This window comes from Taudactylus pleione, unplaced genomic scaffold (assembly GCF_031769625.1).
Source record: "Taudactylus pleione unplaced genomic scaffold, aTauple2 ptg000214l, whole genome shotgun sequence".
Lineage (NCBI taxonomy): Eukaryota > Metazoa > Chordata > Amphibia > Anura > Myobatrachidae > Taudactylus > Taudactylus pleione.
In genome coordinates, this window is record NW_028284616.1 from 7,983,533 (window position 1) to 8,055,621 (window position 72,089).

A 72,089-nucleotide genomic window follows, 5' to 3' on the forward strand; every position below is an offset into this window, starting at 1 on the left:
CCACTGCTTCAGAGGCTAGGATGCTCCTTATTCTTCCCTTCAAAAAATACATTAAACATTCACAAATCAAGTACACTAGGCGATCAAAATGTGCTTTGCACTGCCCATTGAACATTTTGTGCTTTGTGTAAATGTGCTCCAATAGTGGTGTAACCAGATGTGGCTAAATTCTGATGTATCATCATCAAGTTATATCCACCTCAATGTCTTAAATAGTATCATCACAATAGAAGAAATTTATCCGCTACATTTCTGCTGGTAAAAAAAATTCAGCTCCTTATATACTGAAAACCCTCATTTCAAGTGTTCTTGATCTAATTACTTTAAAATATAAATTGTAAATATACTGCAAACTCTGCATTTTTTGTTATAGTTTTCATATTATTTTACTTGCTCCCTTTCAATTTTTACTTCGAATTCTATTGTTCGATAAAATCTCTATCTATAGCTTAGTCCAGTGGTTCTCAAACTCGGTCCTCAAGACCCCACACAGGTCATGTTTTGCAGGTCACCCAGCAGGTGCACAGGTGTACTCATTACTAACTGACACATTTTAAAAGGTACACAGGTGGAGCTAATTATTTCACTTGATTTAGTGTGGAGACATGGAAAACATGCACCATTTGGGGTCCTGAGGACCAAGTTTGAGACCCTGTGGCTTAGTCTATACTGTATCTTCTTCTTCTTTGGTGACATATTGGTAATGGTACATGATGATTTCTCAGCATATAAACTTGCTAATAAATTATTGGTATTTATTTCATAACATAAGGTTTGATTAAAATTTAGTAACACCAGTAACAGTTAAAAAAAATCTAACAAACCTCATTGTGGCTAATGGACCCCTTGGGATATTATGATACCTGATGCAAGAGCTGCTGCTTTACAGCACTACCGTTCCCATCTCCAGGTGAAGATTCTTGATCAGGTGAGGGTCTCTGTATAGAGCAGACAGGATAAGACTGAAGATAACAGGGACACACCAGTTCTCTTGTGTCTAAGGAAGTTTCCTGATGGCGTCTGTATTATATTCCCTATTGGTGTGCAATTCCGTTTAATAACTATAAATGTTAACCTTGAAACTGTGGTACAGTACATTTAATAATGTTACTGTAATAAAGTTCAATAAAATGCAATAAGCTTAGATGAAGTTGTGGCACCTGTTTCTATATACTTGAATAATCTTTGTTTAGGACTTGTTTATAAGTACTTGGCATGGAGTGTTTGTCATGGCAAGCTGATTTTAAAGTGCTCCTAAAATATGTCTGAATTTTTAGTCACTGACCTGTACCCTAATATAAAAAAAAAAGCTCTAAATATGCTGAAAGCACAATAAAGTGCTTCATGAACAAGCACTTACAGTAAAAGGTTGTTATAGCATTATAGATGCTTGAAATAGCCATATATCAATATCCAGCAGTATAGTAGCGCTATCTTAGCTCAGACTATCCAGTGTAAAGTGAGGCTAATGCAGAGTTGACCGTAATTGTGCCCTAATCTCAGGTGTAAAATGAATTTGCATAAAATGGTATGCATATGTAAAGTTACAACAACTGAAGATGTGTTCAGGTTTGCACCACAAGCAGGGGCGTATCTATAATGGGTGCAGGGTGTGCGGGGAACATGGCCCCCTGGGTCCAGGGGTAACCCGCACCGCACATCCTGCACCCATAGAATTACTTACCTCTCCAGAGTCCAACGTCGGCGCGGGGGTCTGTTGCTGTAAAAATGACTGGAAAATGGCCGCCACGGCCATTTTCTCGTTGTTTGCGCATGCGCAGTACAGGGAAAATGTCTGCCGCGGCCATTTTCCCGGTGACCGGTGCATCCTCTATAGACTCTGGACGCACTCTAGTGCCCAGAGTCTATAACTCCGGCGGTGGCCGCGCACAGCTCAGTGAGCTGCCAGCAGCCGGACAGAGAGAAGGGGACCCATGTCGGAGACTGCACACGGGCCCCCTCCTGACTAGAAACGCCCATGACCACAAGCATATGCACCAGGTTTACATTAGGCATACGTCACATACCACATACCACATATAATAAAACCCCCTCTAATACGGTACATTCTCCATATTGCTTACAAATATTTTTTTTTGCTAAAACACACACATGAAAAAGTTATATAAAGTATGCCTGAGCAACAAAGAAAGCCCCTATCAGCCAATCAAAAATGGTTTGCAACAAGTGCTGTAGACGTACACCAACAGTATTTGCATCATCCTTCAGGCTATGGCTACATAGGTGCATATGCTTTTCTGTGCTGGTCTGCAATTATGGAAACATACCCTAACTATACTCCGCTACACATTTCTGCTTCTTGTCTCCAGGTGTACTTGCAAACTGGCATAGTTATTACTAAGCATGATCAGCCCCAATAGATTTATGTTTCTCAGACAGAAGGAATACCAGTTATGCTGGTACATGCATGTCTGTAATAAATCAGAGCAGCCATGAGCAGGACATAGCACCCATCATTCCTAGCAGTGAGTACAAATGTCCTAAAGTCGCATACACACTAGACGATTCTTATAACCGATATGGACGATAACGATATTGTTAGACAATATATCGTTCATATCGTTCGTTCATTGTGTAAGCAGTGAACGACCAACGATGCGCGCTCCTGCAGGTCGTTAACAATGTCTTTTGTCATTCGTACATGCAGGCCAGTCTGACAATATCATTAAGAATTGCCTGTTCAGATATGTGGCAGGATGACTTTACTGAAAGACATCTTTCAGTGTGTACACCCAATATCATTTGTCCTGCACTACAGAAATTTCAAAGGAAATCTTTCACCAATATCGTCAGGTTGGACTGGAAGTTCGGGCGATGAACATTAACTACCAACTACAAACGGGAGCGAGAATTGGTAGTTTCATTTTTCGTTTTGGGGCTGAAACTGAATGATATTGAATGATAACAATATCGTTATCGTTCAATCGCACAAAAAATCGCTGCGTGTTTATGCACCTTCTCTGAGCGATGCTATTATTAATATTTACACTTGTGGAGTGACAGTTGGAAGTAGTTCAGGCAAACAGTTATGCTAGGAGGTGTGGGATCATTGGTAAAGAATGTGCAGTCACGTTATTTAGTGTGTCCAATCATGTTAGTGGTATTTCCGCCATTATATTATAACACACCATTATATATATATATAGAGAGAGAGAGAGAGAGAGAGAGAGAGAGAGAGAGAGAGAGAGAGAGAGAGAGAGAGAATAAAGAGATGGCACCCTAATGACAGAAGCAACAGGGGGGTGCTAGGTCCATAGAAAAATCATAAAAACAATCTAACACCAATGGAGCTGACAGCTATTAGTGTAGAATAAACCAGCACTCACATTTAGATGAAAAACTTCACATGTTTATTCACATAGACAAAAGTGAATAATGCAGCATAGGTAAGCAGTGGCCCAACAGCCATTTCAACTGTCAGGCAGTTTTCCTCAGGGGCTAACACATAATGGGCCCAGCAGCACTTAAATACTCACAACGGCGCCAAAATCAAGAGAGCACAGATCGTCCTGTGCCACTGAAGCCACGCCCATCAACATTGGATAGGCTGCACGGCGTCAGGTGAGTGGGCAGGGTTACAATTGTAAACAAAAATCCCTGGGTCCATGTTAGTGCTGGGCTGTCAGAATGCGCACCGCGACTGACACTGCAGAGTAGATCACGCTATGCAGGTGGAGTATACACACACTGTTGCATGCTGCAACCGTATGCAGCCCACAATAGCATGTTAATGGCTGCACGTATCTAAGACAGTGAACAGATGCTCCTCATTGCACCGTATAACTCCAACTGCTGTGAACCCATAAACACACCATGTGATAACATAAACGTTAAGAATAGAGTGACAACGTGTACACTGGCATATCCCCATAGTCTATAAGCTACTCATTGTTATAGTGAGAGCTACATAAACGATCAAAGCAAGTCATAAGCAAATAAAGTAATCATAGAGCCTGCACCAAATAGGCACGTAAACATATCATTGTGACTGTAATCAATATATACAAAATCTGGTCACAATCAACCATTCCGAGACATATGGCAATGTCTGCAAGGCAACGACTGTGATACCAGGTGTACAGGTGCAAGATTGTGTTCATAAGATATGCTGGACTGTAACTGAACAAGACAAACGAGGAGCCTGTAGAAACAATGCCATAACACCAATATAGAAATCAGAACAGACATATAAGCCATCAAAGAAAGCAACTAATTTTAAAGTCTTCATTCAGCCCATTGGGTGAAAGGCTATTAATGCGGTAAATCCATTGTAATTCTCTCTGAAGGAGGATATTTTCTCTGTCACCACCCCTCTGCAGCGGAGGGATGTGATCAATAATGTTGGCTTAGTCTTTCCTTGAGCATTCTACAAGTTTTTCCAATATATACCAGGTCATAGGGACAAGTAAGGGCATATATCACATATTTGCTATTGCAATCCAGACGATATCTGATGGTATATCTCTTCCCATCTTAGGGATTAACAAAAGAACTACCCGTCTTCAGAAATGGGCAGTTAGTACAGCCTGTACACTTAAAAATTCCCAGTTTCTTGGTCAGCCAGTGTGTTTGCTGTTTTCTCTTACGTTTAGAGGAGTCCATCAGAACCAAAAGGTCTTTTAAATTGGGGCCTCGTCTGTAGGCAAACCGTAGTTCCCCTTTAAGTTGTGTAGATAATATGGGATCACTTTCCAATAGGTGCCAGTGTTCCAATACCTTCCTTCGTATATAGCTAGAAGCTGTGGTATATGTACTGCAGAAATTGAACACATGGGGCTCTAGGTCACGGCAATTTTCCTTCTGTACAAGTAGATATTCCCTCTTCAATTTGCCTATCTTGACAAACGGTTGCCCCATTTCCATCAGGGCCATAGATGTGGAAGTAGATTCTGAATTAATCCTTTCTACTCTAGGGAGTTGTGAGTAAGGCAATTCTTTTTTGAGAGGTGCTGGGTGAAAACTGGTTATGTGTAACAATGTGTTCTTGTCAGAGTCTTTGCTGTATATTCTGGTGGAAATTTGTTTCCTACTTATCAAGACTGACACATCCAAAAAATTGATGTGCTCTCTACTAAAGGTGAGGCTTAGGAGAATTGTACCTGGTATGGAATTAAGAAAGTCAATGAACGGCAACATTTTTTCTTCACCCCCCCTGCCAAATTAGGAAAAGATCGTTGATGTAGCTTACGTAAAAGAGAATGTCTTTCCAATAATGCAAATTGCCATATAGATACATGTGTTTATAGGCTGACATGAAAATGTTTGCATAGGATGGGGCCATATTTGACCCGATAGCTGTTCCCTGTTTTTGGAGATAGAATCTATTCTCAAATAAAAAGTAATTCTTGTTGAGGATGATGTCAATAAGCAACAGCAGATATTCCACTGGTGGCCCTTTATATAAATCACTTTGGCTGATACATTCACGACAAGCTTGAATCCCCAAGTCATGTGGTATATTGGTGTAAAGACTTGCTACATCTAGCGTAACCAATATTGAATTATCATTAATACCTGTTACACCAACCAATTTTCTAAGAAAATCTGTGGTGTCAGATATAAAGCCGTCTATGTTTTTCACCAGAGGTTGAAGGTAAAAATCTACCAGCTGTGACAAGGGTTGACATAACGACCCTCTCGCCGATATGATCGGACGGCCGGGGGGGGTGTCAAGGACTTGTGCACCTTGGGAGGAGTATATAAGATCGGTATTTTGGGGTGCTTTTGTTTAAGGAAATCTGCTATTTCAATACTATTGTACCGATTATTGACACCAAGATTAATCACATCATCAATTTCATTCTTGTATCTCCATGTGGGATCATGGTCAAGCTTGTGGTAGCAGACCATGTCTGCTAATTGGCCATTGATTTCTTGGACATAGTCATTATAGTCCATGAGCACAATTCCTCCTCCTTTATCGGCAGCATGTATTATAAGGTTGGTATCTTCACTCAGTGTTTCACCTTGTGGTCGTCCTGGCTGATGTTATGATATGAGATTTTTTGCTTCTCTATAAATGGTACAGTGTCCCTTTTCAGTACCCTCATAAAAATGTGAATCGCGGGATTTAAAGTAGGTGGATCAAACTTACTCACCGCTCTTAGTTTGCTCTGTTCATGTTCTGTCACAGTGGTGGAAGGCTGAATATCATCAGTCCTCTGTGCAAAATGATCTTTGAGCCGCAATTGTCTGTCGAGTCTATACATGTCTATTTGCCAATCAAAGCCTTTTTGTAGAAGGGTAGGTACAAAGGAAAGTCCCTTGTTAAGTAAAGAAACTTCCGCGGTCCTCAGGGAATGTTTGGACAAATTGAAAATAACTGATCCTAAGGGTTTAGCTAGTTTCTTCTTCCTCCTCTTCCTCACACCTGTGCGGGTGGGTATAGCCAGTTTTTTGGCACCCTCCTGTTTCTATCTGCTCTGGCCAGATACCTAACCTCTTGTACCGTTTGAGTTGGAATGTCAGAGTCACTCGCTGATGTTTGTGATTGACTATCAATATCCGTGAATTGGACTCTTGTGCTTCTTGCGTCTTATATATTAGTGAGGAGTAATATGAGCGTCTGAATGTGTCTGTAAAGTAAGAAACATTGTGGGGTGTATATATACATGTCCTACGTTTGCGCTATATTTGACAATATTTGCACAATAAAAGAATATACTCAATATACACATTAGCAGCTTCCCTAGGGTGGTCCTTAGTTTGTCAAAAGAAACCAAATGTCCAAAAACAAATTTAAAAAAAAAACGTCCCTGGGAGTGCTTATTTATAAATATTGTCCAGTGGTGCTCCCCACTGTTTCAAAGAGGATGTATGCCTCATGTATTAACATACTGGTTTTATTATCCTGATGACTCCAGGTTTCCAGCAGCCACAGATATATCACAAATCCATGTGAACTAATTTCTCTAAAGGGTCCAATAACATGGCATCTTTCAAATATCCTTAAAATGGCACATTAGATTTTGCAGCAATTCCTCTGTGTTTGATGGTGTGTCCTGCACTCTTTCTAAGTAGTGAATCTTACGCTGAAGATAGCTCTTAATGACATTAGCAGTGGTCGGGAACAGGGGGAAATTACCCCATTTCGGGTAAAACTGAAATTCCTGGGGTAATGGACGGACAGCCTGTCATGCATATGAATCATTGCATGCCTGGCTGTCCATCCATTATCCCCAGGAATGGAAGTCACTGGCGCCGGGTGCAGCGGTGCACCTGCTGCACCCGGCATCAGAGAACTCCAGCTCGGCGCCGCAGGGATGCTCTAAGCCGGACGCCCGCTGAGTTGTTATTACCAGCGGGCGCCTGGTTCCTCCCCTGCAGCGCTACGTTAGCCACAGGCTGTAGTTCTCTTCTAAGCTCCAGCTTCTGGCTCTCTCCATGCGCACTATGGGAGAGACGTCATGACATCTCTCCCATAGTTCCGAGGAGCAGCCGGGCGGACAGGACGGTCGCGGATGCAGGAGCGGGGATTATGGTAATTTTTTTTTGTACAAGCGGCACTACAGGGGCATCACTATGGGGGCACTGCTACAGGGGCATCACTATGGGGGCACTGCTACAGGGGCATAACTATGGGGGCACTGCTACAGGGGCATAACTATGGGGGCACTGCTACAGGGACATGCCTATCGGGGCACTTCTACAGGGGCATAACTATGGGGGCACTGCTATAGGATTTCCTTCCTTTCAAATCAAGGGGGTAACGTAGACATATCTAAATATATTATGGGGTAAAAGGTACAAAAGTTCCCTGACCCCTGACATTAGGCTATATGTTTGGGGTCGTTGTCCTGCTGCAGAATAAATTTGGAGCCAAGCAGATGCCTCACTGCATGATGGATAAGTACCTGCCTGTACTTCTCAGCAATGAGGACACCATTAATCCTGACCAAATCCCCAACTCCATTTGCTGAAATGCAGCCCCAAACTTGTAAGGAACCCCCACCATGCTTTAGTTTTGCCTGCAGATACTCATTATTGTACCGCTACCCAGCCCTTTATTTCTATACAGAACAGGATAATTAACTCATCGTAATATGCTAGTTTAAATAAATATATATATATATATATTAATGTGTGAAAAAGGGCATGTCCTAGTGTACTAGCAATAGAAAATAATTTGCTAGCCTTGTTCCTGTTTGCTTGCAAGAACCATAAGCTCACATAAAAAAACTGTATTCATTTTTTCTTTTCAGTTCTGCAAGGCTATTCTTATTAGAGATAAAAGTACAACAAATTTCAATGGGTCGGAAGAAGATACAGATTGCCCGTATATTAGACCAGCGCAACAGGCAGGTATGACTGAGCAACAACTTTTAATTAGGCCCAGACCTACCTCTATGTTTGCTGACTATCAGTCAGTTTACTCTAGGTCTAGGACATTCTAATACAGGGGAATTGGTGCTCCAAAAATTATGAATTTCTTATTTTCATGCCTCATTTTAATGGATTGTTGCACAGGTTACCTTTACCAAGAGAAAGTTTGGATTGATGAAGAAGGCATATGAATTAAGTGTACTGTGTGACTGTGAGATTGCACTCATTATCTTCAATGGATCTAATCGACTCTTTCAATATGCCAGCACTGACATGGATCGTGTGCTCCTGAAGTATACAGAGTACACTGAGCCACATGAGAGCCGCACCAACTCTGATATCTTGGAGGTAAGTAACTGATAGTAGGTTGTGTTGGGTTAAACTAGGGGTGGGCAATAAGCTGCCTCCCAGATGTTGTAGAACTACACATCCCAGCATGCCATGCAACAGTTTTGCTATTTGGCCATGCTAAAACTGTTGCAAGGCATGCTGGAGGGCCGCTTATTGACAAAAGTGGACAATCAGGATTCAAATGAATGTAAATACCTCCATATGGCACAGTTTATCAGCATTTCCGGGACATATTACTGCTAAGTAAATGCACATTGGGCATAATCAACAGACATCACGAGTATATCATAAGTCTGCTAAGCATTGCATTGAATATAAATAATAATAAAAAGTTTGTAATCTACATTTGCAACTAAGCCAGCGATATGCAATCTCATGGGCATGGGCGGCCTTCTAACCTTCCAAAGGGCTGCACACAGGGACACAAAGTATACAAAGTAATAGGTCTCTGTAGAAGTGCTAGGCTGCGCCCCCCTCGTGGTGTTGCGTAGCTTGAGCAATGGGCACGTGTCAGGGTGTGACCATACAGTTAGAAGTGGAGTGTGCTACTGTGCAGTCTACTTCTGCTCCCTTACCAACATGGACACCGATACCCTAGATGTGCATGTGCTGTGCTATCTAGCTTCCCTGTGTATGAGCGATACAGAGGAGGACGGCTATCTTCCTCTTAGCTTCTGACACCGAAGACCAGTAACTGCTTATTACCACTGTTCCAGCACCTGCACCATTGCCACAGTACATGAGACAGTCACTGGCTGATGAGCCGCCTAACTCCACTCTGCTTCATGTTTTGGACAAAACCAGTGTAATGGTGAGGATGGCTGTACACAATAAACCACACATCCTGGTTAAGTTCCACTGGACTAGTTTCTTGGGTTCTTTATATATCCACTGGTGTGTACACAACTCTGCTAGAACAACAAGTTGTACACATATTTCTAACACATTCAACTACACATGGCCACACTCTCCTATTGCCACAGCCTGCACCAATTCATGGCAGCCATGGTTGAACAGCATTTCAGGGACACATTAATCTCAGTAATAATTTAAAACAATATATTTAATCAAAGAAAGAGACAAATACAAATTAGACAATAAAGCAGAAAGGAACACTGGGACAAAGGTTAAGGTTATTGGCTCACATGCGACCATCTATTGGTTTAAGGAAAGGTGAAAGCATTACAAACATATGCCTTCGGCACTTTCTTGTTGATATGTGTGTGCTATTTGGCTGTGGTATGCTGAGTTAAATAGCAACACCAGCGGAATTCCAGATACACTAAACAGTCACGGTGCTTATCCAGGTGTCAGGTTTATTGTAGTGTAGTAGTAGTTATGGGTACAGCTATACTCACAATTATACACTTATTAATCTGGTGGGAGCGGAGTATGAGCGGAAAATACAGAGCACTAGCCAGCAATGTATGAAGGGCTTCTAGTCAGGAAGCCGGCGGTGAAAGCCCGGCATGGGAGTAATGATAGGCGTCTAATTACCGACGCCTATCATTAACCCCACACCAAAATCCCGATGCTCGGCATACCGAACATAGGTAAACCGGGCGTCGGGAGTGGTTAGCCGTGGGAGGATAGGCTTAGAGACTACAGGGGGGACTTAGGGTTAGCCCCCCCCCGTGGGAGGATTAGGTTTAGGCATAGGGGTAGGTGGGGGTTAGCGTCAGGCACATCTTGTGGGGAGATTAGAGTTAGGTTTAGGGTGTGGGGAGGGAAGTTTAGGTTTAGGCACCCCTGGGGGAGATATCAGCCTTAAGCAATGGGGGGAGGTTAGAGTTAGGTACCACTAAGGGAGAGTTAGGGTTAGGGGGGGATAGGGTTAATACTTACCATGTCGTGATCTCCATCTGCCGGCCTTCTGGCGTCGACATTTCATCCACTGGGCTTAGGTCTGGCAGTATAACATACCGATTCCATATGAAGGTAGCAGTACAGTTATATGGAGGACATGCAGACCATATACAGAATAATATATCAGGGTCTCTGGAGCTAAGTAGAACACGTCCGTGTCCCACTGTGGTGCTCATAGAAAGTAACGAAATGGCACCGCACATGCAGGGAAGCCCAAACAGCGGCCATCTTGGTAAAGTAGAATGCTTCATGTAAGGAGCATTCATGAAGGTAGTGCAGCACTCCATATTTCAATATTTTTTTTCGTGCATATTCAAAACCATTGACACGTTTTCTTTATGTTTACCATGTACTCATTTTTTGTCCACATAAAATGGAGACATTTCATAGAACATTTAGCACTCTGAAATTGCAGCATTAAGATCTCAGAGTGCTATGGTGTAGACCACATTATTGAATTCATATTTCCTAATTGTATTGTGCTATTCAGGCATTAATGCTGGAATCCTGTACTATAGGAACTAATATGTGGAGGACAAAGAAAACTTTCATTGTACTTAAACCCTAAGTGAATTTTAAATGTGTAATTATAACAAATTACCAACACAACCTTGTATCTAGTGCATCTATCTGATTATCGCATTCAAATATATCAAACCAATACTTTAATGCAACTGTCAATTTCTGACTTTTTACATTTGCTGTAAACCGTATTTGTGATTAATCAACAAATAAAATATAGATATTAGATATTGTGCAAGCTATAGTCTAGAAACAGGAACTAACAGTTAGAAATCTCCTCTCATGTTTAACACTTGTGGTCTACATTTCCGTAACCAGAGATATGGCAAAAATACAAGTGTTATTTGTCTCTACTGTATTTCTCTTAAAGAACAAGAAAACACACTAATGGACAATAAATGTTCTGTATGAAGTGCAAAAAACATGGGGAGTTGTATCAAGCCTTAGAGATAACGTGGAGAAATTGCCCAAAGCAACCAATCAGCTTCTGTCTTTCCTTAGACCGTGCTACATAAATGACAGAAGCTGCTTTGGACAACTTCTCCGTTTTATCTCTCTCCAAAGCTTGATACATCTCCCCCATAAAAACGAGCTTCAAATATACTTAATTAACACTTTACCAGTGTGCCCTCACTCTCATGATTACTTTAAGACCTAAATTAGGCTGAAGTGAGGAGTATTTTTAGAGAAAAACCTAAAAGGTTAATTTAACAAAATGGTTGATTCTATAGTTGTAGGAGGTTGGTCATTGATTTGACTTTTGCAAATTGCACCTCTTCAGGTTTTTCTGTCAGCCAGCACACCTAGCCAAGTCTAGCTCTCAGATGGGTCTTCAGAGATGGAAAGATGGAACTGCACCTTCAAAAGAAACATTGGAATGAGCAACTCCTTGTCCCTCACAATTACAGACGAGTGAAGCCACATACCACATATTTAGCCCACCATTACAAGTAGATCACATACTTGACTAGAAACTTAAACAGCAAACTGCAGTATTCCAGTCATCTTACAGTGACATCTGCTAAAGCCAGAGAGCACTACTGCGTATACTCCATATTGGCTCCTTCAGGAAGGCTTCCATCCCTAACTAAGATGGCCACCATCTGTACTTCTGCACAGTGGTGACGGTGCTATCTTGTCACTGTGGTAGAGTGCCTCAGTGGGACATGGATGTGACCCACTTAACTCCAGACAGACCCTGTTATTGCAGCGTGTTCCTTCCTGCTAAAACTGCTGATGCTGCTTGCAACCTGCACCTCTACCCACATATAGTCACCAGCTGGTGATAACCTGTACACTCAGTTCAAGCTCCGCTCCATACTGAGAGTCAGTATATGCACAATTGTGAGTACTGCACTGGATGACTCAGGGCATCTTCTGGTTTGTACTACTACTACTCTGCCATAGTACTCACATAATCCAACAGCCTCACTAGCTATGATCTCCATCCATTCACAAAAGGCAGTATGGCAAAGTGGCAAAGTAAGAAACCTACTGTTTACAAAGTGATATTAGATAGAGATACAATACTGCTATCATGGTAATATGCTACTTTAAAAAATATCCCCTACAATAGAGCATTTTTATGTTATCGTCATTCTGAGATGGTGATAGCTGATCAGGTATTATCGGGGATACCAGTGTAATCTGTGGTGGCAAACCACATGAAGTTTGAAAGCTAACCAAAAGAAGTTCTAACTCCCGTTTTCATTAGCATGAGGGCTTTTGGTCCTTTGAGATATATGTCCCTTAATTTCCTATAAAAATAGTTCTTAATAATATTTCTGTAGGTCATCATAGTTAAAAATTCATAACATCAATCCAGCTTTATAGAGGGTTATCTGCAAGTGCGATAACGGTTGTTTTGTTTATTGGAATTACCTGTGGTGATTGCATTTCATTTAAAGACTAATTATCATTGTAAGTGATAGTGTGCTTACATGTTAGATAACGGGCTTGAACATTAATGATAAATGATACAACTATACTTCTCATATGAAGCCACTGTCTTGTACCCATAATTTCCTACTCTGCTGCAATGTCTGGGAGACTCCAGAATTTGGGGAGCTCTGTATACTTCATTGGAGAAATGGGGGATCTGGGGGCTTGATGACATGATTATGCCATAATGGCCACGTAGCAATTTACTGCGCCATAATTTCCGTACCTCCAAACTACACCTGCTCTCTGGGATTTCCTGGTAACTTTAGTAAAATATCTGTATGTACTGTATGCTCTTACTTGCAGTGTTAAATGCTGAAGTGGGTTTACATAAGCATACAGTAAATGTCCTGCACTATGTCTACAGCTTTATAACAACTATGACTACTCTTTCCTCAACAGTCTCTGAAACGCAGGAGGCTGGAACTGGACACTGAGGACATATTGGGGCAGGAGGAAAGGATGCACAAGAGGAGGAATGAGATCAGTCTCTCCGGTGACATGTCTTCTGTGTCTCCTGTGAGTAAAGAAAGTAACATGTTATACTGTACAGACATGATGACTCTATGCTCCATTTAAAATATGAATAACTACTTCAAAATCAAAACATGGCAAGCATTATATATCCTCTACATATGTTTTTTTGTGAATAAAGTATATTGGGGATTACAGATATATGCTCTAGATACACACAGTTGCACAGACACATGATTGTCGCTTCATATAATTTTTGCCTTTAATGTACTATATTCCTGATTCGGATTTTTACACAAACCCGATGGTTTACGTACAAATCCGATGTTTTGGGATCGGCCTATGCGCAGGAACCGGTCTTCAAATGTGCAGAACGGATACTGCATGATCGTTCGCAATTCCCCCTTAGCTTGAGCATGATTGACATGCTGCAGCATTTAGGGGGTGAAAATCAGGACCGTTGTACAAAATGGGGTTGTGTCGACCCCATTTTGTAGGAGTGCCTAGCTCAGGGTCTGCGCCATCGGATGCAGTCTTACTGGACCCGGCGGAGTGATGGCCAGTTGTGACGGCCAGTCTGAATAAGCTTTGGGTTACGCAGACTGACCAAAAGGCTGCGACCAACACGACTGGTGGTCACCATGGTGATCCGATGCTGAGTCTTCAGATGCAGCACTTGGATCACAGATGCATGCAGGGAGGCGTCTATTTCCTACAGGCACCATCTGCTGCATTTGCATTATAGTTGCACGGTATTGCACAGCCGCTTCCCTGTCCACATCAGAATCAGGCCCTGTGTGTAGCTGCACATTTGTGTAGCTGTACAACTAGAGTTCACGCAGGCGCACAAAGCCCCAATGTCCAACGGAAGGAGCCAGATAGGGGCGGAGGGATTCGAAAGGGTGAGTGTCGAGTGCAGGAGCAAATGCCGAGTGCGGGAGCAAATTCCATCTGAAGATGGCGAATTCTCCTGCAGTCAAGCTCCGAAAATATTGTATTGTAAAAAGCACTTGACTCTTTTTGTGTTTTTATATAGGTTATGTACAGTACATGTTCTGCATGTGTGAGTAAAATTAAGTACCTAACTCTTCTTTAATTGAAGATTTTTTCGTGTTGAACCATTTGTGACAAGCTGGATACCCCATCTTATCTAAACTGTGTTTAACATTACTTGGATTGCACCATGTATGTGTGCATTCTATGTCCATTAGACAATTCCTAAATGTTGCCAGGTGGGGTTGCACACACTGCTACTTTTGTATAAACATGCCTCTGTGCTCTAGTAAGCCTCCTTGTCATTGCATCTATATACAGGCATAAGGCATCCCACATAGTGAGTGAGTACATTGGCACAGATGATGTCTATGTGTTGTCTAGTAGCTTGAGGCCAGTGTACTTGTAGGCAGTGCCAGCGTTCCTGGGTCCATAACCTTTTTGAAATATGTGTGTACAGGTTCTGTGGTATGGCAGAGTTTATGTACACACCAGCGGATACCTTATCACTATTAACAGCCCAGTTGCCTAACCAGTGATATCGTTTGTTGTAGGGTAAAGGATGTACAGCTGAACTCACTGTGATACACATTGGTTCTGAGTTGTCATACAACTTGAAAGCTGATGAGTGTGTGCAGCTAGTGGGTAATGGGGCAGGATGCTGGAACAGTGGTAAATGCAGAGTAATGTTGCAGGTCTCTCTAGAGGAGGGATGGGGAACCTCAGGCCCAGGGGGCCATTTAAGTCCTTAGGCTGCTTCAGACGGTCACACCGCTGCCCTTACAGCTCCCAGGAGCATCCTTAGGATACACTCGGTATTGCTATAATCACCCAGGATTGTGACCCCGCCCACGTGTGATGTCACACGGAGGGGGCATGGCCTGCACCGAGCCCGTGAATAATGTTATGTATATCAAAAGGTCACTCAGCAGAAAAAAGGTTCCCCACCCCTGCTCTAGAGCTAAGCAGGAGAAGGTGTCCATATTGGAACAGAGAATGAAGCCTCCCTGGAGGAACAAAATGGAGTCTGAGCAGTAGGGCACTTCACAATCAGCACCCTCCCTCACTACAAGCTTCTCCATGTAGCAATCCTGTCAACCTAAGTCATTGTCAACCAATCACCTGTCGACCTATTGACCCTATCGACCTATTGACTGTTGACCTTCTGGTATCAATCTATTGACTGTCTACCTTTATATTCTAGCCCTATCATCCAGATACCTCAACTTCCAGCTTTTCTACAACGTGTTTTTTCATTGAATACAACATCTCTGGTTTTGATAAGCTTTTTGGTAAACCGTATGTCTAGGTCTGTGTCCTTTAGCATACATCTTGCTCTTTCCACTAGTGCTATGGTTTGCTTGTTCACTTAACCCCCTTTGCTCAGGAGTATAGCTAATGGTCAATTCATGCTCTAATTCATATTTTTTCAAGAATAGTTCCACCTTTTTGTTTAGACATTCTCCACCATTATCAGATCTTGGTTTTCTACTAGTCTGCAATTATCTCAGATTTCTCTCTGATAAAGTATATGTGTATCATTTTGGTGAAGTCATCTATGATGGTCATGAACTATCTGTATCTGGTTGCTGACTTTACTTCCATTGGACCATACACATATGAATGTACAAATGGTGTTGTAGCTCTGCATGTTAACTTGGGAAATAGCTGATGACTTTGTTTTCCTACTATATAAACCTCACATATTGGCCTATCTGTGTCGGTCACTAAAATTCCTGTGACCATCCCATTTTGTAGCTTTTGAACACTGTCATAGCCAAGGCGACCAAATTTTCTGTGCCAGAGTTCCAATTACTGTGACACAGTTATCTAAGACATACAATTGCTGACACTTTGTACCTATATCTATTACAGTCCCTAACTTCGCACAATGTACTTTCCTTTAGCAAAGTGAACTCTGTAACATCTCTGTTCTAGGACACTGATGGCTATAAAATTTGTTCCGAATTCTGGTATATAAAGCATATTTTGGACTTCTGCAACTTTAATTTTAGTCCCAATTTTCAAGCAGGCTTGAATTCTTCCAACTTTTGTAGCTGTAAGCACTTGGCCAATGCTTTTACTTGTGAAAGGGTCACATTTGGTTAACGTAGTGAACCACTCCTCATTGCAGCTGAGATGCCTTGTTGCACCTGAGTCAATATACCAGCAATCCTTTCTGCAGTTATCTGCAACACTAAGGGCTCTATTTACTACAATCCGCATTTGAATGCAGATTGTAGTGTGATATTATGGACTGAATTTGCATTGCGAAATTAGCCAGTATCACAGGGATTTACTAAAAATCCCTTGCTGGGACAGAGCTTGCGATAACGCTCTGTCCCTGCGAATCCCCTCTGCACACTTATCACTGTATGTTCGCAAAAAATACCGTGACAAGTGCCCGTGCATGCGCCGACCGGCCGCCGTTAAGCCCCACCCTCCATTGCTAAGCCCCACCCCCCACAATCATGGCCCATCTGTGACTCCCCCCACGACCCCCCTCACTTAATTACACTTACCTGCAGTGATCGGGGCTCCGGTGATATCCTCCATGGTTCCGGTCAGCTGACATCCCATCCTGCACTGGGAACCGGTCACCTGATAACTGGGTCCCAGTGCAGGATGGGAGACCAGCTGACCAGAGGGAGGACATCACCGGAGCTCCGAACTCCGGTCCCTGGACTCTGGTAAGTGTTTTTTGTTTTTTTTTTACTATTAAATTTTTTTTTTACAGTATATCAGTGTGTGGTCTATTTAGACCACACAACTGATCACTGGGGCTGGCTTCAGGCTCTGCTCTGCCTGTTAGAGCAGAGCAGGAGTCCAGTAACTGGGTCACCTCCAGGTGGTGTTATTATCACATGGCTTCCGCCGGTATTTTTTTCACAAATTATTTTTAGTAACTACCAGGCAGATTGCATTTCCCATTGCAATGATGGGAAATGTGATCTGATTACTAAAAATAAGTGATAATTAGGTGCTGGAGGAGAATTTTAGGAATTCTACTCCAATTACCCTTACGTAACTTTAGGTGAAACTAAAATAATGTGAAATGGGTGTGAAAACTCCCTTTTTCACTTTATTTTAGTAAAAATAATGATAATAAATAGAGCCCCAAAAGCTAATTAATCTTTGCCATTGCATTTTTTGCTTTGCATAGAATTCTCATTATTTTGCTTGTACTCAAACACTTTGTGACCTATCTTGTGACATTGTAGCATTTAAACTTGAATATTCTAAAATGTTCACTTTTTGTGTGTAATACAGAGTCTAAGCACTTGACTTGCCTGACTTGTTGGAACTGCAGTAACTTTGCTCTGACTGTGTCTATTCATTTTGTTGTGTTTGCTTCCAATGACACAACTAGAAAGACAAACTTTGGCGCCAAGTTCTGTAGCATTGCTATAGCAATCTCTTCATCATCTACTTGTACTCCAACAGATGTTAACTGCTAAGAAACAGACATCTTTCTATCAATGTAATTACAAACACTGCTGCAGTCACATAATTTATTATTGTTTAAAACGGGATACGTACAGTATCCCAACGCAAGGGATGTTGGCACTTAGAATACCAGCGCCGGAATCCCAAAGGTAAGTAGCGGGGATGGGGAAAGGGTTAGGGTTAGACACTAGAGGGGGAGGGTTAGGTTTTGGGTGCAGGGAGGGGGAGGTTAGGTTTAGGCACTAGGGAGAAGTGACGTTCAGCCACTGGGGAGGAAGGGTTAGGGAGAGGGTTAGGATACCTACCAACAGGTATTAGTATCCTAACCCTGTTGGGATGCCGGCATTGCGATTTTGAGTGCCGGGATCCTGAGCGTACCCATCCCATTTAATACACGTCTTAAGTTAATTCATCTCCTTAAACCTCTATCTTGATACGCTGCCTGCAATGCTGTCTACATGTAATTTGCTAATGTCTTCCTATGTATAACAGAGTACATGTGTTGCTCTACACTTAAGCCTATGGTACCCATGGTTCTCTCTATATCATCTGGGCATGGATCTGCACCTGGGTCTACTGTGACCTTCCACAACCTTTCACCTTTCTATTGCATTTCCATAGCAAACTTCCAGGTTGTATAATTTTCTACACTTTTTAACTTTATAAAACCCATGATGGGTTTAGCTCTTGTAGCTTCTCACAGACATATTTATGCAGCTTCTGTGGACTAATGAGACTCTGTAGTGATACACTGATGTGGAAACACTTTATGCTGTCTTCACTCTGTGTTTTGTGGAGATTCTGTATACTTACTAGCTTCTGTGCTGACACTGGAAACTTTCTGTGCTGTCTTTCTGTATCCTTTAGCAGTCTGTGTCTTGCATGTGCCTAAGATGACATCTTTGTGCAGCTGTGGGCATTCTAATAGCTTGGGATCTGTCTACTTGTAGCCTGCCTGCCTGGGCCCATAACTTGTTGGAAATATGTGTGTATAAGTATGGTGGTATGGCACAGTTTTTGTACACACCAGCACCTGCCTTATCAGTACAAACAGCCCAGTTGCTTACCCAGTGGGATGGTTTATTGGGGGACAACTAATGTACAGTTGTACTCACTGTGATATACACTGGTTCTTGATGGAGCGGAGCTTGAGTGGAGCAGGGTGTCATACAGCTCATCAGCCGGTGAGTGTATACAGCCAGCAGGTAGCTGTGCAGGATGCTGGAACAGCGGTGAATGTAGGGTAATGTCGCTGGTCTCTCTAGAGCTAAGTAGGAGACATCCGTCTCCCACTGTGGTATTCTTATACAGTGACAAAATGACAGCGCGCATGCGCAGTACTGACCTCAGTGGCATGAAGCCTCCCTTGAGGAACAAAATATAGTCTGTGCAGTAGCGCACTAGACTATCAGCAATACAGAGCTACAGACCGTGCTGGACTGGTCAGAGTAATGAAAGTTCAGCACAAGTGAATTGTGAAGCCTTGACGGACTTTGCAACTGTGTATACCTGCCAAAATATGAAAATTATTGAACTTATTCACTACCACATTGTTAAAGTAGTGTTCAGCATAGCTGAGTAGCAAAACAAAATGACTGAGACAAAGATACCAGTGAGTAATAGGAGAGTGTAAATTGTAGTGTGGTTAACCCACTAGTTTTTAAAATTTTTGCTATTATTGTGTGCTGTGTGTGTTTATACGCTGTCTGTCTAAAAAGTTCGGTGAGTGGTCTGATATATCTGTATGCAACGCTTGCAACAAGGTCGCTCATGCGCGCTGACATACATGGACATGTCTGGACCTGCCCCCAGTCGGGCTTTGCCCGAGGCCGCCACCGCACTGCCATTGCATTCATTTCAACAGAGTGTCCCGAGCAGTGTGCGTTGAACAGCAATGGAGCAATGACACATTATATTAAGTTCTGCTTCAAATTGGGTAAATTGGCAACAGAGACGCACAAAATGTTGGTGAAAGTGTGCGGGCAGGATGCTGTGAGTAGAAAATGTGTGTACGCACATCGTACACAATCGTGCACACAATCGTACACACATTTTCTACTCACAGCATCCTGCCCGTACACTTTCACCAACATTTTGTGCGTCTCCATCACCAATTTACCCAGTTTGAAGCAGAACTTAATGTTGTGTTGTTGCTCCATTGCTGTTCGACGCACACTGCACGGGACACTCTGTTGAAATGAATGCAATTGCAGTGCGGTGGCGGCCTCGGGCAAACCCCGACTGGGGGCAGATCCAGACATGTCCATGCATGTCAGCATGCATGAACGACCTTGTTGCATACTTGCCTACCCTCCAGAAATGGTCAGGAGCTTCCCGAAAATTGGGTGTCGCTCCTGACCCCCCCCCCCAGAAGAGAGGGCAAGTCTCCCGGCTGGTGCAACCCTCCCGCACCCCCCGCTTGCATCTGCTCCCCCCCGCTGGTGTCCGCTCTTACCTGGTCAAAGTGGCTCGGTCGGGGGAACTGATGATGCGATTTGTAATGAATCACATCATCATGGCCCCGCCCCTGGCTACACAATGCCGGTAGTCGGCGCGTTGTGTAGTGGAGGCGGGGCAGTGATGACGCGATCACGCCCCCTGTCCTGCCCTCAAAATTGTTCCGCCCCCTTCTACCCCCACTGATGTGCTGAACTGGCTGCCTCCTCCTGGAAGAGGCAGCTAGATTGTCGGCAAGCCTGCCTTGTTGCAAGTGTTGCATGCAGATATATCAGCATTCACCAAACTTTTTAGACAGACCTCGTATATAACAAAAGGGATTTTGACCCACTATTTGCTTGGCAATTTATCCCATGTTGAGGTAGCATGAATGCCAGGGATAATGCATAATGGAGCCTATACATTTGCGCTGAATTGCCCCAATCCCCTGTTGATGATGCCAGGGTCGGGGAACCGGGGTAATCCAACATGTTGGAAATCATCGATTCGCCTAACCTGACCAAAAAATGCGGGTAGTCAAGATCTTTAACATGCTATCTTTTCCTGATCCATCGATGAATAGTTGATCTTTGATGTCCACCGATCAGCGTTTTAGATTGCCGATCGGTGGATTGGATCGACAACGGCAGAACAGGAAATCAGGCTGTAGATGTATGGCCCGCATTAGGCTGACCTACGGGCACACCAGTTGGCTGTCAGGGCCTAAATAACTAGATATTAAGGGGTATAGTTTCTACAGTGGGGGTTTATAGAAGTGGAGTTGTTACCCATAGCAACCAATCAGATTCTACTTATAATTTATCTTGCACCTTCTAGAAGATAATAGCTAGAATCTGCTTGCTATGGGAAACAGCTCTACTTCTAAAAACCTGCACTTTAATAAATATACCCCTAACTCTGTATCCTCACACCAGTATTATATTACGCAATATGATTATGACCTATAAGACTAATTTATTCTCTCTGCTTTATTTGTCTTTATTTCCCCCATCAGCCTTTGTTGTTAAACCGTGGTGTTTCATACTCTACATTAGATTTAAGAGACACGGAGCGATCCCTCACATCCCCTCCAAGCATACATCGTTCCTTCAAGTCTCCAGAACTGAAGAGCAGTCTGTCCTTTGAGCCCATGACACCAGGTATCAATTGTCAAATACTTTATCATGCACTAAAACTCTATTATTGTGTGGTTCACCGCTGACTATTGGCAATGTTCATTCACAGCTCAGTTGTCTCAAATCTGTTCTACTAATGAGCCTATTAATTCACCTGCAGGAATAAATATACTTGATATACTATAACATACGTAGGAAATGTAAGTATGTCCTTGCATGGCTCAGTAGGAAATGGTCATTCTCATTTAATTTTGGCCTGATACAGTCTCAACACTCCACGATGAAGCCCCCACGCTCCACATTTATGAGCACAAGGCAGGATGTGGTGTGATGAGAGGGGAAGTAGTCGGAGGAGTGCATATACCAAACTATATTTATAGACTACAGATTATTTATATACCTATTGGGAATTAAGCTAACCCATACCACCAAGATGTTCCGTGTGACCATTTAAACCATGTCATAGCACAAAGGCTTCAGACCTTATACGTTTCTATTTTAAACAGAAAACAAACATTTCCAGGTCTATTCTACCTTCACTGACGGTTATGCACTATGACACACTTTCACAATGAGTCAGGTGACATTGCTACTCTATTTTACTGGCTATTTCTCATATATTCATGTATATCTTTGTGTGTATATGTATGTGTGTATATGTATGTGTGTATATTATATATGTACTATCATGTATGCAGCCATGTAAATGTCTGTCTCTTATAATGTTGCATTTATTTTAAAAATTTTGTAGATACGGGCCACCCCCTGGTGTCTCCCAGCAATCATGCGCGGCAGATCAAAATCACCTCCTCTTTTCATCAGGGAAGCAACACTCAGGGGGCTGAGATGGGTAGCGTACAGGTGAGTGCTGAGAGAGAACAAAATGTGCTCCTTTTTCTCTTGGATTGGATCCACATCTCTGGCAATCAGTAAAATACAAACAGTAAGTTACACACATGAGCAGTATTCCTTGGAGGAAGAGTTGAGGGCAGTGGAGGCTCCAGAGATGGGCTGCATAGCAATCCAAAATTCAAATAGAGGAGCCTCACCAACTGGCAGTGAGTCCCGGCTGGCGATGTTGGTCAACGTTTTGGCTGGCAGTTGGTGTGGCTCCCTGTAACACGACCGGATTAGGGGTCCCTCTCCTGGGGTAGATGGACTCCCTCTTCACACACAGCAGTCTGGGGTCTCGTACTAGCTGGTCGGTACCAGTCTTTATTGTGCAACATAAATGGAAAACAAAACATAAAAGTAAACACTAGCCTGCCTGGGTGCTAACTAGACAAGAGGTTCCCTCTCTAAAGAAATAGTGGGGCCTACTGCACAAGCGTATGCACAAGACTTACAGGTAGTTTTCACCAAGTGTCTCTGAGCCAGCCAGTCTGCTTGTTCTCCCAGGTACGAGACACTAGCTTACAATCACACACAGCCTATATCAGACAGTTCCAGGTGCAGACACTAAAGAGCCTGCTAACAGGCCAAAAAGGCCAAAACCCGGAGTGGCCTGTGGATGGAGCCCTCCCTCTCCTCACATCCACACCCCCAAGACCCAAACCGGCTTTTCAAAAAACCGACACTCAAATCTGCTTCACTGCAGACATTTCTCTTTGGGTTTTTTAGAACACATAGGTCAAAAACCTAGGACAAATGTATCTACCACTGACCACTTTATCAGTGTTCCTTCAGTTGTTCTTCCCCTTTGTTTCGACCTGTGGGGCGGAACAACTGAAGCCCCCAAGCAATGAACGTGTGACAACGCGTCTGCATTGGCCAGCTGGCTTCCTGGCCTGTGTTCTACTGAAAATGTAAAGGTTTGTATCGCCAAGAACCATCTTGTTATTCTTGCTTTACTGTCCTTGTTTTCTGACATCCATTTCAAAGGGGCATGGTCAATAATCAGTTTGAACTTCCTGCCCACCAAGTAGTACCTGAAAGTTTCTAACGCCCATTTTATGGCCACCGCTTCCTTCTCCACTGTGGCATAGTTTCTCTCATGTATATTCAATTTCCTGCTTAGGTAAAAAATAGAGTGTTCCTCACACTCTTTGCTTTGGAACAGGACCGCTCTGATGCCTACACCAGTCGCATCGGTTTGTACCACAAACTCTTTGTCAAAATCAGGGGTCACTAGAACAGGTTGGGTACATAAGGCCATTTTTAATTCTTGGAAAGCTTTCTCCGCTTCAGGACCCCATTCCACCATGATTTTTTGTTTGCCCTTGGTAAGGTCAGTAAGTGGGACCACAATGGTGGCAAAACTGCGTATGAACCTCCTATAGTATCCAGTGATCCCTAAGAAGACTCTCACCTGCTTCTTATTGAGGGGTCGTGGCCAGTTCTGTATTGCCTCAATCTTATTGAGCTGTGGTTTTATCAAACCTCTGCCAATGGTGTATCCCAGATATTTTACTTCCTCCATCCCTAGACAATACTTTTTCGGGTTGGCAGTCAAACCTGCCTTAAAGATGGAGTCTAACACTGCTTATACTCTGGGTAAGTGAGACTGCCAATCAGGACTATGTATGACAACATCATCCAGATAAGACACAGCATATCGTCTATGGGGTCTAGGAAGCTATCCATCATTCTTTGAAAGGTAGCAGGCACCCCATCTAGTCCAAAGGGTAACATCTTGTAATGAAACAACCCTTCTGGTGCAGAAAAAGCTGTTTTTTCTTTGACGTTTTCGGTTAATGGCACGTGCCAATACCCTTTGGTTAGGTCCAGAGTGGTTAAATATCTTGCTGTCCCCAGCCTTTCAATTAGTTCATCCACCCTTGGCATTGGGTAGTCATCGAATTTTGAAACACTGTTCAGCTTTCGGAAGTCATTACAAAAACGCACACTCCCATCGGGCTTTGGAATCAGCACAATGGGACTGGACCACTCACTATGTGATACTTCAATTACCCCCAACTCTAACATTTTTTTAATTTCCTTTGACACAGACTCTCTTTGGGCTTCGGGCACCCTTTAGGGCTTTAGGTTAACTTTAACCCCCGGGTCAGTGACTATGTCATGTTTGATGACCGTGGTTTTTCCTGGCAGGTCAGAAAACAGTACCCTATTTCTGATCAAAGATTCCTTGACCTCCTGCTGTTGACTGGCTGACAGGGTTTTTGCCACTGTCACTTCGGGTACCACGGGACCTGGATTTACTGGAGGAGCTTGGACGGCTGACAGTGCTGCTCTATACTTCCAGGTTCACATGATATATCTGTTCTGGTTTTCTCTTCCCCGGCTGGCAAACTTTATAGTTGACCTGTCACACTTTTTCTAAGATCTCAAAGGACCCTTGCCACTTAGCCAACAGTTTACTTTCCACCTTGGGAACCGACACCAGCACTCTGTCCCTCAAGAGCAAAGTTGCTTAACCATGCATTGCTGTTATATACCCTCTGCTGTGCTAGTTGGGCCTGTTCCAAGTGCTCCTTAACTATCGGGACTACAGCCGCAATTCTCTCTTGCATCTGGGAAACATGTTGAATCACTGTTTTATAAGGACTGGACTGCCCTTCCCACGTCTCCTTGGCAACGTCTGGTAACCCTCTTGGATGTCTCCCATATAACAAGTCGAAAGTTGAAAACCTGGTGGAGGATTGGGGAACCTCTCTTATGGCCAACAGCAGATAAGGAAACAAATAATCCCAATCTTTACCATCTTTGTCGACTACTTTCCTTAACACATGTTTTAAGGTCTTGTTAAACCTGTTGACCAAACCATCGGTTTGGGGGTGATAAACCGAGGTCCTTAACTGGTTAATCTTAAACAGGCGGCACAACTCCTTCATAACTTTTGACATGAACGGGGTACCCTGCTCAGTTAGTATCTCCTTAGGTATTCCCAATCTGCTAAAAGCATGGACCAGCTCTCTAGCAATGGACTTGGTTGATGTATTGCGTAGCGGTATCGCTTCCGGGTATCTGGTAGCGTAGTCCAGAATTACAAGAATATATTGATGTCACCGGGCAGACTTCAGGGTCCCACCAAGTCCATAGCTATTCTTTCAAATGGTACCTCTATAATTGGTAGTGGGACTAGAGGACTTTTGAAATGTGGTCTGGGAGCATGATACTGGCATTCAGGGCAGGAGGCGCAGAAGTCAGATACGTCTTTATCGACACCGGGCCAGAAAAACCTCTGCACGATTCGCTCAATGGTTTTCTGTACCCCTAGGTGGCCTGCTGCTATATGACCATGGGCCAGATCTAACACCGTTCTCCTGTAAGCTTTGGGGACTATTAATTGTTCCACAATCTCCTCCCCTTTCTTAGTCATCTGATACAACAGATCCTGACATATTACCATGTAAGGATACGTCAAGGGACTATCGAGATCTACGGGTTTACCACTGACCACCTTCACATTCTACCTGGCTTTCATCAGAGTAGGGTCATTTAACTGCTCTACGGCAAAGACCTCTCTTCCGACCTCTAAATCCGGCAGACGATCAACGGGCTCTACAACACTTGGCGAGCCAACATCACGCTCCGCATTCTCTAGTTCGCCCATCATACTACAAACTGGGAACATCTCTGACTCTGCCACTACATCAGTCACCCTTTCAGACGAGGCAGGATGATTTACCACTGTGCAAAACCGGCTTTCCCACAACTTCCAGAAGTGAGCAAAGTCTGTTCCCAATATCACATTATACATTAAGCCCTGTACCAAACCCACAGAGACTACTGCGGAACCACATGGCATCTCGATGTTCACTTCGGCAGTAATATAATACAGAGTATCCCCATGTATGCATGTCATACCAACAGTTTTTCCCTTATGCTTCAAAGGGTTCACCAGCTCAGTTCTCAAAAGTATAAACAGGCTACCAGAGTCTAACAGAGCCTCTACTCGGTTGCCTTCCACAGTGAGTACACACATGTGTTTATCTGTCTCAGCCTGCCGGTCAGCAGTACTGGCTGGATGTGCAAAGAAAGACCCCCTGCGGTTGACAGAAGCAGTATCACATTGCATGGGCTCAGTGGTAAGTGAACAATTAGCTGCTATATGGTCGAAGTCCCCACATTGGAAATATTGAGTCACATTAATGTCTAGTCTTTTGCAGGGTAGGAACCTTCCTGGCCTGGCAGGCCTGTCTTCAGGTTCCCCACCCTCAGTCTTAGGCACATTCCACCGCCCAGCACCCTTCTTCCCAGGAACAGTCTTACCATTGTTGAGGGGAGTTCGCCGGTGCGCCATCGGGGCTCGGTGGGGCAGACTCATCAGCTCCTCAGCTGCCACGTACCTCTCCACCAGTTCGACTAAGTGGTCTGCGGACTTAGGGTTGGCATGGCTCACCCACTTGCACAAGGATGCAGGTAGGGATCTCCAGATACCGGTCCATCACAACTCGCTCGACTATTTGTGGTCCTGTCAGCGTCTCGGGCTGTAGCCACTTGGGGATAGAAGGACGAGGTCGTGCATCTGTGAGCATGGAGGTCTGTCCATTTGGAACTCCCAGCGGTGGACTCATTGGGCATGAACAAAGGTGGTGACTCCCAAGCGAGTTAGGATCTCCCGTTTTAATTTCACATAGTCCTTAGCATGGGTCAGGCATAAATCATAATAGGCCTTTTGTGGCTCCCCAGACAGGAAAGGTACCACCAGACTTGCTCATTGCTCCTTGGGTCAACCCTCCCTTTCGACTGTTCTCTCAAATGCGGTGAGATACGCCTCCCTCCACATCATCGCCCGAAGTCATCTTTTGTAGGAAGTGACTGGCTCGTATGGAGTGAGTGGTGGTGGGAGAACCAGTAGTAGCATCTCCAGGCTGGGCGACCAGGTGCTGTACCACCTCCTTAATAGCCTGGCGGGATTCCTCGAGGGTGACTTGTTGCTGCCTCTGGGCTGCCTCCAAGGCCATCAGTTGTACATTGGTAGCTTCCTGCTGAGCCCGGATAGCTTCCTGCTGTACTGGGGTAGCTTCCTGCTGAACTTTATTAGTCTCCTGCTGAGCTGCCGTAGCCTGTAGCAGGGCTTTTACAACATCCTCCATTTTACCTCCAGGTGCTGGATGGAAGCTGAACCTTGCCTCTCTGAGCATTGGCTGACGCCACCTTCAGGGATTCAATAATCACGTGTCTGCCCCATTAAATTTTAAAGGACAAATTTTCCTTGCTGCACTTTTCAGTGTGGGCGTGCCCGCATTCTCCACCAATTTTAACACGACCAGATTAGGGGTCCCTCTCCTGGGATAGATGGACTCCCTCTTCACACACACAGCAGCCGGAAAAATAGTACACCAGTCTGGGGTCTCATACTAGCTGGTCGGTACCTGTCTTTATTGCGCAACATAAAAGGAAACCAAAACATAAAAGTAAACGCTAGCCCGTCTGGGCGCTAACTAGACAAGAGGTTCCCTCTCTAAAGAAATAGTGGGGCCTACTGCCTCCACCATCAACACAAGTGTATGCACAAGACTTACATGTAGTTTTCACCAAGTGTATCTGAGCCAGCCAGTCTGCTTGCTCTCCCAGGTATGAGACACTAGCTTACAATCACACACAGCCTATATCAGACAGTTCCAGGTGCAGAACTTAATGAGCCTGCTCCCTGCTAACAGGCTAAAAAGGCCAAAACCTGGAGTGGCCTGTGGATGGAGCCCTCCCTCTCCTCACATCCACACCCCCAAGACCCAAACCGGCTTTTCAAAAAGCCGACACTCAAATCTGCTTCACTGCAGACTTTTCTTCTGGGGTTTTTTAGAACACATAGGTCAAAAACCTAGGACAAATGTATTAACCACTGACCACTTTACCAGTGTTCCTATCACACTCCCCTATTGAATTTTGTACTGTGCTGCAGCCCCACCTCTTAAGCTGCCACTGGTTGAGGGTGTCTAGTTTTCTAACTGGAGTTATTTTGGTGATGTTTCTGATTACCTGGCAAATCCTTATACAATAATACTATGCTCAGAATTCAGGTTTTTACAAAATTGTCATTTTTCTTTCAGCAGTAGGGTGACACAGCTGTGGTTATGTTTCACCACATGGCACTGTAAAAATTCACTTTTCTCTGTCCTAACATAACTCAAATGTTGTTCAAAGGATCAGAACACAATCGCCCTCTTCCCTACCATTTACTCGCCTGGTGACTGTTTTAGATGAGTCAATTGTGGAATCTTCCTTGAGTGAAGATGATGACAAGGCTCTGGACAATTCAGTAACCTCTCCAGTTCTTGTGAGCAATTCAAGATGTAGTCCCATCAGTCTGTTATTCAGACCATGAGGGAAGGGGATTTTCTCACATCCCAGTATTTCAGGGATGCTTACCTTTATGGTAGGATCTCCAGTGCTTACTACACTTTCAATTATAAATGCTTACCTTGGTTTGTCATCATCTTTGCTGATCCCCGACAATGGTATAGCCTCTATAGCAGGAGTATTTAACATGTGGCCCTCTAGCTGCTGTGAAACTACACATCCCAGCATGCCCTGCCACATTTTTAGCATGCCCTAATAGCAAAACTGTGGCAGGGCATGCTAGGATGTGTAGTTCTACAGCAGTTGGAAGGCCACATGTTGGAAACCCCTGCTCTATGGTGACACTTCTGTGCTGTCAGAGGGTCATGTTTGTTAAAAATCTGGACCAAATCCTGGAGATTACCCAATCCAGAATAAATTACGAATTGCCCTCTCCATTTTATGCTAAATCATCTTTGGCTCTGTTAACTTTCATAGCGTTCCATTCTGATACTGCATAACAGTGGTGTAGACTGTATAAGCAGCTGCACATGCAGTCCATTTGGATTACACTTCTACAAGTGGCATGTTGTCCCTAACAGATATCTGTCTCCGGGGATAGGGGAAGGGATTGCTCTCATGTGATGGTGTGGAGACATCTCTTAGGAAGTGTTTCATCATAACTGCATGCAGGGTATATAGGGCATGATTGAGAAACAGACGTAATGCTGATGTTTATGTAGTTGAGCAATTTTTGGCTAATGCGCAAAAAGTCTAGGAAACCCTTACTCCACACATGGTAACCGAGGTGTGAAATGTCATACGCAAACACGTACAACATCGTTATGACTATAGATGGCGTCTGCAGTGCATGGGCATTTCAGTATGGAGACTAGGAAGTGAGCTAAAGTGTTCACAAAAAAAGACCGTCTATTGGGGGCGTATTATGAGAGTGTCAAGGTTGTGTCTTAGATCACGGCTGCATTCAATTCACACATTTACAGCCTCAGAGGCCATGTTTGGATGTGCTTGAGATGAATAGCCTGAGTAACCCCAGGTTACCGCATCTGATGGTGCACTGATGGTGGAGTGTTTACAATCACCGTCACAGTTGCACAGTCCATGGAGCCTAAAAGTGGTCATCTTAGCGCTTGTACTCACCATCGCACGCTGGTTCACTAGGTAAAGGCTGAGATTAACATTTGCATATTTCCGCAACAGCTGTTGAGACAGCGGTTGTACTAACGAATGCATTAACATCCATCTCTGAATCAGGCCCATAATCTCCTCAGGAGTCTATCATAATAGTCAATTTCCTGGAATTTAGGGCCATCTTTTTGGCCCCAGAACCTGGATATAGTTCCTCATGACCAGAAAGTTAGGCTGCTGATAAGCAACTGCTATGACATTGTCTATCTGGACTAGAAATGAGCAGTTCAGTTTTTACTTGGTTCTTTTCGACAAATTAGTGCAAGTTCGGATTAGTTCAGATTTATCTTCTTGGCTATCCAAAACACGTGAGAGCCAGCTAGCCAATATGATGTTGTTTTTGAGATCCGAACATAACCGCGTAAAACCAAACCAAACATCTGTAATCTGAACCATGAAGCGGTATCTGTTGGCCCCATACCATGAGAAATGTTGCATACCATGAGGAACCTACATTGCGGGTGGGATTGGACAATGAGGAGTCTCAGTATGAGATGTCAGTGCCTGGTCCCAGGTAAGTAGTCAGTCGATCTTGTGGTTTTGTGGTCTGGTGCTTACATGGTGATTACTGGTAATATATCTATTGGTTTTGCAGCTAAATCACATGCTCCTTCTTTTCAGCACCATGAAATGTAGGCATGTCTTATTTACACAATTGCAGCTTCATGGCTGTTCTAGTTTGTCTACATGTTCCATTTTCCCCGGATTCCACTTATCTTCTCTCATTCCATGGAAGAGTCAATCTGGAAAGGGTATGGGTATGGTGCCCTACTGGGCCAGACAGTGCCGATATGTAGATCTGGTTAATCTATCCATCAGTCAACTTTGGCATCTTCCTCTTTAGAAGCAATTCTTGTCTACCGCCTGACAGCACTTTAACAGCATGGTTCTTGAAACCACCGTTCTTAAGTGAAAGTGCTTTACTGACCCAGTTATATGGACCAGTTGCAGAACTGAAGTTCTTATTTTCCTGGGTATATTATAGGTTTTGGTACTTATGTCTTGTGTTGTTTTCTACCTGAAATGTTTAACATCTCTTTTTTGCATCTTCTCCACTGGTGGAGCAGTGGCTCTGAGTTCTCTCAAGGTCTAAGTATCTGTCTTCTTAGTGTTTTATCAGTGCATTGGTGCTACAAGATTTATGTTGGTTTAATAAGAAATAGACCATCATCATTTTCACTTATTTATATATGACATGTCATAAAAATCTGCAGTGCCTAACAGCCAGTATAACAAATCATACTAAAAAACACATATCATACAGTACATATCAATAAACCACGGACATAGAAGATTGACATAGATGGTGCTGACATGAAACAAAGGATGGAAAGCCCTGCTCATGAGAGCTTACACTCTAGGTGGTGTATTTACTAAAGTGAGAGTTTTTAGAAGTGGAGATGTTGCCCTTCGCAACCAATCAGATTCTATTATTTTCTAGAAGGTGCTAGTTAAATGTTAAGTGAAATCTGATTGGTTGTTATGGGCAACATCTCCACTTCTAAAATCTCTCACTTTAGTAATTGTACCCCTAAATGAAGGGGGAAAGCTGGAACCATATGAACTAGAGGAACAGGATGATAGCTGGTAGCATCAGATGGTGGAGGTGGGATGTAGTTATGTGACCGGCGGCCGCCCACAATACCGACTGCTGAATGAAGGTAAAGGATTCATGATAGGCTTCGAAATACCGACGCCTATCATAATCCCGATGCCGGAAACCAGGAGAACGCGTGCCCACACGAGGGGGGTGTTAGGTTTAGGCAAGTTAGCGGGAACAGTGTTAGGTTTTGGGGGGGGGGTGGTTAGTATTAGGCACCCCTCGGGTGAAGGGTTAGGGTTATGAACCCCAGGGAAAGGTTAGGGTCAGACACCCCCCCGGGAGGGTTAGGTTTAGGGAACAGTAAGGCGGGGTTAGGGTTAGACACCCCCGGGGGTAGGTTAGGGTTAGGCACTTGGGGGGGAGGTTAGGGTTAGGCACCACTAAGGGAGGGTTAGTGGGGGAGACAGGAGAGGTTAGGGTACTTACCTGCCTCTGTCGGGATCTTCATCCTGTCGGGCAGCCGCTGTCGGGATTTGAACTAGCAGCTAAATAGCCGCCGGCATTTCAATACCATTCCGGTGGAGGCTATAGTGCAAAGTTAGGTTTTGAGAAAATATTTGAAAGGTAGATTTTTGCGTGAGAGTCTGGTCAGGAAGGGTACGGAGTTCTTTAAGTAGAGAGTGGCATGGGAGAGGTTATTGGCAGATCTAAGAGCTTGTGATGGATAGTGTCAAAGACGTATAAGGTGCATGTGCATTGCAAATGAAAACACACAATCTATGTCTCACTAACAAACGTATGTTCAACTCATCACCCACAATGAGGTTTTCTTCTGTGTGTAAGCTGTAAATATTAACTAAGAAGAAGATAGAGCAAACTTGAAGGTATTCTTAATTTAGCATTTGCAATGATGAAGTTTTCAGAGATTATCAGTCAATTCTTCAGTGATCAGAATGAATATATCATAAACACATGTGCCAGTATTTATGGTTACTGCAGTAGGAAACCCTGCCAGCATCACAATAAATGTCATCAGAGACATGGACAGCAGCGGAATAGATCTGGCCAAAGAGGTAGTACCAGAATTGGATGTGAGTGGCAGGTGATTGTCCTACATCTGATCATTGGGCCTGAGCGCTCGCAAGCGGGTCGATGGTGCCCAAGTGCGCATGCACTTGATGGAGGCGGCTCCATCGTGCACATGCGCGAGACCCGAATAACGACGGCCAAGCCGTAGTTAAGGGTCTCGCACCAAAGGGGGCGTGCTGTCGATGGTGATTGACAGCACGCTCCCTTTGGTGGGCGTGTCGGGGCGTGGCTGCCCAGACGGAAGCGTTCCCATGGGAATGCCTACCGTCTGGGTCCGGCCCCACTGACATCACTAGTGATGTCAGTGGGAGTGCTTTTAGCTCTGATAGAGCCAAAAGCACTCCTGGGCTTGCGGCAGCGAGACCCTACCGCAGGGTCTCGTCGCAAGCCCGATGGTCAAGACCATCGCAACCATCATTTTGGCCGCTCGCTATAGCTGTGGGTGGTCACCCACAGCTATGCGAGCGGCCAGGAGGCCGCTCCAAAAAGGAGCAGGGACGGCCCTGATTCAGAGCGAGCGCTCTGTCAGAGCGTCCGGCTCTGAATCAGGGCCATAGTACAGTGTATTTATCCCAGTATGTCCTGTTGTTGTTCATTTCCTTGGCAGTATCACAATAAATGTTGCAACAAGGCCAGGGACTCTCTCCCTTTGGTAACAAACTAAAAATAAATCAGACATCGTTTTTATTTTAATGGAAGGGACTCTTCTCAAAGACTAGAAGCAAGTGTCCAGCTTTTCTTCCAAATTGCTCCATCCTATATGCTCTGACACGTGACTTTATAGAGACAGGCAGTCCGCCATTTGCATAAATAAATGTTGCTTTTCCTCCTGAATTCATAAAATACTGCACCCACAGTGTGTTTTGTTTACTTTAGTACATTCCACTAATGTATTGTAAGCTATGCTCATAGATATTAGTACCTGAATATTTGTGGCTTCCGCATATAACTGTAATATTATCATTCATATATATGTAAGTCTGTATATACCAAAAAGCGAAAACTTTTTTTTTGGTCTCTCAGCAAAGACCTATGGTTTTCCGGAGTCTTCCAGCCCGGTACGCCACGCTACCAACCCATGGTCACGGAAAATACCCACATGCATCAGTGCATCACACAGGTCTGTGTCCAAATACATTTATTTTTCGACAATAATAAATCCTGTCAGAGTTGTAGTACACAGTTAGGAAAATTACAAATGCATTGGTGCTTTTTTTAATTTAAATTTAAATTTTTTTATTGGTTTTAACTTCAGATATATCAGATCCATCTTTCCACCTACCCTCAGCTAGACAACCGAGATCCACATCATCCTCTTGGGCACACCCTCAGTCATCAGGGACTCATGGCGACTCTCATTTAAGGTAAGGTAGGAATTGAAGAAATGGCTTTTAAAAGTGTTTTTTTTAATCCATTTCCATAAATACAATAAATAACATGCTAAACACCTTGGGCATGATTCAGAGCCGGACGCTATTTGCGGACGGTCGTTCAGGAAAAGGGGGTGGCTATTCGAATGAACCGTTCGCTCTTTGCGGTCTGTTCACGCCTCCATGTCTGAACGAGCGAACAATCTTGCGGTCATTTTTTGGATAAATACGCCCCCTGGCCGTTCGCATCCTACGTCATGTCCGCTATTTATTAGATTAATCGAGTACATCGACCAGCGTATGAACTGCTCGCTATTCTTGTGGTTGGTTTTTCCTACCACAATCTTGCGAGCAGTTCTGACTATAAAACAACCCAGTGACGTGGTCAATGACGCTGCTGTATTAATTATGCACACCCATAAAACGCCCGTTTTGACCTTTAAGCACGCCTGTGTTCTGATCTCCACTCTCCGTTTTCAAGCACCTTCCCCTGTTACCACCCACATACTCCTCCTCCTGTCACTCAAAATAGCAGGCATTCGCTATTTAGCGAACAAACGATTTTCGGCCACACTGACTGGTTCGCGCATGCGTATTACGATCCGTACGCATGCGCAGTTGGGCAAACATCGCTCGGAACGAATGACTGGCCGCTTACTAGCGGCTCTGAATCAGGCCCCTTGTCACAACTACAATATTCAAAACTCTCAACGGCTTTCTAGAGGATCCGGCTAGTGAGATCACATTTACAGAAGCTCTCATCTTGAGCAGTGCCTCTAACCATCACTTACTAGTGACCATGGGCGTAGCTAGAACTTTGTGGGTCCCATAGCAACATTTTGAAGGGGCCCCTCATAGCTTCTATAGCCAACTCTTTCATCAGCACTCCACCGCAGTGGGCGTGTCTAGTGCTGCCCAGGGGGCGTGCTTACTGCCACCAATTATTTTTATTAGCTCCTGTCTGTTTGATCAGGCTAATACATTATGAATAAGGATACTTGTATAACTGTTATAAGTTTGTTGGACATGGTTTTTCAAAAATAGCACAATTGAGAAAGAAAAAAGCAATGGCAGGTAAACATGAGGATATAAGCTTTACTGCTAAATTTAGATATTTGCGTAAAGTTATCTCTTAATGTTGATTTTCCAAAATTATTTAAATGCCAATGCTGGACATAGCTAAACATTTTCAACATTTTTCTTTTAAATTTAAGACATACTTCTATATTCTCACTACTCGATGCTGTTATTAGTTACAACGGACAATCAATTGTTTCATTTTTCCTATAAGTTGCAACAGCATTGTAAAATAATGACACAGAATAATGTAATATGTGTGTTGTTGCCAATGTCCCTCATTTCTAAGGACATCTCCAAGTCCTGAAGATCTCAGATACATTTTGCTATTATTCTTGAATAGTACAGTTACTGTTGTTGTATAGTTCAGCATGTAATCATTTACAATGTCGACATCACAATGTTGACAGTTAAGATGTCGACATGTGCAGAATTCTGCACGGACTGGGGGGGGATTAGAGTTAGGCTATGGGAGGGGAGGGGGAGGGTTATACACTAGTGGAGAGGGTTAGGTGTTAAGGGTTAGGATTAGCAATATACTTACAGGCGAAAGCACCATTTGGATCTGCCGTAAGTGGTCACCTGACTGTGGACATGGACACTGACAATATGAATTTAAACATGATGAATGTCAAAATATACCACACCCAAATACGGCAGATGTAATTTTCTATATCTATTTATTCAAATATAGTACTATTGTATAATTATTATTGTGCAGTGGTGATATTATGTAGGGAATATAGATAACAAAAATTCAGGCGCTAAAGTATATATATATAATTATTCTAAGCAGCTCCTATATTGTGACTCTGTAACACCAAAGTTATATAGAACAAAAGTATTTAGTATACTCATAAAGAGCGCTATATTCGGTATCAAATTAATTTTAATTATGCATATAAGATCAACAATAACAACATAAAATATATATATTAAAAAATTATTCAAATATGTGACATATTTAAAAAGCCTTAATATATATCACTGCATTAGGCATCTGTCCAGTTTGACGAACAAAATAGTCTGTATCAATCTGATTCCAATATAGAGAGTTCTATTGTAATCAAATGCCCAGTCCTATAGATTAAAGCACACTTGGATGTCCTTACTTAGCCAGCTTGTAAAACTCTCTGCTGCCAGCGCTTGTTTCAACCTCCCCCCGGATTTCCAAACACATAATTCAGTAGGTGTCCCTACCCATATGTGGGCAGTAGCTCCAAATCTTAGTCCTTCTCATGTGATGCAGGGGAGGGAGAGCATGGCCAGGATTCGGCGGCTTACATAGGCAGCAGTCAGCAAGGATCGGCTTGATGTTTAAAGGTGAGTATGGACACCAGGCAAATGATCAGCAAGTTATTCCCCAAAACGTGCCATATGCAGGAACAGCCCTCACATGTTTCTCCGCTGTTTTCCTGTAGCGGTTTCTTCAAAGGGATCAGGCAGAATGCAGCTACATAGCCCTTTCCTGGTGTACATTTGTGTATCTGTAGATGCTGTAATACTGCCTGGTGCATCTTTATACGCCACCATTGGTCACACCATCGATACTTACACCAGCCGTATGGCAGGTGCAGATTATCCATCTGAATAGGTCTCCTATGTCAGCGATTAAACGTCTGTGTACACAAACACTTCATCGACACTCCCATAACACTGCCATAACACTCCCATAAGACAGACCATCTCTGTGCGTCTGAATAGCCATCACCAGGGCCGCAACTAGGGGGGGCTAGAGGTGCACGTGCACCGGGTGCCGGAATGCAGGGGGTGAAAATAGGCTGACTCACGGTGGCTTGGCTGCAGATTCAGATAACGGCCATCCAAAAATGTCAGCCGTCTAGGAGGAGACAGATGCTAGAGGTCCTTACTGGACCTCTAGTGTCTGTCTCCTCCTTGGTGACGGCCATTTTTGGATGACTATTTTCAGCAGATTCCATGCGGACTAGCCGTCTGCATGGACTCTGCTGAAAACGGCCATCCAAAACTGGCCGCCGCCAAGGAGGAGACAGACACTACAGGTCCTACTGGACCTCTAGTGTCTGTTAGACAAGCGCAAGTGTCGGGAGAAGATGCTGAAAGCTGCATCTTCTCCCGTGAAACCTCCTGGCAACGAGCATAAACCCCATGGCAACGAGCGTGAAACCCCCTGGCAACGAGCATGGAACCCATGACAACGAGTAGGTAATTTTAAAGTAATTAGAAGTCTTACTGTGGGGCATAAAATGGTATCGGGCAAATATGTAAGTGGCACTTTGGAAATAGGCATTACCATGTGTTGCATAATGTGTAATGGGCATTCTGGTGTGTGGAATAATGTAAGTCACTATACCAGGGATATCTGACTAGTACACTGCCTTATGGAGGAGCAAGGCCACAATCCAGGTACGGGAAGGGAGGGGGCGCAAAATTGCTGCCTTGCACCGGGTGACAGATATCCTAGTTTCGGCCTTGCCATCACCCAGTCACCGCTCAGGAATGCCCACTACATTTTCACTGTATTTCTCCGTGCATGCATCTGGAATCACAACTGTGACCCTATACAAACACAATCGGGATGCATGCGCTTGTGAATTAAGTGCATGTGCAGTAAAAAAAAAAGCTCAACTCAGTGACCATTGGCATTGCATCCAAATTGGAATCAGGCCCACTATATGTGTTACCTAGCAGCAAGCTGTTGCTGGGAAGCCTGACTGTCTAAACCAGGTATGGGGAACCTCAGGCCCAGGGGCCGTATATGACCCCGGGAATCATTTGGTCTGGCCCTCTGAGCTTTTTTCTGCTAGGCTCATCTGGCTATCAAGGTGCCTAGAATTGCACCCTGCAGCCAGAATCTATGCAGCAGTGCCGCCTGGAGCGTCCTTAGGATGCTTCAGACGGTCACAACGCTGCCCTTACAGCTCCCCGAAACATCCTCAGGATGCTTCGGGCATTGCTGTAATCACTCGCGATTGTGGCCCCGCCCCCCATGTGGCATCACGCGGAGGGGCATGGCCTGCACCAGGCCTGCGAATAATGTTATATATATCAAAATGGCCTTCGGCAGAAAAAAGGTACCCCACCCCTGGTCTAAACACAAAGGCGAGATCTGGCGAAATGCTGGCAAAACGTTAGTGAAAACAAGAAGAACCTCCACATATTATAGTACTAGTATATATATATAATTGCCACTAGTACATTACTGAGTTATATTTTTACTAGGGATTAAATAATAAGATCTCCATTGGCTTATTGCTAATTAAATACCTTAACCAACCTTAATTAACTAAGCACTTAACTTATCTAATAAAGGAAGAGACGGATACCATAACAGCTTGGATAAAAGGTCACAGCTTTTATTTCTGAATTAATTAATTAATGAATTCACCTAACCATGGTGGCCAGGAGACGCTGCATACTCAGTTCCAGCTTTCAAACTGACTTAAACGGGGAACGACTAAAACGTTCCCCCTAAAGACGCACTTACGCTGTGAAGGTCTCGCCTCCCTCCTGGGCCAGTCTACTCCGCGCGCTTCCGTACAAAAGCGCTCGGGTCCCCTCGTACGAGAAGGACAGACTCGTCATGTTACATCGAGGTCCAGCGCCCTCACAACGCTCTCTTGCGTCACAATAAAGCCACTGAGATCCAGCGTTCTCCCGCCAAAGCCAGCCCCAAATTGAGACTGGCCCGCCACCAAAGGAAAAAAACACTAATCCAAAAAGGCAAGCAACTTCTTAATAAACAACCCTAAACCCAAATTATTAAAATGAACCCAATCTGGGCGAAAAAATCTAGGTAAATCCGAACCCCAAAAGCTATGCCTGACTACCAAGCCACCAAATGGCAAGACATGCTTATTCAAAGCTCTGTTGACCTTACGTCTAGCCCTATCCAAAGCCTTGTGATCACGCTCACCACGCCAAATCAGCCGCGGCACTATGTCAGACCATACAATGCGCACATTCGGCCACAGCAAACGAACTGCATCAACCAATTCTCTCAGCTGAAAAGGCAACTCCAAACCTTTCAATTTGCACAGATCATTCCCACCAACATGCAGAACCAACCAGTCAGGTACACCCCATTTCGCTGCAGACTCCTCCAACAAATCACGCACAGAAGCACAAAGCAAGCCACGCACACCTATCCAGCGAACATGCCTGCCACCCAACAATTCACTGGCCCGTCTAGCCAAACCATGCCGTTCAGCCCAATAAATATAGGAATGGCCGACCAGCCAAACCTGCTCTTCTCCAAAGTCTTCCCCTGTAAGGAAAGAACACCCTAACCGTGAGCCACCGCACCAAAACCAAACTGCACACAAAAAAATTAACACATAGCAACTAACCTAGCCAGGATGCAATGGGGGAAACAGGTAACCCGAGTGAAGGAGAAAAACTAAAAAACCTTCCCCGTGAACCAAGTTGGGCCAGATGATGGCTCCCGGGAGGAAAAACTAAAAAATTCCTTCACACCCCCACTTATCGAATGCTAACCATTGGACGGTACGCAACGTTTTCGGGTTGTCGCAGGAGCGCACCTACAGCTTGTCGCAGCGAACATACGTCTTATATGCAGAGGACCTCCACCTCCCGATCTTTTGAATACCACTGGCTGACGCTCCTGCTACCGCTGCACTAGTGGTGGCACCAATCCTGAAGGAATGAGTCCCGTAACTAGCGCCATCTAAGCCTAACGCCACTAAGCTACGCCGAAGCACAGCAGCGAATTGAAATTTAGAAAGAGGGGACAAATTTGAGTGCACCAGCCATTGGGCACCACCTGCTGGGCGACCAGCCATATATAAAGCGGCGAGCCGCACTGGGCAAACCGAAGCGTCATCCTGTCTATGCAAAGTAACCCACCTGCCCCGGCCTAACTGATCCGTCTTGGAAAACCACAGTTTACACAAAACAGATGACTCCTGGAACACGATATCTCCCATCATGAACCCTGAGGACACGAGGACTTGCTGGAAGCTACCATCTCACTGACCCTGAAAGCCCCAAAAAACGCGACTGCAAAAACTAATCGGAAAAATCGAAGCCTCAAAAGAATCCGAAGCCACACTATCCACCACACCCAGCAAGCGGACAAGGAGATTTAGACCGATAGGCCTACGGGAGTCGGCCCTGGCGGGAAACTCCTTGGCCCAACCTTTAGGGGCTTTAGAAAGGATGAACGATTTGGTGGGATCTGGTAAACCTTTTAATTTACTGAAAAAGGAAATCCCCGCCAGCGCCGAAGTCATGGAAGCCTTGGAATGACCTTGCTGGTAATGCCCCCACACAAACCTAGACATCAACTCCGAGGGAGACTTACCCGGCTGAGGGCTTTGTGAACAGAAAGCCTGCCAATCCTGCCACGACGCAGCATAAGCCCTCCGAGTTGCGGGAGCCAGCAACCTCTGCGCCAGGCCCTCTATTCCGGCCTGATAATCTGCCATACAAAAGGAGGGCAAGGTAACCCAACTGCAGAAGCCGCCAGCGCCAGCAAACGGAAACGGGAGAATTGAAATCGGGACAATGCATCAGCGATCGCATTATGGACCCCAGCAGGGGCTGGCTGGCAACTTTTAGCCTGCGGGCAAATGCATGCAGGCGGCCCTGGCAGAGGAGTAGCGTGTAGCCAGGGTGCCCAAAGAACGTGCGTGCTATGGCACCCCCCGCCCTCAAATGTTTCAGGGAGGAGGCAGGTCCATATGGGATTAATGTAAGGTAAAAATAAAGATTAGGGGCAGCCCCCCATCGTAGTGCCCATATGCAGTGCCCCCGTGTGCCACAGGAGAGAACACCCCTATTCAGGCCTCCAGTAGTGCCCCCAGTAGTGATCCCCCCTATGCAGTGCCCCTTGTGCCCCCAGTAGTAAGCCCCTTATATAGTGCCCCCAATAGTGGTACCCCCTATGCAGTGCCCCTTATATAGTGCCCCCAGTAGTGGTCCCCCCTATGCAGTGCCCCTTGTGCCACCAGTAGTAAGCCCCTTATATAGTGCCCCCAATAGTGGTACCCCTATGCAGTGCCCCTTATATAGTGCCCCTAGTAGCAGTCCACCCCCCATGCAGTGCCCCCAATAGTGGTAACCCTTATGCAATGCCCCTTAAATAGTGGCCCCAGTTGTAGTCTCCCCCCTATGCAGTACCCCCAGTATTGCCCTTTATATAGAGCCCCCAGCAGTGGTCCCTCGATGCAGTGCCCCCAGTGGTAGTCCCCTCCCCCTATGTAGTGCCCCTAGTAGTAGTCCCCTCCCCCCTATGCAGTGCCCCTAGTAGTAGTCCCCTCCCCTTGTAGTGCCCCTAGTAGTAGTCCCCCCCTTGTAGTGCCCCCAGTAGTAGTAGCACCCCCTTGTAGTGCCCCCAGTAGCAGGCCCCCCTTGTAGTGCCCCCAGTAGTAGCCCCCCCCTTGTAGTGCCCCCAGTAGTAGTAGTAGTCCCCCCCTTGTAGTGCCCCCAGTAGTAGTAGCATACTTGCCTACCCTCCCGATTTGGTCGGGAGCCTCCCGAAAATCGGGTGCCGCTCCCGACCTCCCGGGAAGGCAGGCAATCCTCCCGGCCCCGGCGATGTGCCCGCACCCCCCCGCGCTTTTAAATCACAAACCCCGGCAGCAGGGGGACCGGTGACGCGATTCACACAGGTAAGAAAGACAAGATGAGGGGCCCTCTGTTTTGTCATGCGCAACAGGAACCCCCAAAACTCTAAACAAAGCTGTGGCGGAAAATAGGAGATCCGTACAAACCTCGCTCCCCTCTGTACCTATAAAGAGAAAATCGTCAAGGTAATGCGCAACACCGAGATGACCAGTGCCCGCTACTATGTACCAATGTAAAAACGAACTGAACTTCTCAAAATAGGCACAGGAGACCGCACAGCCCATGGGCAGACATTTATCCACAAAGAAATTACCCCCATTACATTGCAACTAGATGTAATGGTAACAAGCGAAATGCGGACTCAACATCTAACTTCGCTAGCAAAGCGCCCACACCAAAACTACGGACTAAACCCAAGGCATCGTCAAATGACTGATAAACCACACTGCAAGCCGAATCGGGTATAGCATCATTAACCGAATTACCATGAGGGTAGGATAAATGCTGAATAAGCCGAAACTTCCTGGGCGCCTTCTTAGGACCTTCCATCCTACCCAGCAAAACCTCAGAATCCACCTTAGCTCGCAACACCTGAGGGAATTCCCGGGCGGAACGTAAATTGCGGGTGCATTAATGTACAGAGGGCCGGAAATAGGTAAACCGAAGCCAAATTTAAAACCATCCCACAGAAAGGCAGCAGCCTCTCTATCGGGATAACGAGCTAACCACTTAGTAAGCTCCGGCAAACAAATGGGTGACCAAGCTTTAACTAGCCGTCTTGGAGATATCGGCCCTATCAACTACCGCGGCTCCGGAGCCACGGCGGCAATCCTTGGCCGGGTGTTCCCCATTGCAAATGCGACAGGAGTGACGAAAACGACAAGAGGCGCACCTCAAGTCATTGAAAGCGAAACACGCAGTCCTAACAGCAGTCCTAACTCGTCACCGCCGATGCACCAGTCCTAACAGAAGCAACCTTGCGGGGGGCGCTGCGTCCGAAGGAGGCCGTCGCTGCTGCGAAACCTCGAGCCAAACTTCGATATCTTTAACACCAAAAGGGACTATGCGACTACCCTCATGTTTACGCCTAAACTGGCAATCATAATCCTTCCACGATGTACCCCGTGACCGAGCGAACATATCATGCACCAAGTAAATGTACCTGATAACATTCTGATGTTCCTCCGGTCGCGTTTCTAAATAACACGCTGCAAAAATAAGCATGCCTTTTAGCCAGGAATTGTAACCGCAATAACTATCCTCACCAATCCCTCCTGGCTTCTTAGACTGAGTTAGGCCCTTCTTCATCTCGTCCATGAGGGAGAAGAAATCAACAAACTTACCCCTACGGATTCGCTCTCTAATGCTTTTGCGCAACCCCCGGAGAACCGCAGTATTCGCACAATGTACGGTCCGCTCCAGGTGGTGGCTCAACCTGGACGGGGGCCTCACCTGTCTTATTCTTGCTCTGTGTCTTCTTAGCCAAATGCCGTGCCACTAATCTAGCTATCTTGCGCGGGCGCCTCAGGGAACCAGACGAATGAGAGGATGATGCAGAAAAAGAAGAAGACGAGGATGTGTCATACTCACCAGCGCCTGGCTGTGGAACCAAATTTCCCGAAACTTCACGTGGAGGGTCCAGCGGAGCCGCCTCCGTGTCCACCTCTACACGCACAGGAACAGGAACCGCGACAGCCCCCACGAGATCCGGAATGATCGACGGCGCTGACATATCTGAAACTGGAACACCAGCGTGAGGAACCGAAATGGGAACTGGTGGAACAGAGAGCGGAGGGGGTGTGGTGGGGGTACAAAGGGGGACAACGGAAGAAGTGGGGGGCTGGGAGGAAATAGGGGGGGAACGGGGGGGTAGGAAAAGGGGGGGCAGAGATAGAGGAAGAAGGTATAGAAGGAGCAGAAAAAGAGGGGGCAGTAACAGCAAAGGTGGAAATGGGGGGCATGGGCACCAGAGGTGGGTGAGAAAAAGTGCTGGAAACAGGGTGTTGAATGACTGGAGAAGGGGGAGGGAAGGATTGCCAGGGAGAAGGGGCTGTAAAAGGGGGGGTTGCCAATAAGGATAACCAGGGGGAAAAGCAGGAGAAACATACAGGGAATAAACGGAAAAATGGGGGGCAGAGGAAACAGAAGAAATGACGGGTGGAGCAGGGCCAGCGCTCCAAGAAGGATGAGCCCAGGAAGAAAGGGAAGCAGGGGGGGGGGAGATGTGAGCCAACTAAGGGATTGGGCGGATATGAACCTGCCAACCAGGGAATCGGCTGAGAGAGAGGGGTACTGAAAATAGAGGGGGGGGCAATAACATTAGGCAGGACACGCTGCCTGCTGCCCTGTGTGGAGGCAAAGGTGGCAGGAGGCTGAACATATGAGCTGGATCCCACCATTGAAGTGGGACCCAAAATGGCCGCTGAAGCTAAAATGGCCACCGGACCCGCCGTACAAACGGGACCGGGGGGCTATGGAGATGTTGGAAAAGTAGAAATCCCCCGCCCGCTGTAACCAGCGGGGGAAGCGAGCGCCAAAGGGGCGGGGCTTGATGGAGCCGCATACGCGCCATGGAATGGAGGTAAGAGCCCAGCGGGGGAGGAAGGCGCCGGAGGCGCGGGGACATAAGGAGCCGCAGCCGCGGCATGATATGGAGGGCAGCTCACAGCGGGAGAGGCGGGCGCCAGAGGAGTGAGGACCGAAGGAGCCGCAGCCGCGGCCTGATGTGGAAGAGGTAACCCAGCGGGTTGGGAAGAGCTGGAAATGCGGGAGCTGTAGGCGCGACCAGCGGGAGGGGGGGACTGCTGGCAGGGGAAGCGGGCGCGCTACTGCCCACTGAACTGAGAGTGCCAGGGGAACCAGGGGGGAAGGAAAGGATGCGCTGGGATGGAGAAACGGGGAGGCCAGATGGGGGGGAGAGTGGGCGTGCAGGAGAGCTGGCAAGGGCAGCCCTGAGTGGGTAGGAAAACTCAGCCAGCCGGCTGGGAAGGGGGGCAGACCTCTTAGGACGGGGCATGATGAGCAGGGCTGGTATGACGAGAGGAAAATGGAATGGATGACTACTAATGACAAGGGGTAGAACCAAGAAACACAGGGTGTGACACTTAGTTGTACTCCAGAAATCACCAAAAAGGCAGATCAAATGCCAATCACCTCTTTTATACTGATAGTCACATGCACACCCACAATTCCAGGCATTGGCCAGCTAACAAACCACCTGATCCCAAACCATTTAATCTGCCTAGTAACAAGGTTGTCAAGACAGCCAATCAGCAAAAACCCCAGGATTCTTATTTCACTCATGTCTAGGCAACCTTCGTTTTCTATAATGTTAATTTTTTTTCAATCCTCAATGATAGGTCTACATTATATGGGCAGGTTCAAATAGCCGTGAGGTTAGAACACAGGTTCTCAAACTCATTCCTCAGGACCCCAAACAGTGCATATTTTCCAGGTCTCCTCACAGAATCACAAGTGAAATAATTACTCAACTGTGGATCTTTTAAAAGGTGTCAGTGAGTAATGAATACACCTGTGCCACTGCTGGGTGACCTGGAAAATGTGACCTGTGTGGGGTCCTGAGGACCGAGATTGAGAACCACTGGGTTAGAACATTACATAATATGCAGCTGAGGAAATGTCTGAGTATTACGGTAAGTAATAGCTCACTTATTTTTGTTCTCATTTATGTTAGATGGGATTAAACTAAGCAAATTTTTCTTTCTACCCTAACATCACGTGTAGTATCCTAACAAGGGGCTAGTTCAATCTGCAATGCTGTGTGTCCTGTTTTCTTATGACTGATACATTTTCTTGTGAACTGTCCACTTCTGGTATTAACTGATTATCTGTGCTTTGTTCCTCAAGGGCTAACAGTGGGATCCATTATGGCGGAGAAACACATAAACTTGCTGAAAAACATTCCCATCCATTAGACATGAACGTTAAATCAGAACCTCTCTCACCGGCAATAGGATGTCCTTCCTCAGCACACCCCCACACCCTCACTATGAAACATAATGTTCCAATGGACCTAAGGCATCATCACCCAATTTTAATACCAAGGACATTGTTAGATGGAAGATCAAGCCTTTTCAACAGAGGGCTCCAGTTGCCAAGAACCTGGCAAAGTTAATGTGGAGTCACAATTATGCCATTACAATAAGAGCCTGTATATGTCTTCTGTAGGATGCTTGATTGCTGTTGATGTAAAAGGCAACTGCTTAAATTAAGAAGTTTTTTAATTACAGCATTATTCTAATGCTATTTAAAACCTAGTGAATGGTCCAACAAATGCACATCTGTTATTTGTTCTATGCAAATACACCTGATGGCTAATATTTGGCCAGTATTCAAGGTCAAGAGCTTCAATTGTGTAGTTCAGGGCATCTTACAAAGCGCTTTCATTTATAAATAAAAATCAATTAAAGAAACAATAGAGGTTGAAGGCGCCTTTTATAGTACCTTGAATCTGGCCTTATACTATATGTACAGCAATTCACAGACAAGATGAAGTTCATGTGTACAGATCTTACCATACTCAACAACCTTCTGTGGATTCATCATGTAGCCATCATTGGTGTGTTTTCTTTTATCGGTTTCATTCTTTTGTGCCTTCGAATCTCAGTATTTTGTTTAGATCAGTCAGCAGCAATTTGTACCTGACCAAAGAGAGTAACTCACGTCTAATCATCAACTTCTTTTTCTATATACAAACTGCTGCAGAGGGGACCTCTCTGCTCTGATGGGATACTGCTCCTAACTAACATTAATTTTGCACAGGTACACTTTTGCATCTGCATTTATTTCATTTATATGGTCCAATGGAATCAGTATGATTATCAAATCCCGAAGAAGACCACAAGTGAAGATCCCGACGGGGTAAGTAAATTAAGTAACCCTAACCCTCTTTTAGGGGTGCCTAACCCTAACCTCCCCCCTAGTGCCTAACCCTAACCTCCCCCCTGTAAGTGCCTAACACTAACCCCCCCCTCCCCCGCAGCCTAAACCTAGCCCTCCCGGGGGGGTGCCTAACCCTAACCCTCCCTTCCCCTAACCTAACCCGCCCTGGGGGGTGCCTAGACCTAAGTCCCCCCTGGGAGTCCCTAAACTAACCCTCCCCCCTGCGCATGGCTGTCCGCACCCGTCACCCAGCTTACCTTCGTTCGGTATGCCGGGCGCCGGGCTCCCGGCGTAGGGCTAATGATAGGCATCGGGATTTCGACGCCTATCATTAGACCCCTGCCGGGATTTGACAGTCGGGAACCCAGCAGTCGACAGTTCGACAATCGGCTTCCTGACTACATACCTGGTCCAATATCTCTTCCTTCAGGAAACTCATTCATACCGACTACCACACCTAGTGAAGACACAGGGGTAAATTTACTAAAGTGAGAGTTTTTAGAAGTGAGTTTTAGAAGAGATGTTGCCCATAGCAACCAATCAGATTCTAGCTATTATCTTCCAGAAGGTGCTAGTTAAATGTTAAGTAGAATCTGATTGGTTGCTATGGACAACATCTCTTCTAAAACTCACTTCTAAAAACTCTCACTTTAGTAAATTTACCCCACAGTTAAATTGCAGTACTTTTGTTTTATTTGTAGATCTAACATTTCAGGGATACAAGAGAACCCTTAATATAGTGATCATACAGTAGTTGTCTTGTTAATGAAGACAGTAACAATAATTGAAGAGGTGAGTGGATGAAGGTGTTATGTTATACTTAGAAGACAGTTACAGTTAAAGATAAATTTGGCATTTGACATGAGTTGGACATAGCACTTTTATCCACAAAATATATCAGTAAATACACTACCAACATTTAAAATAACATTGTTACTATGATCCCTAAGTCATAACACCTTCATCCATTAATAAAGTTCATTTTCAGAAAATTGTTGTATAACGCCTTCATCCACTCGTCTCTTCAATTCTATGGCTCAATAATCTTATAAATTCTCTGGCGGGTAGATTGTGTCTCTAGTCTACATATCTGTGCATACTCTTGTACATTATATCATTTTTGTGAATGGGTACAGAATGCTCATTTAATCATGTGTCGCCTATTCTGTGACATTGCAAGCTTTATACCAATTGTTTATTTGCATGCTTATTGTTTATCATTTGTAAATGTATTCTGTTGTACAGTGCTGCAGTACAATGTGGTATTGTGTGATTACCAATTACTAATATAAATAGCTGTGTTCAAGACTAAAGGGTCTATTTCAGTGATTCCCAACCTCGGTCCTCAAGGCACAATAACAGTCCTGGTTTTAGTGATATCCATGTTTAGGCACAGATGGTTGAATCAAAATAACTAAGGTACTAATTAAGTCACCTGTGCTCAACTATGGCTATCCATAAAACCTGGACTGTTAGTGTGCCTTGATGACCGTGGTTGGGAATCCCTGGTCTATTTATTAATAGGAGAAAAGGAGGAAAAACGCTAAAGGCAGAGAAAATCCCTGTACATACCGCTTTTCAGTATGTACTAAAGGGATTTTCTCTGCCTGCAATATCGACTTTTTTTTTTCAACAAACTTTATTTACAAACGGTCAAACTGACACAGCTCAAGTCCTGCCTCTCCAGTAAGGAGAAGCAGATATCGGCAACTACAGGAGGCAGTATCAACGCTGGAGAAGATTCCCAACGGTAAGTGACCTCTCCCCTTAGTAATACCTGAGACACTTAGCGCTGCCATAGGTGTCTATGACAGCGCTAAGTGCACCAGGTGCAGTGCGATACTGTAGCCTGCACTTAGCACTGGCAGGGAAAATCCCTTTAGTGCATACTGAGAAGCGGTACGTACAGAGATTTTCTCTGCCTTTAGCATTTTTTCCCCTTTTCTCCCCTTAGTAAATAGACCCATTAGGGGTAGACTTACCCATAGCAACCAATAACATTCTAGCTATTATTTATCTAGTACATGCTAGAAAATGATAGACAGAATCTCATTGGTTGCTATGGACAATACCTTACTTTTCCTTTTAAGAAGTTTTAGTAAATCTACCCAATAGTCTGTCTATGGATAGAAATCTTCACAACCAGCAACTAAATTATTATTACTGTCCCTCTGCCATATTTCTAACATGGCTTTGGTGCTGTATTTAATTTAGCTGTGACTAGGGCTTATTTCTGTTGGATGTAAAGTAACCCAAACCATGTGTTAAAGTATATACATTGCCTGGGCTAAAAGGGTTGTTAGAAACCCAGTGAGCTGGTAATAATTTATACTTTGGATTCTGACTATTTGTGGCAGTTTTGTTTCTGTTCAAACTGCATATTATATATATAATAACACCCTAGCCCAGAGGTTCCCAAACTCGGTCCTCAAGGCACCCTAAAAGTCCAGGTTTTAAGGATATCCATGTTTGACTACAGGTGACTTAATTAGTACCTCAGTCAATTTGATTTAACTACCTGTGCTCAACCATGGATATCTCTAAAACCTGAACTGTTTGTGAACCTCTGCCCTAGCCATAGGAGTAGTTGTGTGTGCAATATTACTACTAATTTAGTATTATTAGTCAGATGTGAGTAGGCAAAAATTGGCACTTAAATGACTACACCACCCCAATGACTGGGGTAATCTCATTCCCAGAGTTGAAATTTTGTACCAGGGTGAGGAAATAAAATACTGCCTATTGAACTAATTGCAGGGGCGTAACCAGAGGTGTGAGGGCCCCATAGCAAAATTTTCCGCCCCAGCCCTGTAATACTTACCTCCTCCTAAGTCCGACGCGCCGCTCCATCTCTCCTCACTGAAGCTGGGAGGAGGTGTGGCCGTGGTCCAGGGATGTCATCATAGCCATGCCTCCTCCCAGCTTATAAGAAAGTCGATGTCATTTTTAATCAAGTGCCGGTAACAAGCCAATCGGAACTTGCGGACCAGCAGCCACTGCTGATTGGCTGCTGGTCTGCGAGTTCCTGTTTGCTTGCAACCGGCTCCTGATTAAAAAAGACATAGGCGCTCTACTTGGCTATAGAGGGTGCAGGGGGTTGCTTGCTGGGCCGGCTGGCCCCCCAAGTTACGCCAGTGACTAATTAAATTTGCTCACACCTGTAGTAATATTTTCATTTTTACTACCAACTATCTACTTAGATGTACTAATATATCTTGTTTGATCACTCCTGTGTGATTATCTATTTTATCGTGGGCAATATCTGCTTTCTCTATCAACCTACAGTATACAGCTAGAAAACACTTATTTCATTGGTAACTCTCAACATACAATGCAGAACTAAAGGTCTAATCACAATAAATGCAGTAATAATGGACATATGTGGAAAAATACTAAAGGAAGTTAGAATTTTACTGCTTTCTAAGTGTAAAGTCTGATGATCAACCTTGCCCATAAAAGACCCCTGCACCTATTTCATATTTCCAACAGACCCATCATTTTCACATTCATCAATCTTGATTTATGCTGGGAGGGTAGAGAAACCATTTCTCATTCAAATGCAAGATTGTTTCACAGCTTCTATTGTAAGCTAAACGTTTTGTGTCACTAACAATTGACATTAATTATATATTTGTGTTACATTTGTTACTTTTTTCATTATTCATTCCTTCCGGTGATTTTATTGAATTTGCAAATTTATTTTACTTCATGCAGGTCCATCAAGAGAACAGCCAGTCCCTGACACTAAGGGGCCTGGATGTGACCTTACAGGGCCCATTATAGAAGCTGCACATAGTGGTGTGATTGTGCCATCTTGGGGGCATGATCTTGTGTTCATTAGTAAAACTTGTTTTGTATGAAATAACACATATTACTGTAATGTTATGAGGAGTATGCTGGCACTGTAAATATATGTTAATAAAAATAATCACACCCCATACTGTAAATGCTTAGCCCCTAGAAGAGGGGTGCAATTGATTTTATATATATGGAGAGGAAGTCATGGCCCTCATCCGGTCCTCCCCCCCTTCCACCTCCACTCTTGACCCTATCCCTTCCCGTCTCCTCTCCCACCTGTCTCCTTCTGCCTGTTCCCATCTGGCTCACCTCCTTAATCTCTTCCTATCATCTGGCACTGTCCCTTCTGTATTAAAACATGCTCTTGTCTCCCCCATTCTTAAAAAACCTACCCTTGATCCTAGCATACTTTCCAACTATCGACCCATCTCTCTTCTCCCTTTTGCTTCCAAACTCCTTGAGCGTATTGTCTACAACCGCCTTACCACCTTTCTTTCTTCCCACTCCCTCCTTGACTCATTTCAATCTGGCTTCCGATCTCTCCACTCCACTGAAACTGCCCTCACGAAAGTCAGCAACGACCTCCTTGCTGCCAAATCCAAGGGCCACTACTCTCTGCTCATTCTCCTTGACCTCTCTGCTGCATTTGACACTGTAGACCACCCTCTCCTCCTGCAAATCCTTTACTCTCTCGGTCTACGTGACACTGCCCTCTCCTGGCTTTCCTCCTACCTCTCTGATCGTTCCTTCACTGTGTCCTCTCATGACTCCTCTTCCCCTCCACTTCCACTAAAGGTAGGAGTTCCCCAAGGTTCTGTTCTTGGACCTCTCCTTTTCTCCCTATATACATCCTCTTTGGGTGAACTCATTAACTCCTTTGACCTCCAATATCATCTCTATGCAGATGATACTCAAATTTACCTTTCCACCCCTGAGCTCACCCCTGTGAGAGTCTATAATAATTTATAGTGTTTTTTTAAAACATACTGTATGATTCATCAGAAAAAGCCATTTTCCTTTACACAAATATCATGAGATGGAAGCACATTACGGTATACTGAACGAGCAGTTACAAGACAACAGCAGCTGAAGGATCCCAGAATAGGATACTAAGTCTGGACACTGAAAAAACGACAAACTGAAAGATGCATTGACACATACTATGTACTTGTGAAATCAATCATATGTATTCTTATCTGTCAAACCATTTTTGGCAAATGTTTGAGACAGCAGTTTTCTGAACTTATAAAAGACAGCTCAAAGAGGATGTGCCTCTGAGAGCTAAGTGGATTCATCACAGAATGTGTTGATTTTTCTTATCTTCCCAGCCGGCTGTAAGGAGAATTGGTAGAGCACAGGAGTAGTGTTTTGCATACCGTGATCCAGGGGTAGGAAGCCTCGTCACCCCAACACCCCTGAGCTCCTTAACCGTATCTCCAACTGTCTCTCTGCTGTCTCTTTGTGGATGTCCCAGCGCTTTCTTAAACTTAACATGTCTAAGACTGAGCTGATCATCTTCCCACCCTCTTCCACTACATCACTTTCCACAATTTCATTATCTACTGATGGCACAACTATCTCCTCTAGCCCCAAAGTGCGCTGTCTTGGAGTTATCCTAGACTCCTCCCTCTCGTTTAAACCGCACATTCAACACCTCTCGCAGTCCTGCCGTTTTCACCTAAAAAATATCTCCAGGATTAGACCCTTCCTCACCCAGGATGCCACTAAAACCCTCATCCACTCACTGGTCATATCCAGATTGGACTACTGTAACCTTCTCCTAGCTGGCCTCCCAGTCTCTCACCTCTCTCCACTACAATCGGTTCTTAATGCTGCTGCTCGGCTCATCTTCCTCTCCAGACGTTCTACATCTGCTTCCCCTCTCCTTCAAGCCCTACACTGGCTCCCCTTCCCCTTCAGATGCCAATTCAAGGTTCTTACATTCGCCTACAAAGCCCTCACCAAATCCTCTCCCGCATACATTTCTGACCTTCTCTCCCTTCACACTCCCGCCCGCCCACTTTGCTCAACTAATGCATGCCGCCTCTCTTGCCAACTGATTACTTCCTCCCACTCCCGCATCCGAGATTTTGTCCGTGCTGCTCCCTACCTTTGGAATGCTCTCCCTCTCCCCATCAGACTCTCCACCTCTCTACAAATCTTCAAATGGGCTCTCAAGACCCATTACTTCATCAAGGCCTTCCAGCACTCATCCTAACCCACCTCATGCTCTTTCCTTCCCATCTTCCCCTTCTGTGTCACGCCTGTCTGTCTGCCCCTCCCCTTAGAATGTAAGCTCTCACGAGCAGGGACCTCTTCCTTCATGTGCTTCTCTTTACATTTTCTTCTACTTTCTACTCCCCATTAGGGCACCTAACACGGGACCGCCAATTCCCGGCAGCTTATTGTGAGTGCTTTAATCACTATTTCAGCAATGTATATAAGTTGTGTCCTTGTCCTGTACTGTAATGTACTGTATGTTACTTGTTTCTTGTTCACCTATTAGTTCTATGTTCTATGTACTATGTAAGGCGCTGCGGAACACTTGTGGCGCCATATAAATAAAGGATAATAATAATAATAATAATAATAATAATAATAATATAAATGTATGATTCTATAAACCCCAGCCAGTCATACCTGACCACAGTAAATTCAGAATGCTTGCCTAAGACTGAGGTTATAAGGTCTTCCATGGTCATGTACAAATCAATTCTCCAGAGATTGTAGGTTGGGCGGACGATCTCCAGATGCAAGGGATGGTTTGTAAGGAGCAACTTTTTACATTTAGAAATGGGTAAATCCATCATAAGAAGCAAAAACTCAGGAGTAGAAGTGGGTGGAGATTATTACCTCAGAGATCTTGAGCATCGGATCCAGAATCTCGACTATGGGCCGTATTTAATTAGCCTCGAAAAAACAGAGATCGGCAAAAAGCGCAATGTTTTTACCTCATTCGCCTGTTTTGAAGCAAAGTTTTCACGTGCTTTCACAATGCGCGTCCCCACTTTTTCGCTTATTCAATTGCAAAACAGGCAAAAATGCATATGTGCGAATGCAGCAAATAGCGAAACTAGCGAAAGGACAGCTTTTTTGGGGAAATCAGTCTGTACCCCCTAAAAAGCATAACTGACACAGGGAATCAATATAGAAGTGTATTAATAACCCTAATAAAAGTAATTAGTAAAGGGCTGTTATATGTATAAAATGTGGAAAAATGATGGAAAGCAATTTCTTTTGGGAAAAATAATTGCTGTAGTTCATTTGAGGGTACACTAAAATGGGTACTAGTATAAAGTGCAGATTAAAAAATACACCTGCTGCAGCCACCTGCAATCCTAAAAACACCTGTCCCATCCATACAGCCCCCCAAAATACCTGACCCAGTACTTTATACCCATTTTCCAACACTTTTTACATAAATTTAGAATATTTGATATTTGTTGCCTAATTAGTCATTAGGGGGATGTCCAAAGGGTTCTGAACCAAGTCCCCACATTTGTACCCCAAAATATGGATTTTGCACTTCTCTTCTCCTCAAAAGAAACAAACACAACACAAAAAGGGTGCTGTGGTTTTAAATAAGACAAAAATAGGTAATCCGTATGCAGCTCGCTGGGCGTGGCTGACCCCTCAAGTGGAATGAACCAAAAATAGCAATGTAAGTAATCGCAATTGGATAAACCAAATGATATGTTTATTATATTAAAAATAATAAAAGAAGTCTAGTGACACTGCGAGTAAACATTAATACATAGATTGACAATTTAGAACCATGCACCTCATACTGGGTGACCACGGTATTGATGAAATAGACTGCAGTAAAATGTATGTAATCAACGTAGATAAAAATAAAATCAATTGTCTGAGTATTTCTCCAAGTAACGTATATTATCATCCATGCACCACTGTGCAATAATGTAAGTGTGTTAAAAGTCCCAAATAGATGAAAAAAACAGTATCAATTGATCCAAAATAGTGAATGATTCTGGTCACTTGCAATAGCTTTACTATGTAGGCTATAAACACCAGTGGTATTGTGCAGACCTGTTTGATGCAACTCCCGCTTACATCTGGATGTTAACGAAGCGCAGTGTCCGGAATGCCACTCCGATGGTAAGTGTCGCCGTGTGGAGGAATAATGTAACCTCCTATTAATGGAGTAGAACCTCCAATTTCTAAGCACCGGGGAGATGTCGGTACAGGTGATCAGCTGGTGTGGAGCTGCTGATTTGGAGCCGCTCTGTTGCTTCGTGCTCCGTCCGAATGGCAACGGCAACTGTCCCAGAGTCTCTCAGCACAGAGTACATTCTGTGCTGAGAGATTCATAGCATAGCAACCTTCCAGATTCTCCTTAACATTTAACTAGTATCTTCTAAAAGATAATAGCTGGAATCTGATTGGTTGCTATGGGCAACATCTCCAATTCTAAAAACGTAGTTTAAGGCCAAGCTCTTTTATATCTCTTCTGTATGAACTTGGTGGAGGTAAAATGCTAAATTCATAGCTGTTTACATCATACCTTCTGGTACCACCAACGTGAAATGGCTGGTGATCCTCCTACTGTATTTTACCCTGATGTAACTGGTGGTGTAGCTCCTTGTTATGCTAAGGGGGGACCTCCCTGGGGCGGATGGGGGATAAGATGAGAAACAAGGTTTTCTGCATCGTATTTTCTAATATAACCTTATTTTTTCCTGTAATTTTTGTCAACATACCGTCAACTTCGCATTTCTGCTGGCTTTGCATACTCTTTTTTTTGACAATGTGACAGATGTTTTTTGCTATTCTTTATGCTGAACTCTTGCCTGTATCATTGTTTCACTTTATATTTCTACATATGTGATGTTTTCATTGTGACTCCAGTGTCAGATTATATGCAGACTAGTGCCTGGATATACTACAGTGTATATGATGTAATTCAGTGGTTCCCAAACTTTTTCAAATCACGGCGCCCTAGAGTAACAACATTTTTTCCATGGCAACCCTAGGCCAAAAGTTTCTTATTGAGAAATTCAGAAAAAATTAAATAAAAAATTGTGTCTATATGCCACACTCAGGGTCAGTTATGTGATGGGGGAAAGGGCTGCAAATCTATTTGTCCTCATATTTTATGATTGCCAGTCATTAGCACTGGTTTTGCCTTTCACAAATAATTTTTTTTGGTACTGGACCACCAACCCGAGGCACCCCTGCAAGTGCCCTGAGGCACCCAGTTTGGGAACCACTGATGTAATTGATCAAGCAGTACAGAGTATTGACAGAAGGCTTTTTAAGTAAATGAAAGCTTCATTCAGGATTAACCTACTTTGACCCAAGGCAGTTTGACTAAATAAAGCAGGGTCAGGGAGATGTCCCAATAGAAGCTCTGAGAATCATTGCTGATTTGGCTGAAGTACAGTAGAATTCAGTGCTTTCTGAAGAAGAAAGTGATGTTGAGGAATCAGTGTCCTTTGATATGAGAAATAAAGCTTGTGAAACCTGTCTGACCTGCTGCTACCGGCTTTTATATGATCACAATTTACACTCTGCTGCATATACATATCTGTTTGTAATGTACAGTATAAAACTCTCCTTATATTAGTTAACCATACCTGCCTACCCCCCGGAAGTTGCGAGAGGCTCCTCATTTTTCAGGTAGTCCTCCCTCACCACCGGAAAAGTAGGTGGATCTCTTGCATCAAACCCATTTCCTAGTGAAGTAGACCAGATGGTGAGATAATACGGAGAATCCTGGGTCTGAAGGTGTGTGTGTGTGTGTGGGAGGGGGAGGAGAGGTTCTAAAAGATTCCCGGGATCACAGGATTAAATAGCAAATATATACAGCACTCACCCAAGTCAGTCTTGATCCCTTAGATGAGGAGTGGGCAATAAGCGGCCCCCCAGCTGTTGTAGAACTACACATCCCAGCATGCCCTGATACAGTTTTGCTATTTGGCCATGCTGGGATTTGTATTTCAACAACAACTGGAGGGCTGCTTATTGCCCACCCCTGCCTTAGATAGTAGAACCCATAGTGAGAGGTATGTAACCTGCATAAATCCTGCGATCCTTCTCCCAGCCTGTGGGTTCTGGTATGCGGCGCTGCCAGTGCTGTAGTATAAGCGCTGTACAGGGTGTCGCTGTCTGCTCCCCTCCGAATCAGTGCATGAAGCGTGGTCCGCTTCTGAGAACATTCAGTCGCTTCTTATGGCCTGCCACTTTTCTCTTTGGTGTAAGTTTAATTTTGGGAAGCCTACAGTATATAGACATCTGAATACTTAAGGTCCACATTGTATCTTGATATAGATGCATGCCTCAAGCACAGTACCATGGGTGGGGGAATCGGCAAACTCACAGCTGTACAGTTTCACACAGATTTGGATCCTGTTGGGAGTGTAGTTTATTCCCTGTTGGGTGAGTGTTGTATATATTTTTAAAGCCTCCATATACCCAGACATTGGTGTATGCTTTATACTGCCCAAATAGAATCCCTTTTTGGCAACACGCACATAGGCCCTGATTCAGAGCCGGACGCTCTGACCAGAGCGCTCGCTCTGAATCAGGGCCCACCTCCATTAATATGGAGCGTCCTCCTGGACGCTCGTATAGCTGTGGGTCACCACCCACAGCATATACGAGCATGCAGGATGATGGTCGCGATGGTCTTGACCATCGCGACCATCGCCACTGCGAGCAACAGCCTGCGGTTGAGGTTTTCAACCGCAAGGCCAGGAGTGATTTTGGCTCTATCAGAGCCAAAATCACTCCCACTGACATCACTAGTGATGTCAGTGGGGCCGGCTTCAGATGGTAGGCGTTCCCTTGGGAACGCCTCCATCTGGCAGGCACGCCCCCAACACGCCCACCAAAGGGGGCGTGCTGTCAGTCAACATCGACAGCACGCCCCCTTTGATGAGACACTTCGAGCGAAGGAAAGTCCTTCGCTCGGCGCGTCTCGCGCATGCGCAGGACGGAGCTCCCTCCGGCGTGCGCATGCGCAGTGCAGACCATCGACCCACTTGCAAGCGGACAGCCACTCGCGAGTGGGTCTGAATGAGGGCCATAGTTCACGCTATAGCTATAGTGACTGTTTTACTACAGAACCATCATACCTGGAACATAGAGTCTGTAGTATATTTGAAGGATTTATTTTTTATTTGCTGGCAACATCAGTTTTTTAATTCCATTATTTATTGTGATTATCTTATATATTTATTTGATGTTCATTATATATTTATTCTTGCTTATGCATTCTTATGAATAAAAAATACCTGTTAACTGATTCTTAGTCCTACACATATTACTAATAAGTGCGCCGGATATTACATTCATCGATTTGCATGTTTATACTGATATTTTATTAAGGACTTTGCCAAATCGCTGAACCACTCCATACATTACTCAGGGGGTCACCATTACCAGTAAGGCCCAGGTAGTGGCATCGGGGGAACCCTAAGAAGCTGCATTTGTACACTTGAAGAGAACACTCATGGAAGCCCAGACTTTGAGAAACCTTTCATCTTGTACACAGATGGCAGCCTACAAGGTCTAGGGGTGTTTCTTGGTCAGGTACAGGATGGGCAGTAGCGGGTGATTGCTTATGTTGCCATAGCCTGCGAGAGTCGGATAGGAACCCTGACAACTATAGCTCTTTTAAGTTGGAACTGTTGGACGTGGTCTGGGCAGTAACAGAAAAATGTGTGGAATATATGGCATTGATTTATGTGGACATAAATAAAAACCCCTTGGCGTACTTACAGCCCCCCAAACTTGGCACCTTGGAACAACACTGGGTGGCTAGGTTGGCAAAATTTTCATAGTCACACTCCACTACCGACTTTGTAAGAAATGCTGGCTGACATTTTATCACAGTTCCTCCTGGAGGCCCAAGGTGATGAGGAAAGAGAGGAGTGGAGGTAACCGACTCATTATTATCTGATGATAGGGATATGTGGGTACATGCTGTGTTGCTAAGGAATACCAAAAGCATTGGGTGCAGCAACTACAGAAAGATTCAGGCCTTCAACTCATTAGCCATTAGGATGGTCATTAGTCCAAAAATGGGAGCTGAATAGGCTTACTCCATTCTACCAGAAGATTCTCTATGGTTGGGATCAACTGCAAGTCTGCGCAAATGTTCTGCTGTGACAGGCCTATTTGGAAAGAAAGTTCAGCTCAGTGGACCAGGTAGTCATGCCAGATGCTTTGATCTGACAGTAGGCAGAAGAGGTGCATGAGGAAGAAGCACACCTGGGAACTATAAAGACATATCAGTGGTTGTGTCACCAGTATTTTGCGCCCCAATTGCAAATGACAATCAAACAGGTTTGTGGAGAGTGTAGGCACTGTGGATTAGACAAATCCCCTAACAACATGCACCCATCCAGATTATATGGACAAACTGGCCCTTGGGGTTGCAGATGAAAGACTATGGGCTTGATCCATTAAGGATCGCTAATGCGATCACAGCTATGATTACGCACGCAGTTCTGCTGGAAAAATAAGCTAATGTTTTCAACCACTCAGCCAGCATAGAGACGTCCACTACCGCTTTGTCACATCCGTAAGTAAGTAATATCGGACCCTCACGCAATATTACAGCAGGTCTGACCTGTCTCAGAAATTGCAAGTCTCGTCACATGCAGTGAGTACTCAAGCTGCATGGCTAATTTATGCACGTCCATGCAACGGCGTTCAAACAGACAGGCATGCCTGAGTTTCTCCAACCACTCCCCCTTCACCAAACCCAAACGTCACTCATTCTGCAATGGCTTTCTATATGCGTGCATGATCGCAGTACAATTACAGTGCTAACCTGTGCACGTGCACTGCGGTGCATACGCATGCGCAGTACGCCCCATCGGCCGATTTGTGTACACAGTTGCAATTGCAATCCATGCTGAATCAGGTCCTATGTACTTATTGAGGATACGTCAGTGGACACTATATGCCCTGGCGATGATGGATCATTTTACCAAGTTTACCATGGTAATGCCCCCCTGAGACCATACCATTGAGTCTGCTACCAAGGTGGTGGTAGAACATAACATCCGAAAACATGGTTGCCCTAATTGGATTCACTCTGATCAGGTAGCCTGTTTCCTAGGGCAGCTGATGGAGTGTCTTTGCCAGATATATGGGGTTCAGAAGTCCCGTACTAACCCTTATCATCCTCAGAGCAAAGGGGCTAGCAAGTGGTTTAATCACACTCTACTACAAATGCTCGGACTAGGGAGGCGAAAAAGAGCAGGAGGTGGCCATAACATGTGCAGGAGTTGGCATGGACTGATAACAATCGAGTGCACAGTACCACTGGAGGAAAACCCTTTTTGGCTACCTGGGTTGGGAGGCACGAGACTTGATAATGGGAGTGCACCACTCCCTATAAGTTGGGTGGAACACCAACACTAACTGCATATGATTTGGCTGAGAGACACACCAGAAATCAACTATGCCACTACAAAGTCTTGAGAGGCCGAACCATTTGTAGTGAGTTAATGAGTCCTAGTTCAAATTAGGGGTGTGCACCGGCCACTTTTCGTGTTTTGGTTTTGGACCTGGATCGGTTTTGCCAAAACCACCCTTCCGTGTTTTGGGTTCTGGGTTTTGTGTTTTGGATCTGTATTTTTTTTTTAAAAAAGCATAAAAACAGCTAAAATCACAGAATTTGTGGGTTTTTCTGCTCCTATGCTATTATTAACCTCAATAACATTAATTTCCACTCATTTCCAGTCTATTCTGAACACCTCACACCTCACAATATTGTTTTTAGTCCAAAAGGTTGCACCGAGGTAGCTGGATGACTATGCTAAGTGACACGAGTGGGCGGCACAAACACGTGGCCCATCTAGGAGTGATACTGCAGTGGCAGACAGGATGGCAGTTTAAAAAACTAGGCCCCAAACAGTACATAATGCAAAGAAAAAAAAGAGGTGCAAGATGGAATTGTCCTTGGGCCCTCCCACCCACCCTTATGTTATATAAACAGGACATGCACACTTTAACAAACCAATCATTTCAGCGCCAGGGTCTGCCACACGACTGTGGCTGAAATGATTGGTTTGTTTGGGCCCCCACAAAACAAACTGGCAATTAATCTGTCCCTGCACAAACTGGCTCTACGGAGGCAAGATGTCGTCCTCATCCTCCTCATCCACCGATTCTTCACCCTCTTCAGTGTTGTGTACATCCTCATCCTCACAGAGTATTAATTCGTCCCCGCTGAAATCCACCATCACAGGTCCCTCTGTACGTTCTGGAGGCTGGTCTCCCTGGAAGAGTTGATAATTCATTTTTATGAACATCATCTTCTCCACATTTTGTGGAAGCAACCTCCTACGCCTTTCGCTGACAAGGTTCCCGGTTGCACTAAACACTCTTTCGGAGTACACACTGGAGGGGTGGCAACTCAGGTAAAATAGAGCCAGTTTGTACAGGGGCCTCCAAATTGCCTCTTTTTCCTGCCAGTACATGTACGGACTGTCTGACATCCCTACTTGGATGCTGTCACCAATGTAATCCTCCACCATTCTGTCAGTGGTGACAGTATCATATGCAGTGACAGTAGACATGTCAGAAATTGTTGGCACGTCCTTCAGTCCGGACCGGATGTCCAAACCGGCCCTTGACTTATGACACGGGCGCACGCTTGGCGCTGCTACTTTGTTGATGCACGTACGGCTACAGCGCACACAAGTCACAAACACAGAAAAAAATATATATATATATTTTTGGAGCACTTATTGGACACAGGCGCATGCTTGGCGCTGCTCCTTTGTTGATGCACGTGCGGCTACTGCGCATACATTTCGCACACAAACAAAAAAAAAAGAATTGTTTATTCTTTGTGGAGCGCACTTTGGGGGTTACACCACCCTTTAACAGACGAGCCAGCTGGCCCTTGATTTATGACAGGCACACGCTGATGCACGTGCGGCTACTGCGCACTCAATTCACAAAGACAGAAAATATTTTATTACATTTTTTTGGCGTGCACTATGGGTTACACCACCCTTTAACAGACGAGCCAGCCGGCCCTTTATTTATGGCAGGCGCACGCTGATGCACGTGCGGCTACTGCGCACTCAATTCACAAAGACAGAAAATATTTTATTACATTTTTTTGGCGTGCACTATGGGTTACACCACCCTTTAACAGACGAGCCAGCCGGCCCTTAATTTATGACAGGCGCACGCTGATGCACGTGCGGCTACTCAATTCACAAAGACAGAAAACATTTTATTATATTTTTTTGGCATCCACTATGGGGTTTTTTTGCACTTGGGGGGAGCACCCCTGATGGACAAGTCACCCCCTGGACAACACTACAGCACCCCTTTAGGACTACAGCCTTTATGAGACACTGCACAACACAGCCCAGCCAGCCCCTATAGACTTTGGAGTGGACACAGCCCCTATGGACAACTGACTGCACAACACAGCCCAGCCAGCACCTATGGACAACAAACTGTACAACACAGCCCAGCCAGCCCCTATGGACTTTGGAGCAGTGGACACAGCCCCTATGGACAACAGCAGCACAGCACAACACAGCCAGCCCCTATTTACTTTGGAGGAGTGGACACAGCCCCTATGGACAACAGCAGCACAGCGCAGCACAGCACAACACAGCACAACACTACACTGCACTACACTACACTACACTACACTATACAGCCCAGCCAGCCCTAACTCCCACCCTCCCTCTTCACTGTCCACAGCCGAGTGAGAAAATGGCACAGACGCGGGTACCTTTTATAGAATCCAAAACCCAAGAGATCCGACAGCGGGATGATGACGTTTTGCCTCGATTTCAGATCCGAGTCAGGCGGGAAAACTCGAGCCTGACTCGGATCGGACTCGGATCGGGGGGGCTCGGGGGGGTTCGGATTTCAGATATCCGAACCCGCTCACCCCTAGTTCAAATGACTCATCCTGGAAAAATGTTATCTGAGCCATGGGAAGTCCTGCCCTACCCAGACATTCACAGTGGCTCAGTGTGCTCATCCTTGCTTTGTTGGGACGACAAAGGGCCTTATTCAGACCCGGTCGCAAGCGCTGAGCGCTTGTAACCAGGTAGATTTTTGCCCAGTGGGCATGCGCACGTCGGCGCCATCGCTACGGGTCTCGCACCAAAGGGGGAGAGCTGTCGATGGTGATTGACAGCTCGCCCCATTTGGGAGGCGGGCAGGGGGGGTGTCCGGCCAAACGGAGGCGTTCCCGACGGAACGCTTGCCGTTTGGGGGCGGCTCCACTGACATCAGCAATGATGTCAGTGGGGAGCTTCCTGCTCGATCAGAGCAGGAAGCTCCCTGGGGCTTGCGCTTGCCGAGACCCAACCTTAGGGTCTCGTCGTAACCCCCGATGGTCGCAATGGTCCTGGCCATCGCAACCATCAACCTGGTCGCTCGCTAGAGCTGTGGGTGGTAACCCACAGCTTAGCTAGCGACCAGGAGGCCGCACTTCACACCACAAGTGGCCGCCCTCATGCAGAGCGACCGCTTGTATCTAGTGATCGCCTCTGAATGAGGGCCAAAGTGTGTAGGGGGAGCTACCCAGACATTCACAGTGGCTCAGTGTGCTCGGTCACCACTATGCAGATCCCAACTATGTCTGGTCTCATCCTTGCTTTGTAGGGACTACAAAGGACAAGGGGCCTGATTCAGACCTGTTCGCTAGCAAGAGATCGCTCGTAGCGAGCAACGTTTTGCATTGTGCGCATGCGTATGTATCGCAGTGCGCGTGCGTGAACTAGTGCGAGCGATCGGGAAGTACTCGCTCGCCCAGCATAGACAGCCCAGCTGAATGAGTGACAGGTCAAGCCATTTGTGGGTAGTAACAGGGGCTGGACATTATAAACGGGGGAGTGGAGGTGCGAACACAGGCATGCCTGAGAATCTTTACGCCGTTTCAGAGGCATGCATAATTAAAAGGCAGCGTCATAGTACACATCACCTAGTTGAATTATACACTGAAGTGCTCGCAGTGCTTGCGGCAAGGTATAGTCAAACTCCAATGATGCTCGAAGTACCAATGTTTTCATGCACTTCCAGGAGATGACGTGCGCAAGTGGGCGTCTTATGAATGGCTGGTGGGCGTGCTAATGCCTTGCCGTGCGATCGCCTGCCTTGCTGGTCGTGTGCTGGATTTGCATGCGCTGGGAGCGAGCAACCGCATCTAGCGAACGGGTCTGAATCAGGCCCATGGTGTATATGGGGAGCTGAAGTGAGTACTAGCATGAGATGGAGATGGGGGATACCCACCTGTCCCCGTCATTAGTGGTTTGGTCGGGATCCGAGGACACCATCTTCCTCTCGGGACGGACCATCAGTGCGGCTCTGATGTGGACCAGGCTCATCCAATGGGACTGGGGCAATTTGAATTTGGATGTGAACCAACCCAGCTTGCGGCCGATCAACTATTTGAAGTATCCTGCGGGATCAAATCAGGGCTCCATCCACTCCTGATGTCTTATATTAGATGCTGCAGAGTGGGTCATTCCAGCGTTGGAGATTGATGTGTCATGAGTGGTGGAGATGGAGAAGAGCTCCCACAACCCAGTTAGATGACAGAAGAAGGCAAGCTTAACGGGAGAAGTTGCTGACCCAGCGGCAGTACTTTGAGGATGGTGGCAGACAGCAAGAGAAAGCACTGAAGCTGAGGACCATAGAGGATTGCAGTTGTGGAATGCAAAAGTTTATATGAAGCTCCCCACTGCATCCCTTCCATCTGATACTGGTAGACAACCTTGGGCCATTACCACTTATTTATAGATCCCTCTAGACCTTCAGGGTTAACTAGCAAAAGGCCCATGGTCCCAGTCAGGGCTCAGGCCTGTGGCACTAGATAGGTGGGTTGAAGGTCCGTGGTCCAGATTAATGAAGCTTGGAATCAGGCCCAGGTCACTCAATTAGTGTCCCCAATAGTGAACCTGGGCATTAGGCCCAGGTCACTTAGTGACCCCCTCCATTAGTGAACCTGGGCATTAGGCCCAGGTCATTCAGTTAGTGGCCCCAAAAGTTAACCTGGGCATTTGGCCCATGTCACTAAGTGCCTTCCCCCATTAGTAAACCTGGGGCATGTGTGTAAACAGCAGCCTGTGAAGATTATCGGGGGCTGTACGCCATCTCAGGGTGGAGTACAGTTTCTCAGTCAAGTTCCGGACAAAAAGCATTTTCGGAACTTGATGAATGTTATACTTTTTACATCCCCATACTTAAGTATGGGGAAATTATCGAGGCACTGTGATAGCTCCTGCGTTACATGAATGATGAATGGGTCTGACATTTAAATTATACAAAAGTAGGTGAAAATTTTTTTTTTCACCTGCTTTTGTATAAATTAACTAAGTGAAGATGAATAGACCCCCAAATCACAATGCTTGGGAGATAAAACCTCTGGCCAGCAAGAGGTAAATAGGAAACTTTGCTATTCTATTTCCATATTATACTGTGAATGCTGGAACTTCAATGAAGGAGTTTTATGTGAGATGATGGCTATTAGTAAATGTGAAATTTTAACTTTTTTTGTTGCCATTAAAATTTTACTTAACTTTTTATTACTGTAAGTGACAGATTTTATCATTCCTGGTCATAATTTCCTAACATTTTCCATATCAGATGAAAACAAATGTATAGACAAAAATATCAAAATATCTCATAAATCAAAATAAACATTTATTTGTGAAATGGACTGGAAAGTGGTTTACAATTCATTAATGTTGCACTTACAAGGTCAGCCAGTAGATGTCAGAAGTGCATCAGGAATAATTTTAAGCTTTTCACGATTACAAAATCTGCTCTCTAGAGTTTAGTGGACACAGCTGGTCATTTAAGAACATGAAGAACTGTGACCCCACAACACATTTCATTATGCACAAATGATTACACTCTTCTTTTGGAAACTGCTCCTAGAAAATGGCTCAGCATGTACTTTGAGGGCTTGTGGGTCTAGATGTAAAATGCACATGGTGGAAAAAGAAAAGACAGCCCTTCAGTATCGGCAGTGTCTAGATTCCATTCGCGGAGAGGACTCTGACATTATCAGCTACTGTCCAAGGTCATTCCCTACCATCCATGTGGGCATAGAGGGGGAATATAACCGAGCCTGCGAGGGGACAACTTTTTCTTTAGAGGGCCTTTATGGGCAAAGAAGCGCACTTCCGCCCTCAGTCACGTCACTTCCAGGTCCCTAGCGTGAAGGGGAAATAAGCTCTACCCTTCAGTATCTTACTAGTGTTTTCAAATTACACCCATCCAGTGGCGGCTCCAGCGGTGGGGCTACAGCGCGGTCCAAAATTCAAATAGGGGAGCCACACCAACTGCCAGTGAGTCCCGGCCGGTGATGTTTGGCAGCGCTTGGCGTGGCAGTTGGTGTGATTCCTCTATTTGAATTTTAGACTGTGCTGCAGCCTCACCACTGCTCCCATACTTTATTTAAACTTTTGTTTCTTTCTTCTAACCTTCAATACATTAGGATAGTAAAAGGATATCACAGCTACTGTTATGACATTATTCATTATTATTTCTAGAAGTTACAAAAAACATTTTTATTAAAATTATAGGCAGAGGAACAATCTATAACATGTTCACAGATGTATAATAAAGTCCTCGTACAGAAACAATAAGGCTCAATGGCCCTTATTTGTCCATCTGCAATGATTAAAGTCACTTGGCCTGATTCAGAGCCGCATGAAATGCTGATGTTGACGGAGTTCAGCAAGTTTTTGCTACTGCAGAGATCTCTAAAAACTCCTACTGTACCTGCGTCCCACAGAGTGTAGGCCCAAAGGCGCTGCTGTGATTGAGACACACGCTGTCAGGGATATCTTGTAAAAGGCCCGTCACTGGGTGGTGATTGAAAGGCAGCTAAACACACACATGGAGAAGGTTTGTCTTATGGGCGTGTCGGGGGCATGTCACAAAAGTGTTTACATGCTCAGACACTCAATTTTGGAGGCCATACTCTCACTGTAAATTTGCACCTGCCATAGGGCCATACATGCCTACACTCCCGGATGTCACAGGAGGCTCCCGATGTTTTGTGTAGCCCCCCGCACCCCCGGAAGTGTAGGCAGATCTCCCGCATCCTACCCACTTCCTAGTGAAGTGGGTAAGATGGGGAGAATTAATGGGGAATTTGCGGGTCCGCAATGAGGGAACCTGCCCCCGAACCAGCCTGCAGGAGCATCTGCCCAGGCTGCTCCCGGAAAGCATATATACAAAGTAGGTAAGTATGCATAGGGTTGATGCAAGTTTCAATGGTGTCAAATACAGAACAGGAGATATTACAGAATGTAAGGATGCTGACAGTGGGCGTCTCAGTCATTGCACGTTCATACGCACAGATGTACACCAGGGAGGGCTTTGTAGCAGCATTTGCATAAAGTCGCAGACAGGTATCCGCCAACAGACGCAGCATTGGCTGTGTCTGCATCCGGCTTTGAGTGAGCCCCGTTGTATCCATTTACTTTTATTAAGTCATGGATCCTCTATCCCACTTATACATCTTCCTGCACTTCAAGAAGGGGATCTTTTCAACTCCAAAACATTTGGCCTTTAAGATGTCACTCTGTAAGACTGATTTGTTTCAATAAAATAACTCTAATGTAGAGACTTGTTCTTTTCTGAATTTACAACTTGAATCTTGCACGAGCTCACAGCTGGCAGTGGTTGGGTCTCACCCTATGATTTCAGTTGCACATTTCTAGGTGCACTGTGGAAACATAAGCTTGCACCTTGGCTTGTACAGGGCGTATATTCTCAGTACACAAGTGCACAACCAAGACACCTTGTAGAGCTTTGTGCTTTGTAAACAAGATCTACTCTTTGGGGTCAATCGTATTCCATGTGAAGAGTGCGAGTTGCCATTGCAACGGCGTTAAAACGCCGGCAACAGGCCATCACCTCGCACCCTTCGCGGGCCGATCTGAGCCCGAATTTGCATAATTTATCTACATGTTGAGCACTGTCCTGTACTCCATGTTAAAAAAAACTTATATAAGGAAAACTTACACCACACAGATATGGCCTTTGCTGGAAAATTAACATTATGACCCCAGTGCTGTGAGGCAGCAATGCTAATTTAGTGCCACCGTGCTAACCCCAAAAGTTTTACATTTTAGTTACTCAGTCAAATGTATGTACAGGTTGAGTCTCCCATATCCAAAATGCTTGGGACCAGGAGTATTTTGGATAACGGAATATGCCGTATTTTGGAATATTTGCATATCATAATGAGATATCTTGGGAATAGGACCCCAATATACACGCATAATGCATTTATGTGTTATATACACCTTATACACACAGCCTGCAGGTCATTTTATACAATATTTTCAATAATTTTGTGGCTCAAGCTAAGTTTGTGTACATACATGAAATTCATTTATGTTTCATATACACACAGCCTGAAGGTAATTTTATGCAATATTTTTAATAATTTGTGCCTCAGAAAAAGTTTGTGTACATTGAACCATCAAAAATCAAAGGTTTCAGGTGGTCATGCCAAAATAATTCCGTATTTCGGAATATTCCGTATTTCGGAATATTTGGATATGGGAGACTCGATCTGTATTTTGGTTTTCACCGGCCAAGTGATATTATTAAAATAATTGTTTGTTTTATTGAAAAATATTTATTGATATATACTGACAGACAGCGCTGCTTGTTTGTTCCTTATATTGAAATCATAGTGACCTATTTCTCTTAAATTCTCATTTTCAATAAATAATTAGTTATGCCATATGAGTCACACTCACACACATACGAAAAACTTACTCTACAAATTGCATCCAATATATAGAGCAACAGGAATAATAAAATACCTCTGGTGATATTAATAAGGTCTGTATTAATTACATATGGTGACAAGTTGAAGACATTAGGCAACGTCACCTGGTCTTGGAACTACAGCGTGCAAAAGAGAGATAGATTGCCCACAAAGCGCATACAGTTCTAAAAGGCCTTTTTGTTTTTTTTGTTACATCTGAAAAAGGAGGTAACATACATATAAGGACATGCTCAGACAAACTGAAAATATTGACTGTCAAAACACTTACTGACAACTAGCAGAATAACTGGGACCCCAAACTGCAGGAGAGGCCTTTCCCTATGGCATATAACAGGTCATTCTCCTGCTGTTCCTAGGTAACATATACTCATAGCACTGATTGGATGGTACTGTGGTGCAGAAATTGAAAATTCTCCCTCTTGTAGCAGGGATGGAGGAATTATAATGACATCACTCCTCTAGAAAGTGGGCGACGTTTGGGCCTATAGGCCACAATGGTGTTAGCTATCAAGAGGCAAGCTCCGAAAAACTAAGCTAATAGATATAGACGGTACATTAGACTAGCTGCCACATTTTTATCGGGCAAAATAACATGCATATTTGATTTATTAACAGTTATTTATATGTTGCAAAGATATTCTCCAGCACAGTACAAAGAATACTTAGGGCTCTATTTACTGCAATCCGCATTTGAAATGCAGATTGTGGTGTGATATTTTTGCCTAAATTTGCATTGCGAATTTAGGCAATATCACAGGGGTTTATCAAAAATAAAGCTCTGTCCCTGCAAATCCCTTCCGCAGCCTTATCACTATATTTTTTAAAAAAATACAGTGAGACGGTGCCGTGCATGCGCCGAGTGGCTAACCATACAAACCCCGCGCCCCCCCGCGCGCGCATGCGACTGCCTCCCCTTTACCCCCGCACTTTTACTTACCTCTGGTGATCGGTGATGTCCTCCATCCGGGGCTCCGGTAAGCTGATCTCCCATCCTGCACTGTGACCTCGGTCAGCTGTTCTATGCAGCATCTGACCAGGGTCACAGTGCAGGAGCCGGCATCCAGCTGACCGGAGCCCCGGAGGACATCGCCGAGCACCAATCACCCTGGATGCAGGTAAGTGTTTGGTATTTTTGTAGTGATCAGCTTGTGGTTTAGATCACACAGCTGATCACAGTGGCCCGGCTCCCGGCTCTGGTCTGCCTGTCAGAGCAGAGCAGGAGTCAGGGAACCGGGGAAACCCTGGATAACCTGCCATCTCCAGGTGGCGTTATTATTACAGGGCTTCCCCCAGTATTTTTTTACATTTTATTTTTAGTAACTTTGGCCAGATCACATTTCCCATTACAATTATGGAAAGTGCGATCTGCTTACTAAAATAAAAATATGTTATAATTAGGGTTTGGAGTCCAATTTTACATATTCTTCCCCAATTGCCCTTTAGTAAATTTATGTTAAACTAAAATAATGTGAAAGGGGTGTGAAAACACCATTTTTACTTTATTTAGTAAAAATTATGTTAATAAATAGGGCCATTTGCAGTGGCGGATCCAATCGTCCCCCCGTAACACAAAACCACTGTGTACACAGTACCGGCAGCCAAGTCCTGCAGCTAAAGGTGGATTGAATGATCACTGATCTGCAAGGATTACCTAAAGGCATGCAGCTCGGAGCCTGGGTACATGCTGCAGCTGCTGCAAAAAGGTTTTTTATTCTTAAGGGGGCGTGGCCACGCATAATGTGATTAGGCCACGCCCTCTTGGCCCAGCTGGCTCTCTATCTACAGAGACAACTTCAAATAGTAGGTTGCTGATGGGGTATGTGTGGGAAGAGGGCCGGGGACACATGCAAGCCTATACATAATATACGTGTGTGTATGTATATATATATATATATATATATATATATAAATATATTAGGGGTGTGCACCGGCCACTTTTCGTGTTTTGTGTTTTGGTTTTGCATCTAGATCTTTCTTCGTGTTTTGGATCTGGATTGGTTTTGCCAAAACCACCTTTCCGTGTTTTGGGTTCTGGGTTTTGTGTTTTGGATCTGTATTTTTTTTTTAAAAAAGCATAAAAACAGCTAAAATCACAGAATGTGTTGGTTTTTCTGCTCCTATGCTATTATTAACCTCAATAACCTTAATTTACACTAATTTCCAGTCTATTCTGAACACCTCACACCTCACAATAGTGTTTTTATGTCCAAAAGGTTGCACTGAGGTAGCTGGATCACTATGCTAAGCGACACGAGTGGGCGGCACAAACACGTGACCCATCTAGGAGTGATACTGCAGTGGCAGACAGGATGGCAGTTTGAAAAACTAGGCCCCAAACTGTACATAATGCAAAGAAAAAAAAGAGGTGCAAGATGGAATTGTCCTTGGGCCCTCCCAGCCACCCTTATGTTGTATAAACAGGACATGCACACTTTAACAAAGCAATCATTTCAGCGCCAGGGTCTGCCACACAACTGTGGCTGAAATGATTGGTTCGTTTGGGCCCCCACAAAACAAGCTGGCAATTAATCTGTCCCTGCACAAACTGGCTCTACGGAGGCAAGATGTCATCCTCATCCTCCTCATCCACCGATTCCTCACCCTCTTCAGTGTTGTGTACATCCTCATCCTCACAGAGTATTAACTCGTCCCCACTGGAATCCACCACCACAGGTCCCTCTGTACGTTCTGGAGGCTGGTCTCCCTGGAAGAGTTGATAATTCATTTTTATGAACATCATCTTCTCCACATTTTGTGGAAGCAACCTCCTACGCCTTTCGCTGACAAGGTTCCCGGCTGCACTAAACACTCTTTCGGAGTACACACTGGAGGGGGGGCAACTCAGGTAAAATAGAGCCAGTTTGTACAGGGGCCTCCAAATTGCCTCTTTTTCCTGCCAGTACAGGTATGGACTGTCTGACATGCCTACTTGGATGCTGTCACCGATGTAATCCTCCACCATTCTGTCAATGGTGACAGTATCATATGTAGTGACAGTAGACATGTCAGAAATTGTTGCCAGGTCCTTCAGTCCGGACCAGATGTCCAAACTTGGTCCTGCCTGCCCTGCATCACCACCAGCGGGTTGCTTAGGATAGCTAAGTTTTTTCCTGGCAGCCCCAGTTGCGGGAGAAAATGAAGAAGGAGCTGTTGACGTGTCACATTCCGCTTCAGCTGACAGTGTGTTCACCAGCAGGTCTTTGCACCTCTGCAGGCTTGTGTTGGCTGGAAAGAGAGACACCACATAGGCTTTAAACCTAGGATCGAGCACGGTGGCCAAAATGTAGTGGTCTGATTTCAACAGATTGACCACCCTGGAATCCTGGCAAAGCAAATGAAGGGCTTCATCCACAAGTCCCACATGCCGAGCGGAATCGCTCCATCTTAGCTCCTCCTTCACTTTCTCCAGCTGCTTCTGCAAAAGCCTGATGAGGGGAATGACCTGACTCAAGCTGGCAGTGTCTGAACTGACTTCACGTGTGGCAAGTTCGAAGGGCTGGAGAACCTTGCACAACACGGAAATCATTCTCCACTGCGCTTGAGTCAGGTGCATACCCCCTCCTTTGCCTATGTCATAGGTGGATGTATAGGCTTGAATGGCCTTTTGCTGCTCCTCCATCCTCTGAAGCATATAGAGGGTTGAGTTCCACCGCGTCACAACCTCTTGCTTCAGGTGATGGCGGGGCAGGTTCAAGAGTGTTTGCTGGTGCTCCAGTCTTCGGCACGCAGTCGCTGAATGGCGAAAGTGGCCAGAAATTTTTCGGGCCACCCAACCATCTCCTGAACGCCCCTGTCGCTTTCAGAAAATTCTGCACCACCAAGTTTATTGTGTGAGCAAAACATGGGACGTGCTGGAATTTGCCCAGATGTAATGCCTGCACAATATTGGTGGCGTTGTCAGATATCACAAATCCCCAGGAGAGTCTAAGTGGGGTAAGCCACTGGGCGATGATTTCCCTCAGTTTCTCTAAGAGGTTGTCGGCGGTGTGCCTCTTACTGAAACCGATGATACACAGCATAGCCTGCCTTGGAACGAGCTGGCGTTTCTGAGATGCTGCTACTGGTGA

At 44.9% G+C, this 72,089-nt stretch overlaps 1 protein-coding gene across 1 annotated transcript; it reads left to right on the top strand.

The window, feature by feature from the left end:
- Positions 1-8,265: 8,265 nt before the first annotated feature.
- MEF2B (myocyte enhancer factor 2B) lies at positions 8,266-45,684 on the top strand. The gene is made up of 8 exons (XM_088478525.1): positions 8,266-8,322; positions 8,488-8,691; positions 13,426-13,533; positions 21,389-21,533; positions 22,261-22,370; positions 33,559-33,655; positions 33,791-33,899; positions 45,417-45,684. The coding sequence occupies exons 1-8, from the start codon at positions 8,269-8,271 to the stop codon at positions 45,682-45,684; spliced, it is 1,095 nt and encodes a 364-aa protein (XP_088334651.1). The 5' UTR covers positions 8,266-8,268.
- The last annotated feature ends 26,405 nt before the right edge of the window (positions 45,685-72,089 follow it).

Coding starts and splice junctions, on each gene's coding strand:
- MEF2B (XM_088478525.1), top strand. CDS start 8,269: ATGGGTCGGAAGAAGATACAGATTGCCCGTATATTAGACCAGCGCAAC. Junction 13,534..21,388: donor TCTCCGGTGACATGTCTTCT/GTGTCTCCTGTG, acceptor TTCCCCCATCAG/CCTTTGTTGTTAAACCGTGG. Junction 33,900..45,416: donor CATGGCGACTCTCATTTAAG/GTAAGGTAGGAA, acceptor TTGTTCCTCAAG/GGCTAACAGTGGGATCCATT.